Here is a 60,948-nt window from a genome sequence, read left to right on the forward strand (position 1 = left end):
CGGTAGCTGCTTTGCCTATCCTTATATTGAGCTCGGTATCCAGGGATAGGTTGCTGCATATAGTGAAGCCAAGGTAGGTGAAATTCTCCATTACCTCTAGGGTGTGGTCGCCGATAGTGATTGCAGGAGTGACATCTTGAACCAATATGTTGGTTTTCTTGAGGCTGATGGCAAGGCCAAACTCTATGCATGCATCTGCAAAGCAGGTGATAAGTTGCTGGAGGGCACCCTCAGTGTGTGCGGCAAGAGCAGCGTCATCTGCAAACAACATCTCCCGTATGAGTACCCTGCGGACCATAGTCTTTGCTCTGAGGTGGGTGAGGTTGAAGAGGTTCCCATCACTCCTAGTATGGAGGAAGATCCCATCTTCAGAGTTGCACAAGGCAGAAGACGTTCTCATTAAGCTTGCCAATGCCAAAATGTCCAATGCAGTGTGGCCAGGAGATGTAATCAGCACCCACCTGGGCATTGAAGTCTCCGAGCATTAGCAGGTTGTCTTCCGGTGGAATCTCTGCAATTTTGGCCTCAAGTTCGTAATATAAAGCATCTTTATCCTCAGCTGTGGAGCACAGTGTGGGGTGTCGATGCCAAAGATGTGCAAGGGTCCCGAGGAGGTTGTGAGACGGAGGGAGAGGATACGCTCAGTCCCTTGAGAAGGAGGTTCTACTGATGGTAATTTAATAGTGTCAGCCCAAATAATTTGCAATGTTTTGGACAATGTTTTTTATAAATTTTACAAAAGAAGTTTAAGTAAACCAAACAAACCTTAATAGAGTCAACAAACAACAATTAGGTTAATGGTACATTAAAATTTTAATTAATGATTACTAAAAATATGAATAATGCCATTGTAGGAGGCCATCCCCTTTAATTAGGATTTAATATTTCCATAACACCAAACTAATCAATCACAGTGCTGTTGCTAGATACATCTTATCACATAGACCTTTAATTAATTACAGCTTGTCAAATATATTACAATCACATTTTTAATGCAACATTAAATTTTTAACGGTTTGTAAAATTGTTTTGTTCTAACATTTATCAGAACAAGATTATTGTATTAAACTTTACCTTTATAATGGTGCAACTGTACCTATCTAATGGTGCTACACTTCTGCAAGTGGGTGACAGAACAACAATTACCCATAATACACTGCAAAATCCTCAGCCAATGATGCAAGTCTGTATTGGTTTTATTAATCTGTTACTTTTACTCAACAATGTTATGTTGGCTGAACAAATAACTTTTGAGTGAAGCTGACAATACTCACTTTTTTGGTGAATGAGCTAGATTAAGTTGACATTGTTAAAATAATTTTTTTAAGTAATCACAACATGAACGGATTAAGTGAAAAAGGTGAAAGTACATTTTTTTGAGTGATGTGTCCCAAGCTGTAAAAGTATTGTTCAAATGTTAATGTTAAGTGTTAAATGTTAATATGCTCATGGAGAAAATGCTGGTAAAGCATTACGAAGTTACGATTTTGATTATGCATATGGTTTAATCTAGCAAATTATTGAATGTTTAAATATCTGAGTGAGAGCAAATCGTAATCGAAATCGTAAAACAGCCATCTTTTTAAACTCCCATTATGCCCACAATATGTGAATGTTATAGGCATTGCAGACTATAGGGTCTAAAGGTTAAGGACAGACATTTATAAGAATGTAAATGGAGAAGAAACTCTAATCTTCTGTCTTTATTTCATCCCTGGCATGAAGAAACACATTCTAGTTATTAAATAATTAAACAAAAATATCTTCTGAGACCAAGGAGTGAAGATCTTGCTGATCAGCATTGTCCAATTAGCCCCTAGATGTTATAACTATTCTTTTAAATATTGTATTATACTGTATACAGTAATTCAGATGTTTATGCCAGTGCCATAAAATCCCCCTCTGACCTTTGAAATGATTCTCCTGCAAAAACTCATGGACGATATGTTGTGTAATTAATTGGAAGTAATTGTCTGATCAGCTAAATATATTAAAAATTAGTTTTTCTCCCTCTCTCTCTCTCGCTGACAAGAGCACTTCTGCCTAGACAAATGCTCTGGTCTCATGAGGTGTTTTAATAAAGCAGGGAAGACAGCAGGGAAATACAGACTCATTATATCGTTGCTGTGTTCCCACTAAACAGCTGCTTTATTGAGTGACACAGATGCTTTTGTCTGTTTCTGCGTGCTGTTTAATGTCAGGTATTATGTGTGTACTGTAACACTGGTAAAAATCAATATCATCTTGTCTAAATATGTTGTCTTAATAATAGATAATAAAATCAACAATACAACTATTTATTAGCAGATTATTATATGTAACACTACATATCAGTTTTATCTGAATTTATTGAAACTGTTGGCTATTTTACCTTTACAACCTTTATCTATCTATATTTAGAGTTTAGTTTAGAAGTTACAGCTGCAATTACATACGTATTTTGTAAAATTTTCAGAGTTGAAGTTTAACCTAACCCTGTAAAGAATAGCCAGCCATCGTGAATTTATTTGATGGGCCATTAAGGAGACATTAAATAGAATATTTATTGACTGGAGAGAGGGAACACCATTTTATTGCTGTCAAACATCTAATCATACAGCACAGATGTGACGTGTGAGAAACAGAAGATGACCGATAGTGAGGGAATCGGTTTGGCTGGTTTGCTCTATAAACCCCTGTTGGTAGATACTCGAACTGCACCAAGTCAAAACAATGCTAGAATCTAACATTAAATTGCTATTTAACATTAATTTGCATGTTAAACTGATATAATCACAGAATTGAATATGAATGTGAGCTTGAATGTGACAGCTGTACATCTCTACATATGCAACAGCCATGATGAACTGATTGTCTGAACAATTTAAAACCATATACTTGTTCTCATATCTGATGGTCAAAAAAAAAAAAAAAACCTGAGTGGATGTTTCAGTGTGTGTGCGAGTTTGTCCTCCAAAACACTCACTGTAACCTCTAAACAAATATTTTGTGAAGAGCTGTGATCACGCTAAATAATGATGTGATCTTATCCAACGCTGTTTCCATGACAACTCTTTCCAACCAGCACCCCCACTATGGAGATATTTCAGTCTGGTCTGGTTAAATTCTTCGTGAGAAGAAAAACACTGTTATGCATTTAATGTTGAGAATACTGTAAAATTAGCCACAAAAGTAACAACTACGATATCCTTCAACACCACTCCCAAAAGGTACATTTGAAAAATGCTTCATTCTGTCCTTTTAAAAGTCAATTCGGTAATGTTTTATAAAAACTTTCATTTCTAAATCATTAACAAACATTACATAATGCTTAACATATCATTAGTTATTATATATTCACATAGCTAGAAATTAGATAATGTTCTTGTTAATGTTTACTAATAAACTTACTAAACATTACTTTATGATTAACGTATGATTATTTAATGTAAATTGAAATGCTGACAAATGTCTGTTAAATCTCAGTTCATATGATCTTCATTTGATGGTGTCACAGTGTCTGGTCTGTGTTTCCCTGAAAGACCTTTTAACGCCTGTCTGGATAATCCTGTGCCTGAGTGAGAGATGAAGGAGCTGGAGATTTTGTGGGGGTTCACCATGTACCTATACAACATCGGTCTCAGTGGGATACCCCAGCCACACCTGTCTCTCCAGGTGTGATGGCCGACTCTAGACCTGTGTCTCCAGACAGGAGGACCACCACAACACAAGGTGGCCGCCAGCCCAGGGCCACTGCACAAGATGGCCGCCAGCCCAGCGCCCCAACACCAGGTGACCGCCAGGCCAAAGCCACTGTACAAGATGGCCGCCAGCCCAGCGCCACTGCACAATATGGTCACCAGCCCAGCGCCACTGCAGAAGATGGCCGCCAGCCCAGCGCCACAGCACAAGATGGCTGCCGGCCCAGCGCCACTGCACAATATGGCTGCCGGTCCTGTGCCACTGCACAAGATGACAGCTACAGGTGACCATCCAGAGTTAAGTCAGCTCCCCACTGACCAGGTCCCCGTGGTCCCTTCAGAGTTGAGTCAGGTTCTCGTTGTCCCTCCAGAGTCGAGTCAGGTCCCCGTTGACTGTCCTGAGTCAGGTCAAGTCACCATTAACACTCATGAGTCAAGTACTACCACAGTTAGACCTCAGGAGTCAAGTCAAGTCACCAATGATCTTCACGGGCAAAGTCAAGACACCAGTGTTCTTCATGGGCAAGGTCAAGTCACCAGTGTTCTTCATGGGCAAAGTCAAGTCACCAATGATCTTCCTGAACCCAGTCAAATCACCACAGATCTACCAGAGCCTCTTCACATCTCTGCTGAACTACCAGAGCCTCTTCAGGCCTCTGCTGAACTACCAGAGCCTCTTCACGTCTCTGCTGAACTACCAGAGCCTCTTCACGTCTCTGCTGAACTACCAGAGCCTCTTCACGCTCTGCTGAACTACCAGAGCCTCTTTACGTCTCTATGGAACTTTCAGAGCCTCGTCACGTCTCTGCCGAACTTCCTGAGTGCTCGTCCTATCCTGTCATGGCCATGGAGGCCATCCAGGAACTCACCGCCTGCCCTGTCATGGCCATGGAGACCATCTACCATCTCATCAGGGCCACGGAGGCCACCCTTAACCTGTTCATGTTCTCTATTTCAGGCTTACCTAACCAGACTTGCCGTTCCCTCCTGGCCTCTTTGTTTTGTTTTGTTTTTCTCTGTTTCCCTCTATGGACCTGGCCCTCCGTCCCTCCCCCTGGTGCTCCGCCGATCCACCTGCCTCCTGGTCGCCTTGTGGTTGATGTTTTTTTCACTTCCTGTCTCTGTTTCCATCTATGGACCTGGCCCTCCATCCCTCCCCCTTATTCTCCACTAGTCCACCTCCCTCCTGGTCTCTGTGTTCCTTGGTTTGTTCTTGTGTTCGGTAGAGCATCTGGTAGCTGCTCTTTAGAGTGGGGGTAATGTCACAGTGTCTGGTCTGTGTTTCTCTGGGTGTCCACTAGTGGTCTCACTTCCCCATAGTCACCCCACTGCAGGCACTACATTTCCTACAAAGCCTTGTCCCTCCATCACTGTTAATTGCACACCTGTAAATTGCACTCAGCTGTCTCCACTTTCATCGTTTTCACCTATCTTTATAAACTGGTCTGTTTAAAGGTATTTTAGCTACATAGTAGTGACAAGAGACACTGCATAACACACAATAATGCTCATATATGTTGATTTTATTAAAATGTATAATTGATTTGATTACAAAACAAGAAGAAAAAATATTTCTGAAAAGAAAGAAACTAAAAGGAATTGTTTCTTTTTTTCATCTGGTTACGTAATGTATGTGAAAATAGAGTACTGCCCCTTTAAGCCTGCTCTTCCTAGAACATGCTCTTGGGCAGAGGAAGAATTGAATCCTCCATTTTGAGAAGAGCATTAGAGCAGAGCTCCTGTGGGTAATGTGTGTGAACATCATTATTTTGAGACCAAATATTTGATAAAAGACATCAATAAACAAGGATTTTGTCAGGTTTTTGTTCCTGTGGAAATAATTCCTGGATATTTCCTTTGATGGTGAGCCAGATACTATCTGATTGAGTAGGCCTAAACCCCGATTTGTGAACTCTGTTTCTTCAAAGTTGAGGTGGGATCTTCACTCACATTTTTTCCTTCAATATTTTTCCTATCACTTGAGATAGTGATTCAAATTTTCCTGGATCAGCCTCAAAGGACTGGACTTTTCTGGGGGGGTCCATAAAAATAGACTAACTATTGCAAACAGCTGTTGCAGGTGTTACATAAAACTTGGCAAGCCCAGCCAGGAGCCTGGTTGTACAGATAATACAGAACGAACTTGCTAAAGGGGTTTACCGAGCTAGTTTTAGAAATGGAAGTAGTGCACACTGAAGGCATTTGTGTCCACAGTGCTGTGATAATCAGTGGTCTCACTCACAATAAGGGAGATGAAAAAGTGTTGAAATATCTGTCGGGTTATGGCTCAATTGAACGATTCATTCATATTGATGATCCTGAGACTGAATGCAAACCCTCTTCACGTCTCTGCTGAACTACACAGACTTTCACACGACACAGTACACCCTGTACTTAATTTCCCATGAACCCCTGCATAGGAACTCATTATTAAACCACACCTGTTTCCTAAAAGTGACACTATAAAGGTTTCACCCATCCACACTCACATTGTGAATTCTTGTTGAGTTCTGTCTGGCATTTCTGAGTGTTTTCCTTGTGTTTGTTCCTTCCGTGTTTGACTTTGGATTGTGTATACCGACTTTGACTCTCTGCCACCTGCCCTGACCTTTGGCTGGTACTGTTTCTGATTTTGGATATCCCCTGAATACCTGACGCTGTTCTCTGATCATTGCCTGTTTGACCACTCTGTTAATAAAGTACTGCACATGGATCTGGATGGATCTGAACGTCTTTGACTCATCGTTACAGAAGACTTAGCCAAACCAGGATCCAACAGCCTTAAAAAGTAAATCCAGGTCAGTCATGAACCCAGTAGCCCAACTTATGTGTCCACGTCAAGGAATTCGGCCCATCGAGGACTATGTGAGGGACTTCGTTGAGTTGGCCCATTTGTCTATCATGGACGAGATATGCCTGATGATATTTTTTTCGTGGTGGCCTATCTGAGCCGCTTGGCTCACTTATGTCTTTGCATGATCCTCACTGGACTCTGCAGTTTTACATTGATCTGGCACTCCAACTGAGCAGCTCTGTACACACTGTGGGAGTTGTGGAGGAGGAACACGGCACTTTTGCAGTATCCACCACTCCTGAGCCTCATCCTGTGATGACTGCCAGTCCAGCGCCTCTGCACAAGATGGCCGCCAGTCCAGCGCAACTGCACAAGATGTCTGTCAATCCGGCGTTCCAATCTTCCAGAATCGAGGTCCAGTCAAGTCACCGCTTACCGTCCAGAGTCAGGTCAGGTCAGGTCACCGCTGACCATCCAGAGTCAGGTCAAGTCACCATTAACACATGAGTCAAGAAAAACCACTGTTAACCCTTTTGAGTCGATTAACGTGTATATGCGTCATGAGTCATTTTCTCCTGATAACCCCAAAAAGAACTTAATTTACACTTTCAGTTTCGATCATACAGATAAGAGCAATACATCAATCGAATCTGTAAGGGTCTACTTTTTTTGTATACAGACATAATAACAACAAAACTCTGTGCATTTTGCTGTCTGCAGCCTTTGTCTGCGGTGATCTTCATTTAGAAACGCGTCATTAAAATGAATTGTAACTCCGTGAATACTCAACGAAGAGACGTGGAGAGATATCTATAGAAAGTTTGACATGTCTAATTTTAAACTAAACAAGTGCTGCCAAAAAAACAAATATTCTGTAATAAAGTAATCCATATGAAAACAACGCGATGCCCATTTTTCACGTCTCCCTTAATTCTATCTAATGCGACCACGACCCCTTGTGAATGCGCTTTTGAGATGATAATGTTTCACTGAAGCATGAGGCTTGAATACGCCCATACAACAGAAAACAACGCAGGGAGACTGTTCTTCAAGTTTTTTTTTATTTTACTCTTTGCTTTGCGATGAGAGGAATAAAACATAATTTACCCAAAAAGATGTGATGTGGATTACCTCAGGATTCGAGATTTGGTTTTCTTCAGAAAAAAATACTGAAGTGCTTTATTCAGCAGAGATAATAAACATGAGTAAGTTTCTTTTCATTTTTTTCTATACTTGTACTAGTTTTCACATAACGTGTAAACATTTTACTAGTTTGATTTTTTCCAATTATAATCAAGTGAAAAATTATGAAGTTTCAATTAGATGATACGATACCCTTTTTCTCTTCCCGATACCGATTCCGATACCTGGGCTCAGGGTATCGGCCGATAACAAGTACTGATCCGATACCTGGATATGTATCTGTATATACAGCTGTATATACTACTAGCCCTGTGTATTTTACGGTGTGCTTCAGACTGATCCCTTAATAAAACATGAACAAATACATGGTGAACTACTGTATTTTTATTATCTGACATGAATTTGACAGTATTATTTATTTTCTTAAGCAAAAAAGAACTTCAAATGCAGCCAAAAATCTAACACCGCAAGCTAAAAAAGGTATTTTAGTTTTACACTATAACTGTATAAAAAACTGCAACAAATAAGTCTAGGAATGTAAAAAATGATATATTAATCAGATAATCTCTTTACAACAAAACAAGTAAAAATACAAGTAACCATCTAGACATTATTATTATTATTAATAGAGACGTATTATTATTACTAAATAGAGACATAGCTAAATCTACTGTAGGCTACAACAGTAGCTTAATATATTGTCAATTTACTCATGTTAAACCAAACATTTATTTTAATGGGCTGCCATGAAGATCTTTGATTGTATGTGTTTATGATATGACAGTTTTCTCAAATGAAACGGTAAATTCTCATGAAGTGACGGTTTATGCGTTCGTGTCCTCATATAGTGACACACGGCAGAGACTACAAAACAGTGAGCTCCCGCGCATCTGTGCCCGTCACCCACAGAGGTGTAGAATTTGCAGGAGTAATATTTCAATAGTATTTTGCAGTTTAATATTCACAGACACTAGTATATATTATATATTATATGGGGCGGCAGTGGCTCAGTGGTTCATGTAGGTTTTCTACAAACCGGAAGATTGGTGGTTTGATCTCCGGCTCCACCTGACCAAGTGTCCCGACAAGCTGGTTGGCGCCTTGCATGGCTGACATCGCCGTCGGTGTGTGAATGACTGTGTGAATGGGTGACTGTGAGGCAATTTGTAAAGCGCTTTGGATGGCCATGTGGTCTGTTGAAAGCGCTATATAAATGCAGTCCATTTACCATATTAGGCTACTGTCTGGAGCCCTGCATTTTGACTAACACAAAAGCGAATGAACGCAGCTGTGGGTACCGAATATACTCGGGAGTCGGTAATAATATAAACACAGATTAATAAATGTTCTGTTCCATGGTCATTTGTGTACCACACACAAGGTTTATGATCATAGTCCATGTCTTCTCCCCCTTTTTAAGTGTATCTCTGTGGCAGAATTACCATGTGGTCTGGCATGTATACATTTACATTTATTCATTTAGCTGACACTTTTATCCAAAGCTACTTACAATTGCTATATATGTCAGAGGTCGCACACCTCTGGAGAGACACAGTGGATTCGAACCCGGGTCTCTCACACCAAAGGCATGTGTCTTATCCACTGCGTCAACACCACATAAAACCACTACATCGTTTTGTAGTTTCATGTGGACGCGAATATTTCTTGAGACGAGAAAAAAAAAAAAGAATTGGGGTAAGCGCTGTCTCCGTGTGGACGGGGCCGAAGAAGTAACGGGTACTTACGGTTATGGATAGAAATGTAGCGGAGTTAAGACCTTGTGGATGCTTTGCGTCACACTCTCACAACTCTTCCGGCATCCCCATCGCCTGTGAGCACTTCCGGTAATAACACCGCTGCTTCTTCACCCGCCATGCACGCCAGCCCCATGGCCAAGCTGGCGCCCTTCTCTGGTTCGGCGGAGGATTGCAGCGGATTCTTACTCCAATGCTCGCTGGTCCTGGAGACGCAACCGCACTTGTACCCCACCGAGCGATCAAAAGTGGCCTTCCTGATTTCACAACTTCAAGGTAAAGTGCTTCAGTGGGCCAATTCCATTTGGACACAAAATAACTCAACCATTAGCCCTCTGGAGTCTAAAGGAATTTTTGGGGCCTGGAGAAGTTTTGTCATGCCCTGATATTTGTGCTTTTTTCAGTTTCTTATAAATATCTAAATGGGTAAAGTCTAATATCACTGTAATCAGCACAAACTGGGCTATAATAATATGTGAAATGCATGCATGTACATGATTGTATTTTTTAGAAAAAAAATTATGCATGGTTAGTGAAAAACTAAAAATGTTAAATAACTTGAATAAGGCCATAAAACACATACATGACATTGGTTCCCGGGACTGTTGAGAACTGGAGCTTGTAGCCTAGAATTTTTCTTTCTAAATTATGTGAAAATCATTTTGTTTACTCACTCACAGAAAACAATATATTGATTAAAATTTTCTAAAGACACTTTTTGTTGGTAAAAGTCATATGTGAGTAGGCGTCAACTATCATGAATATCATTGTGATTTACACCTGAGAAGACAAAGGCCTGCATAATGAGCTGCATAATGAGCCATTCAGCTGTGCCACTGTGAGTGAGGAGTTACAAGAAAGAATGTGAGAACAAAATAAAAGTATATAATTTTATGTTTGTAGTTTATTAAGAATATATTTAATTATCCCACAACATAATTTAATATCCACTTGGGGGAACAGTTAAACAGTTTATTAGGAACAATCAAAGCTTACTTTCAAACAAATTTTTTGGCATCCTTACTCCAGTCACACAATCCTTCAGAAATCCTTTTAACAATCTTATTTTCTACCAAAAAAAAACCCATTTATTATTATCATCATTATTATTTTTTATCATTATTATTCTTGAAAAGAGCTGAGAATATTTTTCCGTTTTTTGGGGGGAAATAAATTGAAAGAACTGCATTGTTTTTAGATTTGTTAGAGTTATCTCTATTTGTTACATTTATATTATTTACATCAAGCTTTTGAATGATATAGTATTGTATATTGTTATTGAAACTTCATAATGTTTCACTTGATTATACATTTAGTCAGGAATTATAGTTTGGGAAAAGTATTTGGAAAAAGTCTAATTAGTAAAATGTTTACACGTTATGTGAAAACTAGTACAAGTATATACATAAATATAAAGAGACTTACTCATGTTTATGATCTCTGATGAATAAAGTGCAACATTCTTTTTTCTGAGGAAATCCATTTCTCAAATCCTCAACCACATCACATCTTTTTCAGTTTGAATCTGAATAGCGCGTTAAGCGCGGGGCGTGGTCACATTAGATAAAATGAAGGGAAACATGAAAAACAGACATCGCGTTGTTTTCATATTGATTACTTTATCTCCGAATATTTGTTTTCGGCAGCAAAAAAGTAGACATATCAAGCTTTCTATATATATCGCTCTCATGTCTCTTCGTTGAGTATTCACGGAGTTACAGTTCATTTTAATGACGTGTTTGTACATGACGATCAGCGGATACAAAGGCTGCAGACAGCACACCTTGTATGTTATCTTTATTTCATAAGTGCACAAAGGTTTTTTGTTATTATGTCTGTATCCAAAAAAAACTAGATCCTTTACAGATTCGATTGATGTATTGCTCTTATCTGTACGATTAAAACAGAGTGTAATTTAAGTTCTTTTCGGGGTTATCAGGAGAAAATGACTCAAAACGCATATATGCGTTAATCGACTCGAAAGGGTTAAGTATATTAAACCATTGAGTAGAAGATGTATTCGTTGCAGTGTCGGCCCACTTACCCTCCAGACTGGACTACTTCACATGGAGGAATCCACCGTTGACATAATCCTAGGGCGTAATCCAACCCTCTTCCAGAATCTCTACCCGTCTACTCCACCTCCATCGAGAGCCTTGTGGAGAAACAATCTGTCAACATACCACCGTGTTACGCCCCCTTCAGTGACGTCTTCTGCCCCAAAAGGGCTTCGAAGCTGTCTCCACACCGGCCATGGGACTGTGCCATCGATCTGCTTCCAGGTGAGCCAGTGCCTAAAGGTAGGATCTACCCCCTTTCCATCCCGCAAGAGAAGGACATGGAGGACTACATCAAGGAGGTGCTGGTGCAAGGTTACATCCATCCATCTACCTCCCCTACTGCTTCCAGTTTCTTCTTCGTGGAGAAAAATGACAGAGGCTTGCAGCCCTGCATAGATTACCACTCACTGAACAATATCACAGTTAAGTTCCGCTATCCCCTGCCTCTTGTCCCTGCTGCTCTGGAACTTCATTGTGGTGCCACTGTCTTCACCAAGTTGGACCTCCGCAGCGCATACAACCTCATCCGGATACATGAGGGGGATGAGTGGAAGACAGCGTTTATCACCCCTACTGGCCACTTTGAATACCTTGTCATGCCGTATGGTCTAGTCAATGCACCCTCCTTTTCCAGGACTTCATCCATGAGGGGCTCCGGGAGTTCCTCCACCAATTTGTCCTCATCTACTCCTGGAGCCTAGCGGAAAATCATCCCCATGTTGCGGGGGTCCTGCAATGCCTGAAGGCTTTCCAGCTATACCTCAAAGCAGAGAAATGCTCCTTGCATCAACCCACAGTGCAGTTCCTTGGATACAACATCTATAGCAGTGGCATCCGGATGGATGAGGGGAAGGTGGATGCCATCAAGAACTGGCCCACTCCAACCACTGTCAAAGAACTTCAGTGATTCCTCATATTTGCCAACTTCTACCGCCGATTCATCCAATGTTACAGCTCCATCACCAACCCACTCACCAGTCTTCTTCGCATCAATCCCAAGTCTCTGTCCTGGGCTCCAGCTGCCACGGAGGCATTCCACACTCTAAAGGAGGCCTTTACTACCGCTCCTCTCCTAGTCCATCCCTATCCCGATAGACCCTTCATTGTTGAAGTCGACGCTTCTACCACAGGAGTAGGAGCGGTCCTTTCCCATCAGCAGGAGAATCCCACCCACTTCCATCCATGCCCCTTCTTTATCTGCAAGCTCAACCCGGTGGAGGTCAACTACGGCATCGGCAACCGGGAGCTTTTAGCTATCAAGCTAGCGCTGGAGGAGTGGAGCCATTTGTTGGAGGGAGCCAAATACCCGTTCCTGGTTCTGATGGATCATAAAAATCTGGAATACCTGCGCTTGGCCAAGAGGTTAAATCCCAGACAGGCCCGCTGGGCTCTATTCTTTACTAGTTTCAATTTCTCCATCTCATACTATCCAGGGGACAAGAACGTAAAAGCCTACGCCTTATCCTGGTGCTTCGCCATGAGGAAAACCTGGAAGACCCCAAAACCATACTTCCAGATAAACTGGAAGACTCTGCCCTCCTTCAATCCCTCCACCAATACTTCGCTGGGTTGTCCTCCTGGTCTTGCAGTATATCACCAGGACACGGCACACTCCACTCATCCACTTAGCTCACACATCACTTGGCATCGGACATCAGAAGGTATGTGCAAGGATGTAAGGAATGCACCATCTCGAAGAGCCCACGTCACCTACCATCTGACAAGCTCCTCCCTCTGCCCGTTCCAAACCGCCCTTGGTCACATCTAGGGGTGGACTTCATAACTGACCTACCACCCTCTGATAATAACATATGCACCCTCGTTATTGTTGACCGGTTCTCTAAATCCTGTCCTCTTCTCCCCCTGAAAGGTCTGCCCACGGCCCTGGAAATGGTCGAACTGATGTTTAACCATGTCTTCCATTACTTTGGCATTCCCGAGGCCATCGTCTCTGACAGAGGCTTCCAGATCATCTCCCAGGTTTGGAGAGCTTTCCATTCACTCCTAGGTGTGGCCTTCAGTCTGTCCTCTGGATACCATCCCCAGTCCAAGGAGATTGCCCTTTTCCTGTGTACCTTCTGCCATGGCCACCAGGACTCTTGGAACCAGTTCCTAGGGTGGGCTGAGTACGCACAGAACTCCCTACGTCAACCTTCCACCGGACTCACTCCATTCCAGTGCGTGCTCGGCTACCAGCCACCACTCTTCCCATGGTCAGGAGAGCCCTCAGACGTTCCATCGGTCAACTACTGGTTCCGAGAGAGCAAGAGGGTCTGGGACACGGCCCACCACCAGCTACAACAGGCCCTACGTAGGCGCAGGATAACAACCGACCTTTGCCTCCCTAATGCCCCAGCATACCAACCCAGACAGACGTTCTGGCTGTCAACCTGTGACATCCATCTGCTCCTAACATTCCGCCAGTTGACTCCCAGATTCATAGGCCTATTCACCATCACTGAGCAGATCAACCCGGTTACCTTCAAACTCAACCTGCCCCCTGAGTATCGGATCCACCCCACATTCCATATCTCACTCTTGAAACCTCACCATCCTCTTCTCCCTCTTCACAGAGCCCGGCGTAGAAGAAGCCCCACCCCCACCCCCCAAAAAAAGTTTTAACTGCACATAGATCCCAAACCTCTGAAATCGGTTGATAAATGTGAACGTTATGTTTTTATTCAGAAAAAACCGCAGCTCCCCCATTTACTTTCTGTCACGGTTCATGGGTTGGTGCGTTCATCTTGCATCTCCGTCTGATTGTGTGCATCTGTTAACTAGCAGCAGCTGTGGTAATGAGCACCCGCTGCAACTCATTTGCGCTGCCTTCAAGTTTGGCTGGCATCCTGTTCGTGTTGTTGGTTCTTTCATTTCTTGTCTGTCTCTCTTGTCTAGTCATGTTCCTTTCCCTCCAGTTGGGATTCTCTGGATCTCATTCCTCACCCCCATGGGATTCCTGAGCTGGGTTTCAGTTACTGCAGCTTAAGCGATCTGGACCTGATTCCTCCCCCACCTGCGATTACTGAGTTGGGTTTGAGTTAATGCTGCTTGAGTGGTCTGGATGGGATTCATCTGGGGTTATGCCATCGTCTTCCTACCTTCTCATTGCTGGCTATCTGAGTTACAAATAAACCATTTTTATCTCGCACTTGGAACTCGTGACTCGATTATTGTGACAGATTCATTTATTTTTGAAGCAGTCTTACGCTCACAAACATGGCGGACGCGTTGACATATCGCAGTAACAGCTCAAAGCGGCCAATGAGGCGTATAGGTATTTATATGTCTATGGGCTAAATTGTGTGCACAATTTATTAATTCGTTCCCTCAATGTACTAAAACGTGCACGCGATTACTAATGCTTTCCCTCAATTTACTAATTCGTTCACTCGATTTATAAATTGTGCACACGATTTACTAATTAGTTCCATCGATTTGCTAGAGCGTGCATTTAGCAAATCAAGGGAACGCAATAGTAAATCGAGGGAACGGAATAGTAATCGTGTGCACGTTTTACATACAAGAATGGATGCGTGGGATTTCCCCCTTTCTGGTCAGTGTATCCCTGCCTCTCTGCATAAAGGAAAGACTGAAGTGTTAGGGAAACCGTTTGTGGCAATACACTGTTGTGAACACCTTAGTGACATCCATAAGCAGCAGAAAGAACTTAACACTTAAAGAGAACAAGGAAGTGAAGTTGAAAAGGGAGGATGGTATGTTAATTCTAGATGTGGATTTTACAATGTCAGAGCTTAACATAGCTCTGCTAGGCACTGGGTATAAAGCACCTGGGCAAGATCAATTATGTTATGCCATGTTACGACAGTTACCAGTAGAATCACTAAAGTTAGTATTAAGACTATTTAATAAAATCTGGAGGGATAGTACCGCATAGTTGGAAAAGTGCAGTAATATTACCATTTAACAAGCCTGGTAAGGATCCAGCTAATCCTGATAACTATAGGTCCATAGCTTTGACATCTCACTTATGCAAATGGTTGGAGAGGAAAATAGTTCGCAGATTAACACATATATTGGAACTGAGATGAATACGGTCCAACATACAAAGTGGATTTCGAAAAGAACGCTCCACAACAGATGCTCTAGTTAGAGTAAGGCCGGTGACACACTGGATGCGTGGCGTGAGCGCCGCGTGTCTGAAGCGTCCCAGAAGCGTGGCGGATTCTGTGTCTTTACACACCAGAAGCGTGCCTGACGCGGCGCTGGCGCGCTGCTGCTGTAGAGGGAGACCGTTGACAGACCAGGCTCATGTCTTCATTTCAACAATATATACTTTTTTCTACACACCTACACCTACGCCTACTGATAAAGGACACCGTCAAAAGTATTGACGGCGAAATAGATTATGTTTGACAGGTGCAATATTTGAAAATCGATAATTATTATTATTATTTTTTTATTACATTTATATCTGAATTTATGTCAACCTATAGACTTTCAAATATCAAAATATCAGGAATTCATATGTATTTGTGTACAAAATGACATTTAAACACATTTTCCTATTATATTTAGCCTGGAAAAGCTTCCAACACGCGCGCGTGTCGCGGTAAAAATAGGTGTCGGTTCTATTTCTAGCAAGCAAGCGTTTGCCGCGCGTCTCATGCAGGCGGTCTGTAAGCTCTAACCTGTTAACATGGGAGCCGAATTAAAAACCGACACGCCACGCGGCTGAGACGCTTGCGCCACGCATCCAGTGTGTCACTGGCCTAAGTAATGATGTGGAAAAGGCACTGAAAATGAAAGAACTAATGACAATAGAAAAGGCATATGAAACCATGTGGAGGGAATGACTGCTTATTGAACTAAGTAGTATGGGTATTGGAGGAAGGTTATATAATTGGATTATGGATTTCTTAGCAGGTAGGAAAACTCAAGTTCAGGTTGGATCAGAGGTGTCTATAAAATTTGATGTAGACAATGGTATTCCCCAGGGGAGTGTAATTAGCCCGATACTTTTTTTTTAACATAATGCTAAATTATATATTTTTTAAATTGGATGGATGCATCAAATCAGCACTATATGTGGATGATGGGGCCATTTGGATGAGAGGAAGGAATGTGTCATATGTATTAAGTAATATAAGGAAAGCAATTAGGGAAGTAGAAATGTGGTCATATAAGTGGGGATTCAAGATGTCGACCAGAAAATCTTGTTATATGATGTTTGCAAAGAAGCGCAAGTGCCATGGTGAAAGGTTAACATTATACGAGCAGCCAATGGTGAAAGTAAATGAATTAAAGTACTTGGGACTATGGTTTGATAGTAGGTGTACATGGAAAATACATATAAACCACTTGGAGACTAAATGCAAAAAGTTATAAACCTTCTCAGAGCTGTGGCTGGATGTGACTGGGGTGCAGACAGGAAGTCATTAATTAATATCTATAGGGCTTGCCTGAGGTTATCAATAGATTATGGTTGTGTAGTTTATGGAGCAGCGGCAAATCAATATTGGGAAAAATTAATCGATTACAATATAGAGCATTACGTGTATGCATCTGAGCTGTTAAGACAACCCCCATTAATGCTACACTCATAGAAGATGGAGAGATGCCACTGGAGTTAATAAGAGAGAAACTGGCTATAGTGTATTGGATCAGATTAAAAGGAAGTGGCAAAGAAATCCAGCAAAAGAAACAATACAGGAATGTTGGGAGTATTCCAAGTTTCAGGGGCTTGGGTTTGGATGGACAAGGGAAATGAGAGTGGAAGAATATGAAATGGAAACCTTAGATTTCACCATGGTCAATTCAGTTAGTAGTATTCCACCATGGATGTTTCCAGAAATAAAGGTTGATATTAATATCTTGGAAAAGAAAAGAGAATGTAGAATGGAGGAAGTGGGAGTTAAAACAAGCATTTACATAAGAAACAGTTATTATAATTATTAAAAAATTTACACAGACGGATCCAAGAACAAACAGGATTGTGTGGGAGTTGGAATACATATCCCAGAATTTAAAATAAATCTTTCAAAAGATTTTCTGATCCGTTATCTGTATATACAGCAGAAATAGTGGCAGCCGTTATCGCACTACAGTGGGTTGAAGAGGTCAGACCTGATGGGGTGGTACTTTGCACAGACTCTTTAGCTGTCATTAAAAGTATTCAGTCAATGACATCGGTAAGAGAAGATCTACTGATAGAACTTTTTCACAGTTTATTTAGATTACATCGGGGTGTCATAGATGTACAGTTTTGCTTGGTGCCAGCACATGAAGGGGTTAAAGGGAACGAGAAAGCAGACAAACTGGCTAAAGAGGCGTTGCTAAAGGAAATAATAATTAAAATTCCACTAGGAAAAGGTGAAGGTTAAGCAGTGGTTAAGAAGAAAGGACTTGAAATATGGCAGAAAAGACCAGGAGAGAGGAAATTGTAATGACAAGATTGAGAGTGGATCACACACGGCTAAATGGCACATTATTTTTAATGGGGAAAATGAATAGTGAGAACTGTGAAAACTTTGGGATTAAAGAAAATGTTGAACATGTTATATTTTACTGTAAATTGAATGAGGTGGAAAGAAGGGTGTTTAAACATAAGGTTCAGGAAAAAGGGTGGGAGTGGAATCTAGTAGGGATACTGGGACTAGAAGGAGAGAGAGAGGAAATAAGAATCACCAGGAGGGCACTATTTAAATTTTTAAAAGACTCAGGGTTGTGGAATAGAATCTGAAATTGTAAAATGACATGAATATACATACTCCAGTACAGGAGGTGGCGGTATGCAACTTAACGCTGGTTGCAGTCCGCCAATAAATAAGAGAAGAAGAAGAAGGAGTCACATGTGTTCAGAGAAAGAGAAACTGAAGTGTAGCTGAGCTGTTGTTTGTTTGTGTCTCTGTATTCATGCAGTAAAATGGCCGAAGCAAGAGTTTCTCAGGATGAATTCTTGTGTCCAGTGTGTCTGGATCTCCTGAAGGATCCAGTGACCATCCATTGCGGACACAGTTACTGTAAGAGCTGTATTACAGACTACTGGGATCAGGAGAATCAGAAGAGAGTCTACAGCTGTCCTCAGTGCAGACAGACCTTCAGTCCAAGACCTGCTTTAGCTAGAAACACCATGCTGGCTGAAGTGGTGGAGAAACTGAAGAAGACCAGACTCTCTGCTGACTGTGAGGCTGGAGCTGGAGATGTGCAGTGTGACGTCTGTACTGGAAGAAAATACAGAGCCATCAAATCATGTCTGGTGTGTCTGAACTCTTACTGTCAGAGTCACCTCGAACAACATGAGAGTTGGTTTAAAGGAAACAGACACAATCTGACTGAAGCCACTGGATATCTGCAGGAGATGATCTGCCAGAAACATGAGAAGCTCCTTGAGGTTTTCTGTCGCACTGATCAGAAATGTATATGTGTGCTGTGTACGGTTATGGAACATAAAAAACATGACATTGTATCAGCTGCAGAAGAGAGGAAAGAGAAACAGGTATTTAAAACTAGATACTGATTGAATAATGGTGACACTCAGCCCAGTTTCATATATGTTTATATTGCAACCCATGTTAACTGCTAACTGCATTCACACTGTGTTCGTCATCAGAAATGAACAGCAGCTGCAAGAAGAGTTTCAATACTGAGCCTGTTTGCTGAAATTTCACTGTACAACTTTATCAACACAAGCTTTTGATAAATAGGCTTTGAGCAACATAAAATAATGGAGTGAACTATTTACCTATTATTTGACAAAACATCTACTTCCACCACTCAAAATTCAAATGCAGTGTAATCAGATGATTGAATCCAGATGATTTGACTTTGGCTTGTGTTCTGTGTAGATTCATCATCATTTGGATGTACATCTGAAGTCCTTTCTCATGTAAATCAGTTTAGATTTAAACCTACAGCCAGTGGTTATCACTTCAGATAAGTAAACTTTAAACTCAATCATAACTTTACTGGATTAATTTGTTCGCATTGTAAGGCTATAAAAGAACCTCAGACACTTTGATCTGACGAGATACAGAAAATAAACTATTATTCCTTCACATTCGTTCCTTCTTCCCCACCCATCCTTCCTTTTGCGTAGTTCACTCAGAATGGTCAATAGCAAAATATAATGCTGTACATAAATTCATGCTATCATTTGAAATGTTTCGGTGTGATTGGTATAATGGTCTTACTCCCACAAGAAGTACACTTAAAGGTAAGTAGGCTCTTCACCTAGGTCAATGCGAATTCCAAGTGATAGTTCTTCCCTCCATTTGGAGGATGTTTGTTTTTGTCTGAGTAATTAAGGTAAAGTTGCAAAAGGCTCAGAGTGATTCTGTAGCCAGTTAAGTCCATGGTGTGGAGTGTATTTTTTAAATCAGGTATGTATGTTTTGCTTTTCAGATTTATAATTGAAAATGTTATGTCTTGAATGGATTATCTTTGAAACTGAACATTTACATTTAATCATTTAGCAGACACTTTTATCCTAAACGACTTAATGAGAACAATAGAAGCAATCAGACCAATGAGAGAACAACAACAATATACAAGTGCCATGTCAAGTCTCAGTTAGTCTAGCACAGTACACATAGCTGTGAATAGAAAAGTACTAGTACTAGTGAAATTAAGTAATTGGCATGATAAGTTTTATTCTGATATTCTCTGAAATGATTGCTTCTAGTAGATTATGTTGTATCCATGTTACCATAAATCTGCTCCAGGTTAATAAACTAAATTCCATCTTTAGGTGAAGCATGTGTGTTAGATTGCAGGAACTGTAACACTTGGCATTGGTTCAAGTGTACTTGGACCGTAAAGGCAAAAAAAACAAAAAAAAAACAAAAAGAATTTCTGTTGCTCAAACTGTCTAAATAGGGTGAGCCTTCTGTATATTGTAATGTTATTCTAACTGTAGATGTGTAGATGGGAAACCATGGCATGACTAGACCAAAACTATAAGAGAAAGTAATTTAAGTTGTCTTATGTCTGTAGCAGTGGTCATGACTTCTGTTGCAAATTAGCTCAAAATGGAAATTTCTATAAATAATAAAAAATAAAAATAAAATGATTTATATCCGCTGCTGGAAGTAATTGTAGCCAAATTGATATTACAATCAACTAATCTGTTCATTGAGTGAACATTCAGTTTAATTTTATATCAGCTTTAACAAATGTTATTACGTGGCCACTTTCATATAGTACTAATGTCTTAGAGCATGTGGCAACATTGTTAAAGGGACTTGGTTTGCAAGTGACCATAGAAACCAAACTCATGTAATTGTGCACAAAAGTTTTACTATGACAGTAACAAGGGGTCCACAGCTTCAGTTCGTTTAGTTCATTTAACTTGCATTGCCTGGGCCCTTGATGGTTTGTTTGTTTGTTTGTTGGTTTTAAAAACGCAGCAGTTTCTTCCAGGTTAAAAAATGACAAACTCCGGAAGATGTTATTCTGGCTTGGTTGTGGTTGGGAGATTTCTGTCCCTGGTGGAAAGTTGCAACATGGCTTGTTGCAACTTTAGAGTCCTGCTGGTACAGGGGAGTCCCTGGGAATATGTATGGTCATTGTTTTATCTATTAATTAATAGGAATTTAAAATTTAGAAATAAAAAGCATTTTTATATCCTGATATTAGCCCTCTGGCTTGAATGCTCTGTTTGAAGTGTTTGAAGGGGCGTGTCTGCTGTGAGACTCCAAGTAAACGACAACTGTTGTCATTGGCTGACATCTTTGCATTCAAAATGAGTATTGCATGTGGAACCCCATCAAATAAATATATATATATATATATATATATATATATATATATATATATATATATATATATTACTATTACAGCTGTCGAGATTAACGAACTGTGGAAGTGTTGATTATATAATTATTTTTTCAATCTTTTCCCATCACATGAAAGGCTGCAGTTATGAGCATTGAGTAGACAGAGCCTGTTTATCGCATGAATGCAGTGATCTCGTCATCATTGCAACACGTTTTCTCTCACTAAATGCTTTCACCACAACTAACAGCAAACACATGAATACACCACATAAATACAGTAAGAGTTTTGTTGTGCAACATAACGGTGTCATTCATTGTAAGGGCAGTTTAGGCAAGAGTGCAGATATACTTGCGATGTGTGACAGCTCTGAAACATTCTATTTCATGGAGTCCTTATTTCCGTCACCCAGTTTCCTGGCATTCCACGTGTTTTCTTGTTTATTGTTTGTTTTGTTCCTGACTGATTTCATGGTTTTGACCCCCTGCTTGTTTTGAATTACCCAATAAACACACTGCAATTGGATCTCTCGTCTCCTGTGTCCTATCGTCACAGAATGACTCCCTGAAGCAGAATGAAAACAGACCGGTATATAAGGACATGTGATGACGATGAAAGTGAAGACAGCTGAGTGCAATTAACAGGTGTGCAATTAACTGTGATGAAGTGAAAAGGCTTAGTGGGAAATGTAGTGCCTGCAGTGGGGTGCCTATGGGGAAGTGAGACCACTAGTGGACACCCAGAGAAACACACACCAGACACTGACAACTTCACACAAATGTGAATGCAATAGTAGGTAGTTGTGAATCACAGATTTTTCAAACTTTAGTCAAAATATATGGGTAAGTGGTAATGAAATATAACAAATCATGTAAAATGTTTATTGGATAATTAAACAACAATACTACTAAGTTTAATAGTTGCCTTAATCTTTGGACAACACATATTTTCTCGTGTTATGTATTGGTACAATTATGTGCTTTGACAGAAATGTTGAAGCTGCTCAGGCTGCCATTTTATTATTTTTTCTCAGAAAGAGATGTCATACTCTAAACATCAAGTACACACAAAAAAAAATTCATTTCTCCAATAAAAATTAAAAATAGGGTAATGGTTCACATCTATATTTCAGAACTTGAGCTGAAGAAAAATCAATAACTTGCCCTAAACAATATTTTCTATGTCTATAAGGAAGAATTTTATAAAACCTGGCACAAAGTATATTTTTTCTTGTTAAAGAAAGTTAATCAATTTAAATCTTTAAATAAGATATATATTTTATCAAAACAAAAATTCTCATTTAAGAAATCATATTAGAAATTAGATGTATATGTTTTCTCCAATAAAAATATACTTTGTGCCGGGTTTCATAAAATAGTTTTCATACATATAGAAAATATTGTTAAGGGCCAGTTAATTGTTTTTCATTGGCTCAAGTTATAAAATATAGATGTAAACCATAACCCATTTTTTTTAATTGGATGAATGAAAAAAAGTTTTCAGTGTAGTGCAGGTTTTCCATGAAATGCATGTAATCCCTAGACCTCTGCTTCTCTTAAAGGGATAGTTCCCCCAAAAATGAAAATGTTATGTTTATCTGCTTAGACCCAGGGTAGAGGTCTTCACGGGTCCAAAAATTTGTGCCCAAACCTGAAAGAGACACGTAATGTACTACAACGAACCGACCCGGACCCGTCTAATATTTCAAAAGCTGGACCTGGACCTGTCTATTATTTGAAAGCTGGACCCGAACCCGTCAGGAAGACACAGACCCGACTGAACCGGATTGTCACATATTCCACCTTAAATTGCTATTACAAGTTAATAAACCTGTTGCGAAAAATACAGCTTTTTGTCTTACCTAATTTAAGGAGCCATAGTCTCTCTTCTTTGTACATGACTGCCTGTGATGCATTACAATCCTCCGACAAGAAATGTATCCATGTTATTCCTCTCGTTATTCCCACTCCAAGCTCAATCCACTCATTATTTCAGCTTCAAAAGTCCACTTGATGTCACGGTGACAGATGACAGATGCAACTGTGCACATGTCCATTCTGACTCGAGTTTGCCCTTTTGGACTATAATAACGATCGCTCATGCAATGCCATAGCTGACATTATTTATTTGATAACATAAAAATGGGAGAAAATGTAAAACGCGGTTTGGCGGTCGAAATGTACCTCAATGGTTGCCATATAAACATTAAACGCGTTCGAGACTGCACATGTGTGCTAGCTGGATCAACCTAAAATATGCTTTAACACAATTTGAGCATCATAGAAAACATTCATGTGTCAGTTCACCTCAGATTGTGTTGCTGATTTGAAATATATTATATAAGAGTGTGTCAAGTCTGCAAGCATTATTACCGTGCGTGCACTCTGAGTCTGCGCGCTTTGCTTAAATAAATGTATGCATTTAGCAGACGCTTTTATCCAAAGCGACTTAGAGTGCATTCAGGCTAACATTTTTTACCTAGTGTGCTCCCTGGGAATCGAACCCACAACCTTGCACTGCTAACACAATGCGTTACCAATTGAGCTACAGGAACACTATTAAAAACAAAATAAAAAGAGTTTTGTTTATACAAACAAAACCTTTCCACAAGATGTTAACTGATGGACTGTAGTCACGTGGACCACCTGCGGACCACCATGATGCGCCAGTATTTTGCACTCACACTCTGACGGCACCCATCCACTGCAGAGGCATACAATGCTAGAGTTAAAACAAGAAAAAAATGGAAATAATGTATCTCAGCTGGTAGTGGTAAGAAAAAAAAATGTATAGCCTGAATGCACTGAATGCATAAATGTAAAAAAAAAAAAATCACGTGAGAATGAATTAATTTTGTACAGAGCCCCTCTGGTCCCACTTTGTAAAAAAATATATATATATATATATATATAATTATATATCTTGTGGCCTCAAGATAAGTAACTCATGACCAAACGGAGGTACCCCTATTGCTAAGTTAGCTGTTAAGTTAGCTCAGTATTTCTCAAAGTGGTGGAGAATAGAGACATGACAAGTGGGGCGCGACAACAGGTTTTGTGCCCATCTTTTTAATTTTGTTTATATATTGACCATAAACTCAAAACAAATCAAAGACACATTTAAATGTAAGCCTTACTTAACCTTTTCACACGTAATTTTAAAAGTTTATCAAGGCGACTGTTATTGATCCTATTATCACTTTATGGTTCCCATGGAGACGCGTCATTCATTGCTTGTCACACTGCAGCCACAATAGCGCTGAATGACTGATGATCTGCTTTTATTTCCTTTTTTTATTCAAAATTTCACACAAATTTGTTAGCTATAGCAGGATATATCCGATATTCCGAATTGTCAAATATGTGCAAGTGGATGTGTTTTGCTGTTCAAACACCTTTATAACGATTGCGTTAGTTGAGCTGTTTGTGCAATGCATTTTAGGTAGGCTATCTATCTTATAAAAATACCTAAAAAATATGTACATTATTAGGAATTTACCACCTCCGGCTCAATTTGAGATGATGATGATTATTTATTTATTTGTTCTTTTTGCATGGAGTTTGCAAAGTGACAAAATGAATCAAAGCACAACTAACGTTAACGTTAGTCCACACATCAGTTTCAGAATTTTTGATGTTATCAGAGGCTAAATGCAAACACAATTCTTTTTTATTTAATTTCATGCAAAGTGATAATATAATTGCACTTTCAATTTCTCTATTTCTATCAAGAAAATTATTCAATAAATTAATTAATATGCCGTGAGTTTAACCCCCCCAATGGTAGATCCAAAGTAACATCCTTGGAGGGGATCTAAGATGTGAGTGACTTTATTTCTTCAGTAGAACATAAACTGAGATTTTTAGCTCAAACCTTTGCAGTCTATCAGTCTTATAATGTAACTGGATGGGAATCACGGCTAAAACATACAATAAAAAAAAAACATACATAAAAACAAATTATACCCTGCGGATCATGACATTACATTGATACTCTTAAACAGACCATTTACACTCTATGAATGAAGGTTTATTTGGTTGCAAAACTTAGGACAATGTGTATGTACAGCAACTACAATACAAACAAAGAGGGAAACTGAAAAGGTGAAGGCTGAAGCCGATGGCTTATTACGCCTACTCTATTTACAAAACAACATCTACCCATCAGAAATTAAGCATAAACAATATACATGTATAAACATATACATACACACATACATATATATATACACAGTGTAATTATACTCATATACATACATATATAATGTTTGCTTGTTGCTTGTGTTTTTTCAGTTTATGTACAACAATTATACATAAACTTAACTTAGACAGTTTTTCTTAAACATCCGTGCATTTGTCAAAAAATAGGATTTTAAACTGTTTTTTTTTTTTTATAATAAATGGAATTGCTCCTCTTAAGATCATCGGTGAGACCATTCCACAAGTCAACCCCTTTTACCGAAATGGTGTTCATTTTAAAGTTTGTTCTGACCATTTGTTTTTAATATGTTCTCTCCTCTTAGGTTATATTTCTGTTCCCTGTTTTCAAACAAACATAGTATATTTTCATGCAATATTTTCCTATTGACTTTGTACATAAGGACAACGGTATTCAGACTGACTAGATCGGAAAATTGTATTGCTTTAAATTTGAGCAATATTGAGTTTGTCAGTTTATTATTCGGTGAATGATTGACTATCCTTATGGCTTTTTTTTTGTAAAAAAAAATATGTTTTGTGTTTGTGGTGTAGGCATGCCCCCATATTTCAACACAGTAAGAAATGTATGGAACAATAAGAGAACGATACAGAATATACAGAGAGGGTGCATTTAAAAAAATACTTGGTTTTATGTAATATAGCTATTGTTTTGGACAGTTTTGATTGAACATGAGCGATTTCCAGGTGAGTGGTTTCCAGGATAATTTATGGTCTAATATTATTCCAAGAAATTTGTTTTCATTCACGCTTTCTATTACCACATCATTGATCTTTAAGCTCATGTTGGTCTTAATTTGTCGATTACTGAATATAATATATTTGGTTTTACTTGGATTAAAAGATAGTTTATTTTGGTCAAACCATTGCTTGACTCTGGATAGTTAGATAATTAGATGGTGAAGATTATCTCCAGATACACACAGTGTTTTGTCATCTGCAAATAAAACACATTTTAACAAATCGGATAAATGAATGTCACCACTCTTATAAATTGGAATAATTTTTGCAATTTTCATCTGATCTGGAAACACGCCAGATTTAAAGGACAAATTGAAGATATAGGTCTCTGCCTCAGACATCATGCCCAAAGACTGTTGGTTGAATGTCTGATGCAAATGACACACAAAAGTGGAGACACTTTATGAAGGTATTTTTGATTCAAATTAACTGAGCACCTGTGGCAGTGCGATTTGTAGTTGTAGAGAAAAGCCACACATGTGTATCAGTAAATTTGAAGTCACAGAGTGAAATGTTTTAAGAGTTGCAAACCTGTAGCCTTTTTTTCTCTCCCACAAACACAACACAACAGTTACACCTTCTCAAATTCTTCATTGCAGGTGCACAAATCCTATTCTACAAATCACACATTTAGAAACTCGTACGCTCACATTTTTGAAACAATTGCTGCAGTGAATGTGGTGCAAAACGCATTTACACACCCGCATCAAGAAATGTGCAGTCGTGGAGAAATGTTGAACATCCGCAAATCAGTACGTGAATTCATCAAATGAGAGTTGCACACTTGTAGAATATTTTCTCAGAATGTCTTGTATATTTTTCTAACACAAACACAAAGTACATAACTACAGCTTCTTGAATCTGCTGCGATGAAGCTCAAACACTGTTTTTTCGCTTTCAAGCGACAAGTTTCGCGCTCTCCCTTTTGCACCGAGATATTTGGTTCAAAAGTGATTTGTGCATCTGTAGAGGTAGTGGGCGGGACTGTTTAGAGATTACAGAATTTCAGCCAATCAGAAGAGCTTACTGAGCCAGTAGATATACGCCCCAAGCAGTTTTACGCCCCTGTTGTTCCTCATGCGTCCAGTAGGGGGAGGCTGCAGACCTATGACCTACTGTAAAATGTATTATTTATATATATTTATAAACTGTTTTTATATACAGAGATTGAATGATATATGATGTTGTGAATTTATATTAAGTTATATTTAGATATTAACCATATTCAGGCCATTAGACATACAGTACTGTGTAATCATATGGATCCTAAATGAAATATTTGCTTTACAATTCACAATTGCTCATTATACAGCAACAGAACATGTTCTACATAGCATTTTATGAAGACCAACAAAATTTAACAATTTTCTAAAGTTCCAAGGGTCATTTAAAAGAAAGACAATATTGTTGTTCACAAAAAAAATGTATTAACACCATGACTTGGTTATTTCTTAACAGCATGACTCCTGTAGATGACTCTCCTATGGTTTGCCACTCTTCTTTAATTGTTTCTTTATCCTGCGGTCAAAGTGATCCCACTCACTGATAAAAATAAATAAAAAAGCTAAAGTTGCATAGTGGTAGAAAACAATGGTTATTTATAAATAATGGCAGGATGTCATGTTTCTTTTTTTTTTTTTTTGTCCATTGATGATAGACTGTGGTTAGTTAAGTTTGAGTCAGACAGAACATCTGACTCAATCAAGTACTTTTGCCTCTCAAAATAAACTGATCCATCTTTTGAATTGATATCGCTATTCTTTCTTATTTAATTGATCAATCTTTTATAAATAATAAATGTTGCATCATTACACAATACAATCAACAACAAGTACTTTAGCAGATTATTTAACATACCTCATCCGTATCGCTTCAAGAAGGTCTGCTGCTATCATACATATAGATATGGTCTGCTGTTCTTATAAATGACTGGGCTCATATACTAATATAATGCCTCCCCCTACTGGACGCATGAGGAACAACAGGGGCGTAAAACTGCTTGGGGCGTATATCTACTGGCTCAGTAAGCTCTTCTGATTGGCTGAAATTCTGTAATCTCTAAACAGTCCCGCCCACTACCTCTACAGATGCACACATCACTTTTGAACCAAATATCTCGGTGCAAAAGGGAGAGCGCGAAACTTGTCGCTTGAAAGCGAAAAAACAGTGTTTGAGCTTCATCGCAGCAGATTCAAGAAGCTGTAGTTATGTACTTTGTGTTTGTGTTAGAAAAATATACAAGACATTCTGAGAAAATATTCTACAAGTGTGCAACTCTCATTTGATGAATTCACGTACTGATTTGCGGATGTTCAACATTTCTCCACGACTGCACATTTCTTGATGCGGGTGTGTAAATGCGTTTTGCACCACATTCACTGCAGCAATTGTTTCAAAAATGTGAGCGTACGAGTTTCTAAATGTGTGATTTGTAGAATAGGATTTGTGCACCTGCAATGAAGAATTTGAGAAGGTGTAACTGTTGTGTTGTGTTTGTGGGAGAGAAAAAAAGGCTACAGGTTTGCAACTCTTAAAACATTTCTCTCTGTGACTTCAAATTTACTGATACACATGTGTGGCTTTTCTCTACAACTACAAATCGCACTGCCACAGGTGCTCAGTTAATTTGAATCAAAAATACCTTCATAACACTTCAGGGGTTTCTAAGTCGTCATCGAATTGGTTCAAATATACAGGATTTCCAGGAGATGTGTGTGTTGCGTTCTTTAACGTTCCACCTGTAAACAAAGATAAGTTTACTTATGCCCTTTTCAAGTATTTGAGCTTAACTGAAACTTCTGTGTTAGTAGATGTTGAACAGGCTGTTGTGTCTACCTTGATTTATTGCAATTTTGAAGTGTTCCGTTTTATTTTGATTTTAGAAAATACACTTTTTTTTTCTCTTTACAAATCAAATTCTTGTTTTCACTGACATTTCTCATAAGAGCTATGGACACACAGGAAACCTTTAGCCACCACTGCATACGGTAGTTGGGCCAGTTAGGTGGACTTTGCAACATAATGATTTATTGACAGTAATTTTCTGTGCAATTTACTGTCATCCATTTGTCCTCCAGCAACAGCTGAAGGAGACACAGAATATGTTCCAGCAGAGAGTGAAAGATCTCCAGCAGCTGAGAGAGACTGTGGAGTCTCTTAAGGTGAGTTTGGAGAAGAAGAGAGGTTTGTTTCAGTCCCAGTTCAGACTCACCAAAGCCTGAATCACTGTGTGTCCTAACAGCGCTCTGCACAGACAGCAGTGGAGGACAGTGAGAGGATCTTTACTGAGCTCATCCGCTCCATTGAGAGAAGCTGCTCTGAGCTGATACGACTGATCAGAGATCAGGAAAAGACTGCAGTGAGTCGAGCTGAAGAACGACTGGAGCAGGAGATCAATGATCTGAGGAGGAGAGATGCTGAGCTGGAGCAGCTTTCACACACACAGGATCACATCCAGTTCCTGCAGGTAACACAGATCTACAAGAACAGGATCATAGTGGACTTGAGCAGATCCTGCTGTTACAGAGACTCAGAGAAACATTTCATAATTGCAGAATGAAACAAAACTTTACTGACATTTCACCTTTTTATTAGATTTTTTCTGATTTCTTGCATCATGGTGAAAGCAGTGCACTCAGTAGTACCAATTCTGGGAAACTTTTATCAAGATCAGATCAGGTGATCTTCACACTTGATACAATTTTTTTTTTTTTTTCTGAAATATATGGATCAATTTGACCATGAATACCCCAGACGTAATTTGAAACTGTACATTAGCAATGCTTCAGAATATCGAAACCAAACATAACCGTGTCTTAAGGGTCCTTTTCAAGTTTCAGTGTCTCTAACTAGGCCTTCGCGATTAGTCGATAAATCAATTAATCGCATGATTAAATAAAATGAGCTCGATAATTTTTTCAACCGCGATAATTTCTGTTTTACATTTTTATTAAAAAAAATTTAACATGACATGATGTGGGTTTAGTCTGGAGCGCAGCCTGTGGATTGCCTGTGGTAGAAAACACCTCTGATGGCACAGATGTCCCGGCAATAAAGAGAAAACGTCTCGGAGTGACCAGCTTTGGGAAGCACCTTTCATTTGCTTGAGGATGTTTGCGTCTCAAGTAATATTGCATTGTACTTGCACTCCTGTCTTATTTTAATGACACATAGCATATTTTGCAAGTAACTTTGTTGCCCTTTCTATTGAAATGGACCTACTTTTCGCATCCTTCATTTGGATTCCTCAGCTAAATATGTCTGTAGGAGTGTTAACACATTTGTCAATGCACCCAGTGAGTTAACACACACACACACACACACACATTATTTATATATATATATATATATATATATATATATATATAATTATTACCATGCAGCAAAAAATATAAATGAAATGTTTAACTGACAGTATTAGGGGCTGTTCACATGTTGTGCTTAAAAACACGTGGGAAACACTAGGCGCGTTGTTTTCTCCTCCTTTCCAAAGCACCCAGGCAGTTGCACAATATACAACAATACAATATTTATTTATAAAGCACATTTGAAAACAACCAAGGCTGACCAAAGTGCTGTACATAGCAGAGAATATAATGCAGAGCAGTACCGGACAAAAGAAACCACTGAAAAAATAAAAATAAAACAAAAAAATAAAAAATAAGCATTAATCGTATCAGAATCAATGAGCATCAAAAGCAAGAGAAAACAAAAAATTCTTTAAAGAAGATTTGAAGATGGAAACTGTAGGAGCCAGTCTGATATAGAGAGGCAGACTGTTCCAAAGTTTTGGGCCTGCAGTCGCAAAAGCACGGTCACCTCGTTTTTTAAGCCTGGATCTAGGCATGATGAGAAGACAGTGATCGCTGGATCTCAAAGTACGAGAAGGAGTGTACGGACAGAGCAGATCAGTCAGGTACTGAGGGGCCAAATTGTTAAGAGCTTTATACACAAAAAGTAAAATTTTAAAATCAATTCTAAATTTAACAGGTAGCCAGTGGAGTTTGAATAAAATAGGGGTTATCGACTCATACCTGCGTGTCCCAGTGAGTAGTCTAGCTGCTGCGTTTTGCAGTAGCTGTAGGCGAGAGAGAGAGGACTGAGATAGACCAAAGTAAAGTGAATTACAGTAGTCTAGTCGTGATGTTACGAAGTTGCACTCCTGAGGCGTCTTTGCTAAGCATCCATCAGCCGCGATATCCATTACAACAAGGAGATTTCAGCAATGAATTTCCAACACCGAAAAAACTTGCTGTAACTCTGCTACAAGATTTATTTCTGAATTAAAAAAAAAAAAAAATTCTGCAGTGTTTGGGTGCACCCCATTTTTCAAAAACAACGGGGAATTTCACCCGAAAGTAATTGATTGAGGTGGTTCTTGTCACATGACCTGGTGCGATTGTGTCATTCTGAACAGCTGAGATGTTTTTAACTAGATGCGATGTGGACGGGCCTGAAAAAAATGAGCGCCTCGCAACGCGTTTGTTGTTGAAACCACGTCTCTTCCATTATGTGCATGCATACCGCATTTGAAATAACGAACTTGAGTGCCCAAAAGACGCGATATGTGAACGACCCCTTCATCGTTCAAAATGTTTACTTTTGGTTAACGGTTAAACGGTCAATATGAGCATCTCTAACTGGCATACAAACATAATATAACATACAAACATACAAAATTAATTAATTTTAAGCCACACAAAGTCAACATGTTGGAATTTCTTGCTCGGAATCTGACATAAAATAAAATAAAAGTTTATCTTTGAAAAGGTGTACCTGTGTTATTATGCCATTATCATTATATTAGTTGAAACTGGTTAGAATGATAATATAATCGTTTATCGTGATAATTTCTTGGACAATTTATCGTCCAGCAATATTTGTTACCATGACAGGCCTAACCGCTCTCAAGTTAAAAATAATAGTAGTTTCTAGTCCTTTGAGCTGATTTTCCTGAGCACATCTACTCAACCCTTAAGAGGATGTTAAGATAAGTTTTATAATCTAAACTATTTCCTAGAAACTTCACATATAGTGTAAGTAGCAAATACTAAAATCTATAACTCTGTGATGTAATGAATATGAGAAGAATAAAGCTGATGCTGTGAAAGTGCTGGACTGAGGTGAGTTACTTAAGATAACCCAGCTAACAGGATTGTGTTATAAGAACATTCTCCAAATATTCAGTGTTGGTTTTGGAAATATAAAAAATGTCCAGTTTTCTTGATGCTAGAAGAACGTTTTAAAAGGTATAATGTTCCTCAAACATTCTTTCAATTTAATTTTCATTTGAAATTCAACATTCTTGTAACTATGATTTGTAACTTTCCAAGGACATAAAAATGGCCAATTTCCTTAATGTAAGTAGAATGTTATTTAACGGTTAGTATTCCTCAAACATACTTTCAGTCATCCAAACACCTGTTTTGAACAAGCAAGGAAAATGAAATGAATGAAAGAGAAATGAGGACAAAAACTTAAACTTTGTTCAGCCACAGCCTTTGATGAACTGAAGAAAAAAGACATTAAATATCTCAAAATCTGATAAACAACTCCACAAACAGCATTACTAGCCTTACTTACAGTATTACTAACCAGATTGACTTTATTTCTGTCACACGTCTACAGAAGTTCTTATTTAGAATTAATAGAGGTTGAGATGTTGACGTCTTATTGAAAATGTTTCATTTGGCATCACCATCATGGAGATCAGTGTTTTGATTTAGTTGGTCTCTTGACCCTTAATTTTGTTGCTTCTTTTGCAGCAGTTTTCAGAAAACATTTCTGCATTGAAAAAGCAACTCAACATGTCTGCTTTAGTGACAGACAAATTACTGCATCAAAGTGATTTAGATAAATCAACCATTGTGAACAAAAAAAAAAACTTACATTATTGTTGCACATTAGATATTAATGTAATTTTTTGGGAGTGTATAAAAATTTAATTAGAGTCATTAATACTCTCACAGACATCAACATTTGGCATGTGAAAATCAACAATGGCGGCATACTTCATGCCAGTGCACAAAAAACATTAATGGATCCCAGCATGCATTGCTGCAATTATTATTTGTAGTTTTTTTTTTTTTTTTTTTGTAACCATTGACCATTGTAGCCATGAGTGCTGATGTCTAAGTGTGATGTATTCAACTTTCAAATGGTTTTGGACAATCTTACAGAAACCAAAGTGTGTTAAAATTTATTTCACATTTGAGTTTATTATTTCCTTCTCATAAAACATTTAAATTCCAAAAATTAGCAAGACAACGTATAAGACAGTTGTGTAAACTACTTTAAAGCAGTCATTTGCCTGTTATTAAAACAGACATGTTGATCTGCTTCATCAATGTAGAAATTTTTTGTGAAAACACCTGCAATTGCTGCAATAAAAAAACGAGGCTCAAGAGCCCTGATATCCATTATGATGACTTCAAACTAAATATTTCCAACAAGAGGTGAACATCTAAACCTCTGCCAATTGCCAATAAGAACTTATGTAGACGTCTGACTGAAATAAAGTAAATCTGGGTAGTAATAACTATGTAGTAATGTATTTTATCTTCAGTAAATCTAAGGCTGTGGCTAAAGAGAGTTGTTACAAATTAACGTTCCTAGAATGTTGAATTTTAAATCGAAATTATGTAGACAGAACATTTGAGAAGCATCATACCAATTGAAAACGTTCCTCTAACATGAAGAAAACTGGACATTTTTATGTTCCTAGAAGAAACACTGAATATTTGGAGAATGTTCTTGTAACAAAATTCTGTTAACTGGGAAGTAAAGTCCACAAGAGCCAAACAAATCTGATGTTCCTGCTGGTTATCAGGTGAAGTGTAGAAGTGTGAAGTATGAAGGTGAAGAGCTGATGAGTTTTGATTTCTGTTTTCTGTAGAGTTTCCAGTCTCTCTCAGCTCCTCCTGAATCTACAGATGTAAATTATGATTCCTTTAGTTCTCTCTTTTTTGATGGCCTGAGAGAATCTCTCCATCAGCTGATAGACAAACTAGATGATTTCTGCAAAAACGAGCTCAAGAAGATCTCAGACAGAGGTAAATCCTTGGAGATTCATCCATCACCATCATCTCATATCATGGAAAACATCATATTAGAAATGTATTGGGAATAGATGCAGGAATACTTTTATATTGACATATAAGATTTGTATTTATTATATATTTTTTTCTAATAAATATCTTATTGTTTTTAGCATTTTGCCTTAAATTTAATATTACATTAATATTAACATATTAAAAAACTGTATTGTGTGTGTGTGTGTGTGTGTGTGTGTGTGTGTGTGTGTGTGTGTGTGTGCGTGCGTGTGCGTGTGCGCAACAACACAGGAGATGTCTGTTTTATAAGTATATGAGAAATTAATGCAAATTAATACGATTAATGCAAATGTGTTTATGGCACAAATCTTACCGACAAAGAGGTTTGAACGCCTCTCCTTAAAATATCCGTCAAAATGGAGTTTTATTTATTTTAAATGTTTGTTGTCAGTGTGAACAGAAGTACTAAATGACATTCATTCAAATTTACAATGTTTATGGCAATGATTGTTGTGAGCATACCTTAAAGTATTTGAGTGAAATATTTATTTTTGGACATTTTTAGATTAGATGGTGTTGGGTAATATGGTAATGTTGTTTTTATGAGAGCATCACCAAAAAGAAAAAGAAAACCAATTGTCTGTACAATACTTAAGACATGCTTAAAAACAGATCATTTGTCTCAGTTGCTACTACAGATCCATCTGTGTACTACAGCCAGTCTTCAGCATATTTTACACATCCTCTACATACTGCAATGGAAGTTACACCAACAAAGGTAGTTGAGGGATTTTTATATAAACACAATATATTACCCCTTACGGTAAAGGGGCAGATAATCAATAAATTATTGTTTGTTTACCTTTGCAGGGCCCTGTAAAAGGGATTAATCGTCAACCTCCACATCAGCTTATGTATGCATGTCAACAATCAACACACACCCCACCTCTCCAATCACCAGAAGTCTTATTTGGCACTCAATTAGGTGCTCAGTTTACAAAGAAAGAGGTTCAGTGGTACTGTGACTCCTGCCTAGCATTGAATGAAGCCTCAGCAACTGAATGTGTTTATTGCAAAGCCCCCTGCAGCACTGAAAAAAGTAATGCAGCATCACAAAGTGGGTTAGGTGCCCTGTTTGGTAAAAAAGATGGACAGTGGGATTGTGACGATTGCCTGGTAAGAAACGAAGGTTCATCTAACCATTGTGTTTCATGTCAGAAAGCAAACCCACATTTTAAAAACAAGACCTTTGCTGTACCATCAGGATCCTCTTTTACATTTAGTTTTGGAAATTCTAGCAGCCAACCTGATGCAACAGGATTTAAAGCCAATTTCAGTCCAGTCCCTGCTTTTCAGTTCAGTACATGTAAGGATAAAGCAGAAAGCTTCAAGTCCTCTGCAACCAAGGCTAAAAGGTCATCAAGCAGTTTTTCATTTTCCATGCCAGCGCCTGTTGGCGAATTTAAGTTTGGCATTGGAAGCCAGTCATCAGTTGGGACTCCTGTCAGCAAAACAACAATAGGTAAGCAATGTCCTGTGACCAATAGTTTACAAGTAAACTGTACCTCTTTGTTTAGCTCATGACTGTCCAACCCTGCTTCAAACACACCTGCCAGCAGTTTTCAAGTAATCCTAAAGATTATGATTACTTGCTTCAGGTGTGTTCTCGGGCTGTGCGATTAATCAAAATCGAATCCCAATCGCGATTTGAGACGTTGCGATTTTGCTAATAACAAAGCCTGCGATGTGGATGCGATATTACTGTGTTCCAGAACATTTGCATGACTGCCAGCCTTGAATGACAGTCTTACTTTCCAATAGAGTGAGCGCACCTCCATTCTCCCCAATCAGCACTGCTCTAACAAACTTCGTAAATTCGTAAGGAAAGTGGTAGAGAGAAAGAATGTGTCTTTGATTATGGCGTCTGCAGGGTCGATAGTTATGCAAATTAATACTAAAGAAAAACGTTTGTAATATGAGATGAATTGGCTTCGAAATGACAGGCAGTGACCAGCCAGTCATCCGTTGGGACTCCTCTCAGCATAACAAAAAAAAAGGTAACGTTAAAAGAATGGTTCATCGGTTATTTTATGCTCGATGTAATGATGTCGTTGGCGATGACATAAAGGCGTAAAATCTATCAAACATTCAAATAAAGTTAGTAATCATAACTTTAGTCAGTTAAAAACCTCATTATCATGAAATGTTTACAATTAAGTTTTGCAACAACACACCCAAATACAGTAACAGCAATAATGTGCATATAAGGATTTAAGTCTTGAAGATATAAAGTAAATAAATTAGGTGTCATTAGTGTAGAAACCATGATCCATTTACTATACATAATCCATGAGGAATTATTAGTTTTTTAATAAATGTAAATTTCACCAGATTGCCCTTCATTCAAGCCCTCGGTTTACCTGCGCTCAGTACATAAGCACCAGTGATGTGCGGGTTGATCCGAAAAGAGCGGGTGCCTGCGGTCAACCGCGGTTACGAGTCATCCAAAAATATTTGTTAAGATATTCGGGTCGAGGTCGGTCGGGTCATTTGCAATAAAGATGCCAATTAAACCTTTGTAATTTATATAGTACTAGACATAATTTTAGATACATAGGCCTACACTTTATTGGCTGAATAACTGGCGTGAATAGAGTGACCACCTGTCCCGCTTTACGTTGCACTGTACAGCAATTTTACCTTTGGTCCCCCCTCACGCAAATTGAGCAGCTGTCCCGCTTTTTCATTCAACCCTGCCTAATAAATAAACGTATACGTCCATAGGCATCAGAGTTAGTTCAGAGGAGAGCAATAAAAACGTTAGTCGATAGGCTGATTCGTACGTCAATCAAACTGTTCACTGTTGCATGAACGCCTCCTCAACATCGTCAACAATCTCAAATTGGAGAGCGCGCAGCCATGGCCAGTGTGGCCACAAAAAGAGAAGATGCACTTTTAATAGCGAATGGACCGCAACATATTCTTGGTTAAGACCTGTAGATGATGAAGCAGAGAGAGCTTTTTGCATTTTATGCAAAAGCAGTATTTCTGTGGGACATGGTGGAGAATACGACGTGTAGCAACATGGTGCATGTGAGTACCACAGAAAAAAAGAACATCATCAAGATTTGCTCATTTAGACACATTCATAATCAAAACTTTAACTGGTTCTTTGTGACAAGCTTTATGTGTGCGGTCATAACGCTTCTTATCCTGTAGGCTATAGCTTATTTAAGTTATTTAATCAATATAAAGGGGCGATACATTTACTACTTAAAAAAAATGCGGGTCGGGTAAAATTTGTTATTTTTATTTTTTTGCGGTCCCAGTTGCGGGCGGGTTAGTTGAAAACGTTGGTCGGGTGCGGGTTGTTTATACCTTGACCCACGCATCACTGATAAGTTCAGAATCAGTTCAGAATCAATCACCAAAAAGAGCCAGTTCGGTTCAGACGTGCTGTGTGTCAGTCTGCTTCACACTGAATCAGGCATGTGCAGTATCATCAGCTCCTCAGTTCTCGAATTGGACGCGTCCGACAGAAACGGTTCTTGGTGAACCAGACTGTGAACCAGACTGTTCCTCTTTTTGTCTCATCTGTGTCTTCAGGAGTTTCCCAAAACTTCTCATAAACTTATTTTATTACTGGATGAACAGACAGGGTGTTAAGAAAATGGTCTCCTCCATGTGTTTTGCATGCATAGAACAGTCTTCGAAATATAGAGGTGTTTGTGCCAACCACAATGGAAACATCCCCTGTCATGACTGAATCTGGACACACAAGCACAAGTGTTTCTATGGTCTCAGCAACTCCAACTACATCTCCAGTAAACTCAAGCTTCAAGCACATATAGCCATTATATGGATATTACTTTGCACTGATGGCCCAAATCTCCAGGCACTCAATATAGGTCAAAGGCAGGTGCTTCAGATACTTGTCATAAAAGGAGCGATGCAGTAGGGTAACTTGGGACCCAATATCTAGTAAAGCTTTTGCATAAATGCCCTCAATTTGTACTGAGACAATAGAGCTATGTCCAACTAAACCCTCTGGCAAGTTAGCCTGCTTTTCTGGTAGTATGTCACACTTTGTGGAATGTATCTTCTCCGGAGCATCAGGCCGTTCCTCTACTGAGCCCCTGGAAAGTTTCCCGTCGGCTGTTTTATTTTCAAGAGAAGCTTGTTCACTTTTCTGCGATTTTCTGGGTTTGGACACTCCTGCTGGAAATGACAATCTTCACCACATCTGTAGCAAAATACATCAACACAATACTGAGGTTTGGGAGCTCTCTCCTGCACACATACATATGAGTTTCCAGTAGCTTTCTGGCTGGGGTTCTGGTCTACCTGCTTTGCCACACTTGCTGAAGCAGTCACAGAGGCAGAAAGGAGGCGTGCAACATCAGTCAGGAGACCTTGAAATTCTTTCCTTAGACTCTCTATTGTAGTATCTTGCAGGACTGGTGCAGGCTCTGGCAGTACAGGTACAACTGAGGCTGTAGCACACTCTGCATGCTTACTTATAGCTAAAGATGCAACCTTCTGTACATTCAGTCTTTCATGTATCATCTCCTCTTCTTCTCTTACATCCCGAAGCAACTCAGTAAAGCTGGGAGGAGGCTTGAGTTTGTAAGTCAGTCTTATGCAATGGGCTACGAGGTCATGAGGCAGAGAGACTCAAGCAACTCGATCAATGCATGCTCGGTTAATCTCAATCACTTCAATTCCACCTTTACGATGGACTTCATGCAATAGCTTGTCTAATCTGAGTAAGTAGGCTGATAATTTCTCACCGTTTTGCTGGAATGTATTACGAAACCTCACCAAAAGATCAACTGCAGTGTCTGTGGTTCCAAAAGCTGTTTCAAGGGCTTTAAGGTAGTAATTGGAAGTGGCCTGGGGATTAGTGACTCTCAAACCTCTGACAATATCTGATGGTGCCCCTTTAAGACTCTCAGCTACTCTCTGTCTCTTGTCAACATCAGAACACTGCCACTCGTCCAACATGTGGGTGGTCTGTTCCACCCAAGCATCATACTCCTCTTCTCCATGTGGAGTGGGTTTCATACCTAAGAACATGCTTAGCTTGGTCCATCTACAGGTGTGGCTTGACATTTTACTAGTGAGGAGATGGCATTCACCAGCTTTGTGTTCAGGTCTGGAGCGGTGGGTGGAGCAGAACTATAGGTTAGTAAGCCTGTGACATCAGCTAGTGTCTTCTCTTCATTTGCTAAGAATGACAGCAACTTGAACTGGAAGTCTCATTCACCAGTTACATGAACACTCTGGGTCTCAGTAACATTCACTATCCAACGTCCAAACTCATCTCCAGCTAGTAACTATTCAGGTATGTCAGTCTTAGTCATATCATTAATAGTTTCGACTAAAACTAACTGGCTTTTACTGAAATGTTCTACACACCATCCTCTTATTTTACAGGGACTGAAAACTCCAGCCCCATCCAATACCTTATACATAGTCTCATCAGTAACACCAATAGAAACCATACTAAGCACAAATGCTTTCCTTGCATTAATACCTTTGTCTTCACACCATTTAAAAATCTGCTCTGACTCCATGTCATATTAGTTTTAGATACCCAGAAGAAGAAAACAAATCTCTGAAACACAAGTGGCTATAGGGCTTTTAAGCTACCTCATTTAACACTTACTTTCCTCTTCTTTCTCTTAGAACATGCTCGCAAAAACAAAACAACAGTAAACTAAATCCCGGACGAGCCCCCCACATGTAACCATCCTCCTTAATTCCACTTTTTTCTGGAATTTATCATATGCATGGGGAAATGAATTGGTGGATACTTACTAAAATTTAAAATTAGGATGTATAACTTACACAAAAACTAAAACTTTGGGCATGCGACTCTGGTTAGAGTGTAGAGGGGCCCGGTTAGCATAAAAATAGCTATACTGCGTTTGTTAGTTTTTTTACCAATGCAAAATAAAATGACAGAGGGTTCAAATGTTACTCACAACAGGATATTTCAACGCCTCAGAATTTTATAACTCAATAACAAATATGAATTAAAACTAAATATTAATAACAAAAAGGTCTTACACACCAAGAACAATTGAACTGGCCCATATTTCAGAATAAACTGTATTTCTGTACACAAAGAACAGAACACAAACTAATCAATATATAAATTTAGCAGGGTGCTACATACAGACAGACAGACAGTCTCAGAAGAATAATAATAATAAGTTTAAATAGCATTTCAGTAAGTTGGCTTTCTCAAGCAAACCTAATTATTATAAAGTGCTATGTTAAACTGCTGCTGTCAGCATTGATGTTGGCAGGGTAGTGTTTTCATAATTTGTTTATTTCTGCAGATGATAGTTTCACATGGCCAGATAATGGAACTCCAGTCTTTGGGGGAACAGCGACACAAAATGAAGGAGAAAAAACATGCACTGAATCAGAAGAGGAGGGCAGTGATCATGAGGTTCACTTTGAGCCGATCGTCTCTCTGCCTGTGGTGAGTGTTTGCTGTGATGCTGGTAGCTGTGCTCCTTGTGGATCTGGAGAAGTGTAACGTGTGTTGACGGGGCTCCTGCAGGTGGAGGTGAGGTCCAGTCAGGAGGACGAGAAGATCCTGTTCAAAGAAAGAGCCAAACTGTATCGCTGGGACCACCAGCTCAACCAGTGGATGGAGCGCGGTGTGGGAGACATCAATATCCTCTTCCACCCGGTGAAGAAAAGCTACCACCTGCTGATGAGATGTGAGCAGATGCTCGAAGTCTGCGCCAACCACATCATCAGCCCCAGCATCGAGCTAAAGCCCATGAACACCTCGGCTAATGCGCTGGTGTGGAAAGCAAACAATTACTCAGGTACAGGCCTCGCTTCTCACCTCACACACATCACCCTGCTGCCGGTATCTTCATGTCTATAAGTTTGTTCACACACAGAGGGGGACGGTAAAGTTGAACAGCTGGCAGCCAAGTTCAATACTCCAGAGCTGGCCGAGTCCTTCAGACGAGCGTTCACCGACTGCCAGAGCCGTATGCCTCAGACTGACGCCACTCAGATATCTGGCGCCGAGGCACTTTCACGAGACTACAACCCTGTGGTGTTCCTCGACATCACCATAGATGAAGAGCATGCTGGGAGAGTCGTCATAGAGCTCTTCGCTCACATCGTGCCCAGAACTGCAGAGAACTTCCGGGTTCTTTGTACGGGAGAGAAGGGCTTTGGTTACCGCCAGTCCACCTTCCACAGGATCATCCCGGACTTTATGTGTCAGGTTAGGACACAATGAAAACACCATGAATATTCCTTTACATCAATACCTTAACTGGAAATAAATTCTTAATGTCAAAGCAATCATTACAGCAATTTTCTCACCATTCAAATGAATACATGGCTCAGACAAACTGCACATAAATGTGTGCATGACTGTAATAAAATTGTGAGATAATTATTTATTTACAAATAAATCTCTCAATAAGTAAAACTGGTTTAATTATTTTCAGAATAATTGTAACAGACAGACTTTTAGTGTCGTCTCCACTTAAAATGAGACAATCGAATTCTGTTTATGTGAAATAAGCCGCTCACGACCAGGTTTGAGTTCATGGACCCGTTCCAATGACAACTCTGGGATGAATTCCAAAGAACTGAACATGATCTTGAATCATGTCAAACAGCCAACAATAAAATCCAGCTAAGTGAGTAATCCATGTATGAAGAATGGACCCCTGAAGTTGTGTATGCAGTGGTTTTAATGTTTGTATGTTTAATGCTTCTGGATCAATTAAAAGCAAAGCTGCTTTATTTTACCTTTTAGTTTAGACAAATGTTTCAAAAAAACTGGTAACAAGCATATAAATTACCTCTGACTAGCCAGCAGTGAGATCAGGGCTAATATATTCATTTGTGTTCAGTAAATGCGCCCTTTATTAGCTAGTTTCATCTACATTTTGATTTTTACTTCAAAGATTTGACCTACATGAAACGGATAAAACTGTTGCATTTTCTAAGACCGTGTTGTCTGTTTTTGGAGAAGGCTAATAAAATATATTGCATACTGTAAGCTCCCTTGTATACTATTGTCTGATGTCTGTAGCATTGGATGTTTTACCAATCCACATCGATTTGATCCCAATACAACCATTTGTTGCTGGTAAAATAAATACATAAAATCGATGGACATCAACTGCTGGTCTTAATTTAATCTGACAAGATAAAACGTGTTAGAATTTGTGATTTTACCCTTTTAAATTCTCCTCCCATGCAGAGACAGTGCAGAATGGGCAGCAATCATTCAGGCACACATAAATAAATAAAATAAAGATTAACATAAATGACAAAAAGATACCTGGCAAGACAAAACCTTAAACCCTAACCTTAAAGTGAAAGCATGAAAATAACAAAACACACATGGAAAATCTAATTTCATTTTAAAATCTAAGAAATTAAATTAATCGTAGCTTTTTAGAAACCCAGCTCTCTCAGGCGACTGTGCAGAAAGGACAGAAGAGAAGCAAAGACAGAGTGTTAATATTTACACTTAAGTCAGAAGATTAAAGGGAAAGATGCTTAGATATACAGGCAGGCAAGTCAATCAATCAATCACCTTTATTTATATAGTGCTTTAAACAAAATACATTGCGCCAAAGCACTGAACAACATTCATTTGGAAAACAGTGTCTCAATAATGCAAAATGATAGTTAAAGGCAGTTCATCATTGAATTTAGTTATGTCATCTCTGTTCAGTTGAAATAGTGTCCGTTTTAATTTGCAATCAAGTCAATGATATCGCTGTAGATGAAGTGACCCCAACTAAGCAAGCCAGAGGCGACAGCGGCAAGGAACCGAAACTCCATCGGTGACAGAATGGAGAAAAAAACCTTGGGAGAAACCAGGCTCAGTTGGGGGGCCAGTTCTCCTCTGACCAGACGAAACCAGTAGTTCAATTCCAGGCTGCAGCAAAGTCAGATTGTGCAGAAGAATCATCTGTTTCCTGTGGTCTTGTCCTGGTGCTCCTCTGAGACAAGGTCTTTACAGGGGATCTGTATCTGGGGCTCTAGTTGTCCTGGTCTCCGCTGTCTTTCAGGGCAGTAGAGGTCCTTTCTAGGTGCTGATCCACCATCTGGTCTGGATACGTACTGGATCCGGGTGACTGCAGTGACCCTCTGATCTGGACACAGACTGGATCTGGTGGCCACGGTGACCTCGGAACAAGAGAGAAACAGACAAATATTAGCGTAGATGCCATTCTTCTAATGATGTAGAAAGTACGGTGTTATGTGAAGTGTTCCGGTTCCAGTTTACCTAATTAATGCAGCCTAAAAATCCTTTAACGGATTTGGATATTAAAAGCATATTAGTATGTTATGTGTATGCCAGGTTAAAGAGATGGGTCTTTAATCTAGATTTAAACTGCAAGAGTGTGTCTGCCTCTCGAACAATGTTAGGTAGGTTATTCCAGAGTTTAGGCGCCAAATAGGAAAAGGATCTGCCGGCCGCAGTTGATTTTGATATTCTAGGTATTATCAAATTGCCTGAGTTTTGAGAACGTAGCGGACGTAGAGGAGTATAATGTAAAAGGAGCTCATTCAAATACTGAGGTGCTAAACCATTCAGGGCTTTATAAGTAATAAGCAATATTTTAAAATCTATACGATGTTTGATAGGGAGCCAGTGCAGTGTGGACAGGACCGGGCTAATATGGTCAAATCACATTACATTTTACATCACAAGTCAAATCACATTACATTTTGGTGTAACTCTATATATGAAACATAATACTTTCCATACCTTTTTACTACAAGATGTCCATTTTTAGTATTAATCTCCTCTCATTTTTTGGAGCATATAAGTGGAAGTCAATTATAAGTTTAAAGCAAGATAAAGCTACACAAATACACACAAAAAAGGCATTAACCTGCAGCATATACATCACACTACTGATCAAAAGTAAATCACAGACATTGCAGACAAAAATGCATGAGAAAATCTTGCATTCCTGATCTCCTCCTGTGATGTCACTGTAAATGGAAGTACCCTTCCTAATGGGAAATGGAAGCTTTAAAAATGGCAGGTGGGTTTGGCAGTTGAGAGTGGGCCCACAAAGTAAGATAATGTTTTAAATGTATACAGTATTGTTCAAAATAATAGCAGTACAATGTGACTAACCAGAATAATCAAGGTTTTTCGTATATTTTTTTATTGCTACGTGGCAAACAAGTTACCAGTAGGTTCAGTAGATTCTCAGAAAACAAATGAGACCCAGCATTCATGATATGCACGCTCTTAAGGCTGTGCAATTGGGCAATTAGTTGAATTAGTTGAAAGGGGTGTGTTCAAAAAAATAGCAGTGTGGCATTCAATCACTGAGGTCATCAATTTTGTGAAGAAACAGGTGTGAATCAGGTGGCCCCTATTTAAGGATGAAGCCAACACTTGTTGAACATGCATTTGAAAGCTGAGGAAAATGGGTCGTTCAAGACATTGTTCAGAAGAACAGCGTACTTTGATTAAAAAGTTGATTAGAGAGGGGAAAACCTATAAAGAGGTGCAAAAAATGATAGGCTGTTCAGCTAAAATGATCTCCAATGCCTTAAAATGGAGAGCAAAACCAGAGAGACGTGGAAGAAAACGGAAGACAACCATCAAAATGGATTGAAGAATAACCAGAATGGCAAAGGCTCAGCCAATGATCACCTCCAGGATGATCAAAGACAGTCTGGAGTTACCTGTAAGTACTGTGACAGTTAGAAGACGTCTGTGTGAAGCTAATCTATTTTCAAGAATCCCCCGCAAAGTCCCTCTGTTAAAAAAAAAGGCATGTGCAGAAGAGGTTACAATTTGCCAAAGAACACATCAACTGGCCTAAAGAGAAATGGAGGAACATTTTGTGGACTGATGAGAGTAAAATTGTTCTTTTTGGGTCCAAGGGCCACAGGCAGTTTGTGAGACGACCCCCAAACTCTGAATTCAAGCCACAGTACACAGTGAAGACAGTGAAGCATGGAGGTGCAAGCATCATGATATGGGCATGTTTCTCCTACTATGGTGTTGGGCCTATTTATCGCATACCAGGGATCATGGATCAGTTTGCATATGTTAAAATACTTGAAGAGGTCATGTTGCCCTATGCTGAAGAGGACATGCCCTTGAAATGGTTGTTTCAACAAGACAATGACCCAAAACACACCTGTAAACGGGCAAAGTCTTGGTTCCAAACCAACAAAATTAATGTTCTGGAGTGGCCAGCCCAATCTCCAGACCTTAATCCAATTGAGAACTTGTGGGGTGATATCAAAAATGCTGTTTCTGAAGCAAAACCAAGAAATGTGAATGAATTGTGGAATGTTGTTAAAGAATCATGGAGTGGAATAACAGCTGAGAGGTGCCACAAGTTGGTTGACTCCATGCCACACAGATGTCAAGCAGTTTTAAAAAACTGTGGTCATACAACTAAATATTAGTTTAGTGATTCACAGGATTGCAAAAAAAAATGTTTGTACAAAATAGTTTTGAGTTTGTACAGTCAAAGGTAGACACTGCTATTTTTTTGAACACACCCCTTTCAACTAATTGGCCAATTGCACAGCCTTAAGAGCGTGCATATCATGAACGCTGGGTCTTGTTTGTTTTCTGACAATCTACTGAACCTACTGGTAACTTGTTTGCCACGTAGCAATAAAAAATATACTAAAAACCTTGATTATTCTGGTTAGTCACATTGTACTGCTATTATTTTGAACAATACTGTATGTTAGTTTGGGCATGAGAAATAAACTGTTACCATTTGTAAATGAGTTTGGTGTGACGACAAACAAAAAGAAAAGAAAAGTGTATAAACAAAGGGCCACAAAGGGCATATTTCAACACATAAACTGGAAAATAACCACACAACTATCATATCTGAGGTTATTTTGCTGACATCTAGTTTGTTTGTGTGTGTAATGGTGGAAACTGTTCATGTGTGTACGTGCACTTTAGCAGTCCTTTGAAGTAAAGTCATAGGTCACAGTCCATCTGTGATACCACCTATTGTCAAAACAAAAAATACATGATGAAATAACAGAAACTGGGTTTTAATTACTTTAAAAAACATTCAAAATACAAAAATATTTGCACCCTTGGTAAATAAGAACAAAAAAGGCTGTGAAAATTAATCTGCATTGTTAATCATTTTGATCTTTTATTTGAAAAAATCACCAAAATAAATTGTCCTTTCATTGGATAATAAGGATTTAAAATGGGGAAAATATCATTATGAAATAAAGGTTTCAAATACTCATTGGACACAATTATTGGCACCCCTTAGAAATTCTTATGAGTAAAATATCTCTGTAGTATATTAACATTAATATTCACAATTATGAGCATTCCAGCATGATTATAAACATGAAATCATCCAGCCATTGATTCCTGTTTCACAGAAATATAAAGAGGAGGGAAAACAAATCCCAAATGCCCTTAATCATCCATCAAAATTAGAAAAACCAAAGAATATATTTCTGATGTCCAGCAAAAGATGATTGAGCTTCACAGATTGGTGAAGTGGCTTTAAGAAAAGAGCTAGAGCAGTGAAAATTCCCATTTCCACCATCAGGACAATAATTAAGAGTTTCCAATCAACAGAAAATGTTATGAATCTGCCTGGAAGAGGATGTGTGTCTATATCGTCCTAATGCATGGTGAGGAGTCAGGAGAGTTTGAGTAGATAAAGACTCTCCAAGGGTCACAGCTGGAGAACTGCAGAAAATAGTTGAGTGTCTGGTTCAGAAAACCTTTAAAAATATTGTCAAACAGAACCAACATCACCACATGTTGTTTGGGAGGGTTTCAAGAAAAATTCTCCTAGCTCATCCAAAAACAAACTAAAGCATCTTCAGTTATCAGACACGACTGGAACTTCAAATGGGACTGGCTTCTATGATCAGATGAAACTAAAAATGAGCTTTTTAGCAGCAAACACTCAAGATGGGTTAGGGTTAGGGGTTTGGTGAACACAGAGAAAAAAGTACCCCATGTGTACAGTGAATATACAGCTGTATTTTTGATGTTGTGGGCCTATATTTCTGCTGGAGGTCCTGGACATCTTGTTTAGACACATGGCATCTTTGATTCTCTCAAATACCAACAGATAAAAAATCAAAACCAAGCTTCTGCTACAGCCTTCCAGTCCTGACCTGAACCCTACAGCACATGAGAGGAGTGAACTGAAGAGGAGAAGCTGGGAATCTGAAGGGTCTGGAGTGATTCTGGGTGAAGAAATGGTCTCTGATCTCTTGTCAGGTGTTCTCTAACCTCATCAGGCATTATAGGAGACAGTTTTGAGCTGTGAAACTGGCAAATGGAGGTTTCAAAAAGTATTCAATAAAAGGGTGCCGTTAATTGTGGTCAATGTATATTAGAGAAAATTTTTTATTTCATAATGATATTTCCCCCCATTTTAAATTCATATTATCCAATGAAAGGATAAATTTTCATGAATTTTTTTAATAAAAGATCAATGCAGATGAATTTTCACAGCCTTCTTTGATCATATTTACCAAGGGTGCCAATATTTTTGGCCACGACTGTGTGTGTGTGTGTGTGTATATATATATATATATATATATATACAGTGGGGCTTGAAAGTTTGGGCACCCTTTGTAGAATCTAGGAAAATGCGAGTAATTTTCAAAAAATAAGAGAGGTCATACTAAATGCATGTTATATTTTATTTAGTACTGTCCTGAGTAAGCTATTGTACATAAAAGATATTAAGATATTATTTAGTCCACAAGACAAAAAAAAATCTGAAATCATTAAAATAACCCCACTCAAAAGTTTGGGAACCCTTGGTTCTTAATACTGTGTTCTGTTACCTGATGATCCTTGACTGTCTTTCTGTTTTGTGATGGTTGTGCATGAGTCCCTTGTTTGTTCTGAACAGTTAAACTGAGCAGCGTTCTTCAGAAAAATCATTAAGGTCCTGCAGATTCTTCAGTTTTCCAGCATCTTTGCATATTTGAACCCTTTCCAGCAGTGACTTTATGATTCTGAGATACACCTTATCACACTGAGGACATTTGAGGGACTCAAACACAACTATTAAAAAAGATTCAAACATTCACTGATGCTCCAGAAGGAAACAAGATGCATTAAGAGTTGGGGTGTGAAAACTTTTGAACACGATGAAGATGGCCAAATTTGTCTAATTTTGTTGAAATATATATATATTTTTCCATTTAATTCTGCCATTCGTAAGCAACAGAAAGTATTTGTATGTTTCTCTGAACAAAAATTTAGTACAATTTACCCTGATCTTCAAATTCCAAAAGTTTTCACCCCCAGCTCACAGATTCTTTAAAGGGTGCCCAAACTTTCCAGTCCCACTGTGTGTGTATATATATATATATATATATATATATATATATGTGTGTGTGTGTGTGTGTGTGTGTGTGTGTGTATGTATATATATATATATATATATATATATATATATATATATGTATATATATACATGCTATTGTTAAATCACTGGAGGACAGATGTGACTGTAATTTTATGTATTCCTGGCTGTTTCTACACTGAAAAACAAAAAAAGGTTTCATTCATCCAATTTAAAGAATTTAGGGTAATGATTCCCATTCCCCCCCCCCCTTTTTTCCATTGGCTCAAGTTAAAAAATATAGATGTTTATCATTAATCTAAATTTTTATAATTGGATGAATAAAACCTTTTTTTTCAGTGTATGTGCAAGTGTCCATATGCTACAATAACTGTAGGTGTTTAAAATGTGCAATTAGTGGATCAATATTGAGTATGCTGACTCTATTTTTATATAATTATAAATCACACATTTCACCCTTAAACCGATTTTTTTTTTTAACAAATGAGTCAAAAGTATAAAATATATTAATTTTATTTAATCTTATAGACTTATTATTATTCTTTATTATTATTCTTCGATTTTTAGAAAGTAACCATTCACAGTTAACTTACAACCAAGTTTGCCATGTAAAAATATATGTTGATTTGTATTGTCGGGAACAATAAAGACTGCCTGTTTCCCTGGTGACTGTTGTACTCAAAGAGGCTACTTTTTCATATGAAATGAATGTTTCAGAGGTTTTCTGTAGACTGTCAGTTCCTTTCAGAGATATATACATATAAAAAAACCTACACCACCATTTGTCTTTGAAAATATTTCATTCTCATATTTATTCAATGAAATAATTGCCTTTTAAAGTTTAAATGTACCATTAAGCCATAACGCGATTCCTTTTCCCCAAATTTAAGACCTCTGAAAATCGTAATACATTTTTATACTATTTAAGGTAATTCAGGATGGATTTAAATTTTATAACACTTTTTATGGACCCATGGAAGCCATAAATTCCGTCCTGCTATAACTCCAAAGTTGACCTTCTCCATTCATAACATTCACATTATTTTGGATTTGAGTGTCTTGATTTCAAGCTTGCTTATGGTTTTTAATCGCATGAATTCGTACTAAAATAGTTATATTATGGGCTGTTGCCTGTTAGCATTAACTGTGCTCGTGATAGAGCGGTGGTGGAGTGCTCTCTGAGTGAGGGAAAACGCTCAGACTTTCAAGAATTCCTGGCTTCAGTCAAAATCCTGCTGCTTCGCTCCCACTCCACTCACATACGATGCTCTGAAATGGCAAAAGTCATTTTTAAGATGGCAGAGCTGCAACCATGTTCCACCCTTCTGACCATGCCGCAGGACACAGTAGTGTTGTCCAAAAACATAAACTAGCAGCAGTGGTACTTTTCTTAGCATGTATTCAAACACCATACTGTATATTGAAAGTCTTATGTAAATACATACTAATATTTAAGTGTGTGTGTGTGTACAAGTTTTTCTATACTGATGGGGACTTAAACCTGAATATACACCAACTCATGGGGACTTGTGTCACTGTAGGGACTTAAATTGAGCTCCCCATGGTTACAAGAGCTTATAAATCATACAGAATTATTTTTTTTAGATTGTAAAAATGACTATGTGTGTGTTTGTTTGTGTGTGTGTGTGTGTGTGTGTGTGTGTGTGTGTGTGTGTGTGTGTGTGTGTGTGTGTGTGTGTGTGTGTGTGTGTGTGTGTGTGTTTGTGTGTTTGTGTGATGAATTGAAATGTCTAAAAGTCGTTGAGGAGAAACAAACCGTTAATAAAATATGAACAATCTTATCTGTAGATGAGTTAAATTAAGAAGGTTGATGTAGATAGACTGAAGTCCTAGGCTTGGATTATTGGTCAACTGCAATATTGCACTCAAGTAAAGCCAAAGTTATTGCTTTGAATAATGTAACCAGTATATTCATCTGAGAAAACATAATGGAGGCCACAGACATGGTACAAGTACAACAAAAATCCAATGCAAAAGAAAACATTGAATAAACTAATTCAACTAAGAAAATAAGCAAAAATAAGTCCACAAAGACAATAAATGTAACAAACAAGTGAATAAAGCAATAAACATTAAACTTGCATTTAAGCTGAAAAAAAAGAAAGGTTCCTCAATGCAAAACAAAGCCAATCATGAAGTAGCTTCAAACAGAACCTAATACCCACTCGACTACTTCCTACTTTATACAATACAAGGCATTCTATGGCTGGGATAAACATAGCAATGAAAATTACAATGACTAAAACCTTGAGACAAGCAGTGACGATTTGGCATCCCCAGCCCGAGCTGTGGAGCCTTCATGTTTGGCCCCTCTACCTCTTTTGGTTCCTCAAATTGAACTCTCATGGAGGATCCCTATGTAGGTGGAAGCTTCAAAGATGTACCTGCTTACAATGGTTTCTACTGATAGCTGTCCCTTTTTGTAGGTTGAAGTGAGGTTTCCTTGCTCCCTTCTCATAATATGAGCTACTGTAGGTCGGACTGCCTCCCCATCCACCTACAGCAGCCTCTTCAGTGATAGTAGCTGTCTGAGGTTGGTTTCCCTTTGACGAACCTCTCCTTGGCTTGAGCTGTTTCTCTTGTAAACAAAGGTTTTTAAGACTGTTCACCTATGGTTACAGGTTGTCTCTTTTTAGGCTCCCTATTTTTTTTTTTTTTCAAACATGTACAAGTTGAGTCTGGTTTCTACTCTCTTTCAGATGATCTGTGGAAGATTTCTATTACTCAAAGTATAAACTTATCAAGTATAATCAATCTAACCATTTATGTATCAAGTTATTCTCCTGTTATAATCATGCATAAATAAAAATATAAATCATACATAAATGCAAAATATATTACAAGACCTGAATCTGTTTTGGCATCAAAATCCCCAAAGACTTTGAGAATTATTCCTCACAGCAATGGCAGAAACAATCACAGATTAAGCAAGGTGCCCCTAGGGCTGCCCCCTAATTGTCGACTAACCGTTACTCAATGAGAAGGGGGTTGACCGACCAAAATGTAATTAAAAAAGTAAAAAATTAGAAAAGTAGCGTGCACGCTTTGGCTACTGCATGACAGATGGAGGCGCAGCTGCAATCATTTGCTCTTAAAATACGTTGGCATTTTTGATCATACAGATAATAGAAATGCATCTTTCGTATCTGTAAAGACTCCATGTTTATTCTTGTGAAATCAACAAAACATTGTGCTTTTGAACTTGAGCATGTCATTTTGAAACTGTGTATTCTTGCCTTACTACGGACATGAAAAATATATCAATAGAAAGTCACAATTTTAAATGAACCAATTCAAATAGAAAACAAATAATCTCAGATTTTGTCATCTGTATGAAACGTATACCTCCACTACTTCGGAGATGACAAGTTTTGTCAACTTCATCTCTTAAACCAAAAACAGAAAGCACTACTGTATCTATATATTATAATAACATTAATGCTGTGTACTTGCTCATTTTCTCTAACACATTCATAATTATAATATTTGCCAGTGCACTGTGGCAAGCCTTTTTTGCATGCACTTGAGCACTTATTAAGCTATATAGGCAATTAAAGTCTCATTATTATGATTTATATGGTTTATTAACCAACGTACAACTTAATAGTCGACTAATGCTTAAAATGAATGACTACTAGTTGACCAGAAAAATCTTTTTGCTACTAGTAATTAGGTAAGGTAGCTTTTGCTAACTTTGGGTGGTCTCCCCTGTGTTAGGGTTTCAAGTAGATGGTCTATTGTCTTGAGAAGCATAGTTGATTGAGTATAGTTGTGTTCCCAACTTATATTAGTTAATATTAGCTAAATATTAGTGTTGGTTGATTTCTCAATTTCCCCTAAGCTGTTTTGGGTGTCTGGGGTGACACTGGCATGCCTGTTTTTGAATCAATATATGTTTGTCTTCTTTTGGTGCTGTCCCACCAGGTGGACAGGCATTCACCATGGCATGGTATAGTAGGTATTTCATTCCCTATACATTAGAGGACCCAGTGCAAGTTCCCTTGAAGGGGAACGTCTCAGGTTACAAATATAGCCATGGTTCCCCGAGAAGAAATAAGACACTACATCTCCTTGCCTACGTCTACAGCCTGCCTTCTTCAGGTATCCTTCAGACAAAGAAGTTGATTACGTGCATTGCAGGTTCTCTCCACTAATGACATCACGGGCCGCGCGGTCCAGTGGATTTGGAGTGATTTAACACGTGCTTCAGACAGCAGTCATGCTGATGCCATTTCCCAGAGTGTCCATTAGAGGACGCAGTGTCTTGTTCCCTCTCTCTGGGAACATTTGTAACCAAAGGGTTAACTCAAATGATTTGAGCATTTTCATCTTGTTTTAGGGCTGACCTGAAAATCTCAATCTTCACCCAGATGCATCTACAATATGAAACAAACAAATATCAAATAATAAAGCTTGGCACACCAGCATGAATACACATACAAATGCTCATTAAACCTCTTAGACTGACATTTATCTGGGGAAATGAATAATCTAGCTCTGGCTCTCTGTTCATCTGTGAGCAGGGGAAATGTGGCTCTGTGTGTTCCTCAGGCTGCAGTATACTGTGTCTACTACAGGCTCCTAACAGAGAGATGGGAATTTTGGTAAAGATGTTGTCCAAATGCCAGTAAATCAGCATAAATAAAGGTAACTGTTTATTTGGTTGCATTTATGAATGTCACACTCAATTTATCACTGTCTGTGAAGAGAAACTGCAATAGAGAATTTAAAATAATATACTTAAATGAAAAAAGATCAAAATTGAAGGTTTGTATTGTATGACTGGGATTTTGGGTGAATATTTGGTCGTCATCCATACAACCATACAGTTTTTTTAATTAGTAAAAAAGATATGGCACAATCGGTCTGAATAAACAGGAGGACCGGCGTTAGATATGAAAAACAGTAACAAACATATTGGCCAATAACAGTATATGTCCAAAAAAAAAAAAAAGCAATAGGAGAATAAGAATCAAAAAAGAAGACAAAACACAAATCTGCCCCATCTGTCCTGTTAATAGTTTCAGTTATTACAGCTGCAGTGTTCATTTGGGTAGGGTTTTATTTGGATGCTTTGTTTGATATGTGCCAATAGAGGAAAAGAAACAGAGCAAGTTTAAATCCTGATATACAGATGGGCTTTCTGTTTGGCTCAAACGCTTCTGACCCACTGCGTATTATCATAAAGTCCTGAATGTGGAGAAACAGACTCATTCAATCCTGCCTGCCGGCAAAAGCGCTATATAGCATGCATGCTCTTTTATTTTTATTTTTTTTGAAGGATAAAACAGTTTTCCAAATAAGCCCTGATGAAATTTCCCTTTATAGGGGTATGGTGGCCGCTAATTACAGTCAGATCTCTTTTTGCTCTGATCTGGCAGCAAACCCAATGCCTCCAGCACAAGAAAATACTTCATACCCTAACCTCCTCTAATAAATATTTATTTAGAGAAAGCTGTAATTATGCTTTGCATATGGGATTTTGTTTTTAGTACAAATTCATCATTTAGTCTAAAATAGCAACATGATCATTGTGAAGGCCACAGCCATGGCCTCGCACCCAGTTTAAGAGCGGTAACCTCATGTACTTAGTTTATGCTGTTTTTATTTAGGATTAGTTTGTATACATTTTTCATTCACATTTGTTGCAAACATTTATTTAGGTACAAATAACTCACAGGACACAAAGGTCATTTCACATACATTGTATTTTATTTAGTTGACCATACAGAAGTATAGTTTTAGGAGTGCTCCCCATTAGTTACTTTTGGATTGTCATTTTGTTTGTGTAATTATTTGTTTCTGAGCTTACCAGTGTTGGATTCCACACCCGGGAGAGATCCAGGAAGTTGTCTGGTGGTCGGAGCAGGAGCAGTTTTATAGGGGAGGTGGCCTAATTGGACACTACCATTGTTTATTATGTCCTGGGGGGATAGCTCAGTCTCTGCTTAGATATTCTGGGGTTTGGATTTATATTATATTGATTACTTTTGTTGAATTAAGGTTTACTAAATGTTTAATCCTTTTGGAATAAGTTTATGTAGATTTGCTGTAATTTGTAGTTTGTGTAGTAGTGGTGTTGTTAGTATTCCCCTGTGTGTTAAAAATGGTCTGATCAGCCAATATATAACTCCCCATAGTTTCTTTGTAAGAAGGTAGTTGTATTTTTTGTTTAGAGCTTTAGTTACTGTTTGTTTATTTGACTTTTGTTTTTGGGTCCAAACCTTTATTTTCATTTTGGTGTCATGATTTTTGGGAAATAAAAATCCTTATTTTTTAATTTCCCTAGCGACTCCTCTTGCTTAACTGCTTGGTCCCTGACAGTCATAATGGAATCAAATTGTTAATTGAAGATAATATTAAAGAATATTTTTGGCATTGAATTTGATAATTTTTTAGCACTTGTCCCTTAAAGCAAGCATGAATTTAATTTTTTCATTTTCAGTCCTGAAGAATAAATTGTCTAAAAACTATGCTGAATATTTTCACACTGAGAGTACTTTTACTGAATCTAATGTGAACTACATTTCTTGAAGTTATTTTTGGAATATGATTTGAGGTTATTGTTGACCTGAAATAATTATGTGCCTATAGGACACAAAGGACCTTGTTAGATCACCATGATTAAAATCATTACTACTGACATGGATGTTGAAGTATTAACTGTACGCAAATAAATTCTCATGAGACACACACATCAACTAAAGCGTCACAGATCATTGATGGACAAACGCATTTTGCAGAAGGAAACATAATTAAGTGGCCATTGCACGAGACTTCATTCAGTTACTTTAGAAACAAATACATGTGCATACTGAAGACAGCATTACTGGAGCACGGTGCTGTAGTTCATGGTGAGTGTGACTGGGTTAAATAAATGAAACTCTTTTCACTTCAGACCAGGAATGAAATAAAGACACAGGGTAAGAATGTTCATTTCAAATCATCATCCAACTAAATCACTGAAAGTGTAAGGAGTAGCAATTAAACCTGTCGTCTGTGCACTTTAGTAATTGGTCTTCATTTTCTGACATTAGAGTTGGTTAGGGTGAATGAACGCAGTGTCATCAGTGAGATTATTATCCTCCTTCCACAGTTTCTTTGAAAAGATTCTCCATGATGAAGAGAAGTCAGTGACTACAGCAGAGACAAACACATCAAACACATCTCTTTCTCTTCTACTACACATTATTTTGCCTCTTTCCTTTAACCATCTCCTTCATTTATTTCATACAAATGATGAATTAGAAATATGATTCAAAATATGGTAATCATATAAATGCAGGGATTCTGTCTTAAAGTCATAGCTTACTTAAAAATGAAAGTTCTGTCATCATTTATTCTCTCTTTCTGTATGTTGTTTCAAATCCATATGACATTGGTTCATGTTTGGAACACAAATTAAAGGGACAGGTCACCCCAAAAGGAAAATTAGCCCATGCTATACTCACACTCAAGCCATCCTAGATGTGTATGACTTTCTACTTATTTACGAGATATCGAGAGTGAGAGTGTACGAGATATTTCTAACAGTAGGGCAGATACTGACATAAAATGTCCTAAAGATCAGTCGTGGCTCTATATCTTCAGTAATAAGATGAGATGTAAATGATCCAAACATATAATGCAGTGATTGAGAGCTGAAGAAACAAACGCTCTTCTCAAAAGATCCTGAGGATCAGATTTGAGACTCTAAAACATGATTGATGGAGAATGAAGTAAAGCTGAGCTGCTTCAGTCCAGGAAGAGTTCATCTGGAGATATTACTGACCTTATTCTGACCTTTACTTGATCACAATCAGGAGAGATCTGAGTCGAGCTGAAGCTGGACACTTGTTCAGTTACAGTAAAAGAGCTTTGACTTGAATTAAAAAACGAACAGAAGGCATGGAGTAGATCGTGTGAAACACTCTTAACAGTAATGGGTTGATTGTGTCAAACCATTTGAAATGAGTGTATCAATTAAGATGCAGTAGAATTTATAGGGTTAAAAAAAGTCAAAAGCAAAATTTATTCTCTTATGATATTTCCTTTGAAGGGCTTTTTTCCTGAGTCCATTAAAGGGCTGCTTTTGGTTTTAATTTTGACCTTCAATTTTAGTAAGTGCACGAGAAAGCAAAGCAAATCCAATTTGGGAGAAAGGCAAACCGAGAGAACACAGTAGTGCTATAGTCTAAATATAAAAGACAATGCATTTAATCAGAGCGACTGTGCTGATGTGTAATCAACCAGTGATCAACAGCAGAGAAAAACCATTGATCTCTACAGGGAAGAGATAGCAAGAAGAGACAGAGAGAGAGAGAGAGTGAGAGAGAGAGAGAGAGGAGGAGGAGGAGGATGAGCAGGAGATCAGAGGCATTGGCTTTCTTTATCAAATGTCACTGTATGTAAATGAAGCTCAAACCACAGACATGATAAAGCTTTTAATCTTCTTGAAAACGCCTGTCATGATGTGCTCATTTAAACTCAAGACACAGAGTCTAGAGAGAAAAACAACCGTCTGCTCTGATGAACAGAAAACACGCTCCTGCTCATGTCAGGCTGACCTGAACACTGCTTTCACTCAGGTCCAGTAGAAGATGCTGCACACAGCTGCGTGGAAAAGCTTGTTTAGTTGATGATGATGTGCAGATCTCAGGTAGTTCAGCACTAGACCTGATGCTTTGTGTGAGAGACACACTGAAAGACTAGTTATTCTCTAAACATTTCAACACGTACTGCTCAAATACGGCTGAGTTTCAGTGATTCCCTCAGTCTGCTTCTGAAGAGCTGTACAGCATGTGAGCTGGATAAAGTACTTTTCAACTAATCTTTGCAGCGTGACTGTCTCAGATCTCCTATCATTGTATGGACAAATCATGTTTCCCAAAAGAAATAAAATCCCAACTCTTGAAGTTTCAGAAAGCACAGATCATCCTTCACCTGTGTTCATGAACTCTGCCATGCACTAGAGTCAGTTCTGATAACAGCAGCAGCTCTCTGGGGTTCAGAGGTCAGTCAGTGAAGCATTAACCAGCCGCAGTAAATCCCTCTAAATCATCACGGGTTTCAGCTTTCCCTCAGAGCTCAAGGTCCAGCTGCAGAGAGCGAGCTGATGTCCACTCCAGCGGCGTTCCTGGACGAGCTCCCGGGATGGTTCCTGTGGACGGGAGTCTTCTTCCCCGTGACGGCGCTCCTGCTGCTCCTCATCGCTGTCCTCAGCTGGACACTCAGAGAGAGTAAGACCTGACCTATACAGCTGTACTTTACCACTCAGAAGCTTACGCTCAGTAAGAACATTTCTAAGGTTGCATTTATTTGATTAGAAATACAGGTAATACAGTAATATTATTCTAATCTAAAACATCTGTTTTCTGTGTGAATCTGTGTTAAAGTGTAATGTATTTCTGTGATGCTCCGCTGTATTTTCAGCATCATTCCTCCAGTCTTCAGTGTCACATGATCTTCAGAAATCAGAATAATATGATGATTTACTGCTCAAGAAACACTTCTGATTATTATCAATGTTGAACACAGTTGTGCTGCACAATATTTCTGTTCAAACTGATAAATTAAAATTTTCAGGATTCACAGATGAACAGAAAGTTACTTTTGCGACATTATAAACATATTTAATGTCAATTGTGATCAATTTAATGCATCCTTGGTAGAAATTCAGAAATTTGGCTTAGAAATGGATATATATATATATAATCAAAAATACAAAACCTTCCTGACACAAACTTGTGATTAGTGTTTGTGTATATACTGTATATTCCCATCATAACTCAATCAAAAGAACCATGAATAATGACTTGAGTGTGTGTATGAAAACAGCACAAGCAGGACCTGCATTATATTTATTTGGAATATGAAGTGTATTTACTAAAAAATATTTATGAGCTGAGAAGTTAAAAACTTCAGCTAGATACTTTGATTAAATATTGATTACATATTTTTAAGATTCAGTCTTTCAGTCTTCATTTTCATGATTTTTGTAACTGGTGATAAAACCACCCCAGTCTCGTCTGGTAGCTGCACTAGCATTCATGCTAACAATGCATCTTCATCAACTTAATGTTGGATATGCACGCACACACACACACACACACACACACACACACACACACGCACGCACACACACACACACACACAGTCACTTTTACAGAGTACCTTTGTGCTACTTTCCTCCTCGATTAAAGAGAAACTTGACTTTAGTCATTAAGTGTTGTACTGGAACATGTGAAGAATGAAAGCAGCTTTCCTGTGAATGTGCAATGCTCAGCTTGTGTGTAATAAAATTAGAAAACACTGATCCATCAATTATCTTTGTGTTTGAATGACAAGGAATTGAAGATGCGTTTGATCAGACGCTAATAAGTCAACTGAGCTTTCAGACGGTCATCTGAAGACAATCTTAGTGTGTTTGAGACATAAAGCTCACGTTCAGTAACTACAGAGAAACTAGCAGCGAGTTTGCAAAGATTAAAACCCAAAAATGAAAATCATATCCTCATTTACTCGCTCTCGTGTTGTTTCAGACCTGCGGAGCTCAAAAGATGATGTTTTGATGAATGTGTGTAACCAGAGTTTCTTTCACACAATGGAAGTCATACCAGCAACTTTCATCGAAACATGTTTCGTGTTCAGCAGAAATGAATTCATACAGGTCTGGAAAAACATGAGAGTGAATGAATCGGATCATTTTTGGGTGAACTGTCCCCTTCAGTAGTGCAGATGAGAAGCTGAAGGAGGACAGTGATGAGAGAGAGTCTGTGTGCTGGTGTTCATCACGCTCTTCTGTCCTTCAGCAGAGGAAGAGCTGGCCGTGACCCCTGACCCCTGGCACACACACTATCAGCTGTGTTACGAGCCCCGCTGCAGACACAGGACACAGAGGACAAGACCAGCGTGATGACCGCAGCAGAAACCTGTGTGTGACCACAGCGAGGTAGATGTAGACGCATCAGACCGCACCAGTCACGAAAGAAAACCGTGTCTCCATGCAGTCTGCTGTCACTGGTGAAGTCTGCACTTCATGTCTATTATGAGCAGTTACCTTGACCTGTTCCTTTACTGTTCATCTTTTGTTTTTTACAGTATGCTACTTTCAGCTCCATCAGAAACGGCTGACGATGTGAATGTCAAAGAAGTCTGAGGACACACCGTCACACATGAGGCTTCAACTTGATCAAGATAAATGAGGAAACCATGAAGAGACAGAAATCTGCTGTTTGGGGCTATATGAAAGAGCGTAGAGAGACGCGGTGTCACAGCAGGACACTCTCAGACATCACACAGCTCTCTTTATTCTGATTGACCTCAGGAGAACTGCAGTACTGAGAACAACACCGAAGACTCAGAATGCATGTGAATCACATAGAAACTAATATTGTAATGTTCTTGTCGTCGTAATGGACTATCACTACTATCACTTGTATCGTGTATATCTCAGACCAGTGACAATGCTTACATGCATTTGGAGCTTCAATAACACAAAAAAAGTTGAATACTTCAAGTTTATTTCATTAAGTATACTTAAGTAAAGTTCAAGTTTACTTTAATTATACTTCATGTAGCAAGTATAGAAGATATCAGTGTTCTAGTAGTATACTTGTAAGTGTACTGTTTCATTACTCCTTGGGACTAAATTGGCACACTTTCTAGTATATAAAAGTATACTTAAGTATCCTTCAAGTATAACAGTAACAAACTTTGAGTACACAACTAGTTTACCTCTGTCTGTAGTGTGTACTGCAATTATACTAAAAGTGAACTTATAGGTACACTGACAGTTTACTAATTAAATACTTAGTAGTTTTATACTGCAAGTATACTCATACGTTTTCTTTAAGTGAACTTTACATCATACTTTAAGTAAACTACTATGTCCCTGTTTAGGTTTTAATGTGTATATATTTTGTTATATGAATATCTGAACATACAAAACATCCAAAGAAAGAACAGGATATCTGCTTGTGAACAAAAACATTATATTCTAGCTTCATGTATTTTTTTTAACACTTTAATTTGAGTGAGTTTCATAAAAAAATAAAGAAATAACATTTTGAACAAAAAGCTGAAAGAAAAAAGACTATGAATGTGATTCAGAATGACAATCAAATTATAGATGGAGTTGATCAGCACCCCAAAGCTTGACTGTAATTATTACATTTTATTCCATCACGTTACATATTTACTGCTGTTTCATGTCAGATGATGGTGTTAGATCATGTGTTAGTATCTGTTGTTTCTTTATTCTAAACTTGTGTTTTTTTGGGAAGTCTATAATAATGAAAACACAGATTCTAGGAGTATAGCTCAAATATATTTAGACTTAAATATAAGCAGAAGTCAAGGAAATCTCATTTGAAGTATATTTCTGAGAAGTACATAAAAAGTAA

At 38.4% G+C, this 60,948-nt stretch overlaps 1 protein-coding gene across 2 annotated transcripts; it reads left to right on the plus strand.

Annotated features, from left to right (window-relative positions):
- The first annotated feature begins 18,254 nt into the window (after positions 1-18,254).
- On the plus strand, positions 18,255-42,222 carry LOC127938208 (E3 SUMO-protein ligase RanBP2). Of its 2 annotated transcripts, none has more exons than XM_052534668.1 (9): positions 18,255-18,887; positions 29,199-29,282; positions 29,363-29,587; positions 34,016-34,172; positions 34,859-34,950; positions 35,043-35,694; positions 40,520-40,665; positions 40,747-41,020; positions 41,099-42,222. In XM_052534668.1, exons 1-9 carry the CDS (start codon positions 18,315-18,317, stop codon positions 41,446-41,448), a joined length of 2,553 nt encoding a protein of 850 aa, XP_052390628.1. In that variant the 5' UTR covers positions 18,255-18,314; the 3' UTR covers positions 41,449-42,222. The 2 variants fall into 2 exon arrangements, with proteins under 2 accessions (XP_052390628.1, XP_052390629.1); XM_052534669.1 differs by having other exon boundaries at positions 35,043-35,271.
- Positions 42,223-60,948: the final 18,726 nt, after the last annotated feature.

The sequence above is a fragment of the Carassius gibelio genome, chromosome A20 (assembly GCF_023724105.1).
Source record: "Carassius gibelio isolate Cgi1373 ecotype wild population from Czech Republic chromosome A20, carGib1.2-hapl.c, whole genome shotgun sequence".
Classification (NCBI taxonomy): domain Eukaryota; kingdom Metazoa; phylum Chordata; class Actinopteri; order Cypriniformes; family Cyprinidae; genus Carassius; species Carassius gibelio.

Excerpts from the sequence above, each read along its gene's own strand:
- LOC127938208 (XM_052534668.1), top strand. The coding sequence starts at position 18,315 with ATGGCCGAAGCAAGAGTTTCTCAGGATGAATTCTTGTGTCCAGTGTGT. Across the intron at positions 34,173-34,858 it reads CAAGAAGATCTCAGACAGAG|TTGCTACTACAGATCCATCT; the intron begins GTAAATCCTTGG and ends CATTTGTCTCAG. Across the intron at positions 40,666-40,746 it reads CGATCGTCTCTCTGCCTGTG|GTGGAGGTGAGGTCCAGTCA; the intron begins GTGAGTGTTTGC and ends GGGCTCCTGCAG.